The 72,089-nt window shown below is 41.1% G+C and overlaps 1 protein-coding gene across 4 annotated transcripts; it reads right to left on the bottom strand.

The window, feature by feature from the left end:
- Nucleotides 1-15,796: 15,796 nt before the first annotated feature.
- Nucleotides 15,797-57,647, bottom strand: LOC120533306 (zinc finger protein 501-like). 4 transcript variants are annotated; one of them, XM_039760135.1, is made up of 3 exons: nt 57,603-57,647; nt 25,684-26,147; nt 15,797-17,117 (listed from the first exon to the last, which is right to left on the bottom strand). In XM_039760135.1, the coding sequence occupies exons 2-3, from the start codon at nt 26,108-26,110 to the stop codon at nt 16,264-16,266; spliced, it is 1,281 nt and encodes a 426-aa protein (XP_039616069.1). In that variant the 5' UTR covers nt 26,111-26,147; nt 57,603-57,647; the 3' UTR covers nt 15,797-16,263. The 4 variants fall into 4 exon arrangements, with proteins under 4 accessions (XP_039616069.1, XP_039616071.1, XP_039616068.1 ...); XM_039760137.1 differs by lacking the exon at nt 57,603-57,647 and adding an exon at nt 56,925-56,974; XM_039760134.1 differs by lacking the exon at nt 57,603-57,647 and adding an exon at nt 56,892-56,973.
- Between the last annotated feature and the right edge of the window lie 14,442 nt (nt 57,648-72,089).

The following is a 72,089-nucleotide window of genomic DNA, read 5'->3' as shown; positions in this document are numbered from 1 at the left end:
CTATCTTTCCCAACAGCAGTGACTTAAAACAAGGTATTTTTATTATTTTTTCCAGTCACTTAATAGGTCCAACAGCAAACCCGCCTCTGGCTATCCCACGGAAACCCCCGTTGGTACTCACCCCAGCCTGGACGTTTATAAGCTCTGTCTGGAAATCCTTTCAGTCACCGTGGTTGTACCAGAAGGAGACTGGAGACTCCTCACGCTGAGCCGTCTCAGGACAGGGCAGTCCTAACTTTTGTCGGAGCTGCTTGCACTGCTGCCGGAGCTCACAATATCGGCAGTCCGCTTCAAGAAGACGGATCGCTGAGGTATTCCCGCTCGAGGAGTCAGCCGGCCGTCTCCTGCCCCACGTCTGGGCGCCAGAAAACTGTGGACACTTTTTCTATAGTGTGACTGAAGACAGAGAGATATAATTAAAGTTAGTAAAAAATCTTTTATTGATTTACACCAGGCAAAGGTTAAATGACAGAGAAGCACAGTCCTAGGACACCTGCCCTTCATCTGCCTTGAGGGGTCCGCGTCAAAATTTTTTTATAGGGCATTTGTCCCATGACTTTTTAGTTGCACGAGTATTTCAAGACATTACATCTTGCAACATTTTGTCTAGATCAGCATTTTACAATATTTTTTAAGTTCATCGGTTGGTCACTTGCGGTTTTTTGTTCATTAGGAAAAACAAGAAGTTGCACTTGTCACGTACACTATGGACAAGACAGGGTCTGCATGGCTTTTGTCACGTACACCAGATTGATCAAGCTGTTTATTATTTTTCCACGTTATACTGATTATGTTTTAAAAAATCATAGATCAAGCAACGATGTCAATTGAAGAAAGATTTCAGCAATTAAACATACATGGGAATTACTTCAGGTTTCTGTATAATATTCTAAAAATTAAAATTTATGGCCAATGAAAGACTTAAAAAATATTGTTTGGATATACATATTTTATTCGCGGATGGGGATAGTCATGATATCCAACCCGCTATATCCTAACACAGGATCACGAGAGCCAATCCTGGGCACAAGGCCGTAACAAACCTCGGGCAGGGTGCCAGCCCACCACAGGGCACACACACCAAGGATCATCAATGAACCTAACCTGAGATCCTGGAGGAAACCCAAGCAGACACATGGAGAGCAAGCAAACTCCACGCTGGGAGGACCCAGGAAGCGAACTCAGGTCTCCTAACTGCGAGGCAGCAGCGCTACCACTGCGCCACCTGTGATATCAATGAATTAGCATTATTTGAAGAGATAAAATGATTATATCGTATTATGAATACACCGTCAAACTGTAAACCCCTAAATTGCCTACAAATATTACAAAATGTAAGCAAGTCTTATCACAATTTAGTTACTTACTTGCGAATATTATTAACTACTCCTGTAACTACAGCTACAGCTGAGAGAAATTTTTTGAAGCTGAAAATAATTAAGAATTATCTACGAGTCACCCTGGGACAAGAGAGATTGTCGAGTTTAGCACAACTCTCAAAAGAAAATAAATTATGTGAATCCATTGGACCTGAAGATATAATAAATGATTTTGCTAAAAAGAAAGATCGAAAAAGAAATGTCAAATAATGTTTAAAAACTCAAATTGTTGTATTGTAGTTTTGTAGTATCTCTTCTTGCACTGTGTTTCTCATATTGTAATTTTTCGTAGTTATAAATAAAATAAAGTTTTTAATGAAAATTTTTATTGTGTCATTTTCTTAATTCTTAGCTAATATAGCATATACAAATAATTTTTATTATTATTATTATTTTTTTATAATATCCAGAACCGTAGCGTGGGTCATGCGAATTGTGAACCCGCGCTAGGCGCCGATCCATGAAGGATGCCGATCGACGACATGGTTGTTTCGGGTTAAAAAAGAAGAAAAAAAAAAATAAAAATAAATAAAAACATTAACATCACAGAAAATGAGTAAAACTCTTAAAGACATTTCCCTTTACTTTTTATGAGGGTGTAGCAGCAGAATGTACACATCGGGGGTCTCTTATACACGTCAAATTAAGGGTCATAGATTTTGTAAAACAGAAAATGTGAGCTGTGAATGCGCATCAAGCATTTACATTATAAGACAGTCTTGACATTGCTACATTATGCACTTTAAAATAAACAAATAAATCAACAAACAAATATAGTAATGGTCATAAAAATATATAAGTTGTGAAGGGTATTTGGTCTTATTCTATACATTGGTACTCAGTGTGTATTTTGGATCCATTATTTATTTATTTATGTTTGTTTGTTTTAGGGCCATTTTGGAAAAAAAGAACACTTGTAGGGTGGCACGGTGGCGCAGTGGTAGCATTGCTGCCTCGCAGTAAGGACACTTGGGTTCGCTTCCCTTCCCTGGTCCTCCCTGCATGGAGTTTGCATGTTCTCCCCGTGTCTGCGTGGGTTTCCTCCCACAGTTCAAAGACATGCAGGTTAGGTGCATTGGCGATCCTAAATTGTCCCGTGTGTGTGCCCTGTGGTGGGCTAGTGCCCTACCTGGGGTTTTGTTTCCTGCCTTGCGCCCTACTTGCTGGGATTGGCTCCAGCAGACCCTTAAAACTTTAATTCATTAAATTTCCTGCACCTGTGTTAGACGTCCCCATGACGTCCAAAAAAGTTACGTCCGATGCTTAACGTCTTATCGATGTCTAAGTGGGGTCATAGATCGACGTCCAAATAGCAGACATAGTTTGCACGTCGTGTAGAAGTCGAGAATTGGTCTTGGACCGACGGACGCAATATAGACATGATCTGCACGTCCATACGACGTCTAATGTTTAGTGGGTTACAGTCTTTGAAATAATCGGCCACTCGATGTAAAAAAAAATTCTTTTCATTGTCAACGTGCCGGGGTACGGACACGCTATGAAAAGGCCTTAAAGTGGGTCCAGAGAGTCCGTTATTCGTGTATTTTTTTCCACTGATGTATCGATCTGTTTATTGTTCTACATTTATATTTCTTTATGTGTCTCATACCTTAGTATATATTAATCCTGTTGGAGCACAGGCAGGTGACACGACGTGTCAAGGTCCCCCCAGTGTCAGTTTAAATACACAGCCTCAAGGTTTTTAATTTCAAGCCGTCACCAGCACGCTGCCTGTCTGCTCCTTCTACTTGCCGCTCCGCGGTTTTGCCCTGTGAAGTGTTATACTGTGCTGTACACTTCGACATTGCCATGTGCTCATTTTATTCTGGGTGGACTCGTCACAATGGGCACACTGACCCGTACGCAGCCCAGCACTGAACGAACTGCGGTGGACAGCGGGAATCGGAGGGGAGAAAATCCCGCCGTGTCAGCCTTTAAGGTCGTTTACGAAGAGATACTCGAAATTATAGTGGAGACTTGTCAAGCCAACGTGAATAAAATGTATTTATCAAAAGCGGTGCTGTTTTGCCGAGGCCACGTAAAACCGTAGCCGTTATTATTATACTGTACCTACTGATACCGCAATATCTTGTAACATAATCAAGCTATTCACGCTCGGGTGTTTTTATCACAGAATACTACTGGGCTTTTAAAAGGTGGTGATAAGCATGAGCTCAAGTGCGTGCAGAAGGAACTCCGAGTCCAGCTCAGGGCGGCGAAAGAGCAGTACAGGAGAAAGCTGGAGCAGAAGTTGCAGAACAACAGCATGAAAGAAGTGTGGGATGGGATGAAGATTATCACTGGCTGCAGCTCGAAGCGGGGTGCCGCCATCGAGACAGACGTGGAGAGAGCAAACCAAATGAACAACTTCTTTAATAGGTTTGATCACAGTAAACAACTCTCACCTCGGAGTACTGCATCCTCCAACCATCCTTCTGCTGATACCAGCATAGGTGAGACATCCCCACCCACAATTACAGCAGCCCAGGTGAGCAGAGAGCTGAAAAGACTTTGTGCCAGCAAAGCAGCGGGTCCAGATGGTGTATCGCCACGACTGCTGAAGGCATGTGCGTTGGAACTGGGGAGTCCTCTACAGCGCATCTTCAACCTGAGCCTGGAACAGGGGAGAGTCCCAAGGCTTTGGAAAACATTTTGTATCACCCCTGTCCCAAAGGTATCACGTCCTAGTGAGCTGAATGACTTCTGGCCTGTTGCTCTGATGTCACATCTGATAAAGACCATGGAGCGGCTGCTGCTTCACCACCTGAGGCCACAGGTCCGTCACGCCCTCGACCCTTTGCAGTTCACATAACAGGAGAAGGTGGGAGCAGAGGATGCCATCATCTATATGCTTCACCGATCCCTCTCCCACCTGGACAGAGGCAGTGGTGCTGTAAGAATTATGTTTTTGGACTTCTCTAGCGCCTTCAACACCATCCAACCTCTGCTCCTTAGAGACAAGCTGACTGAGATGGGAGTAGACTCACACCTGGTGGCATGGATTGTGGACTATCTTACAGACAGACCTCAATATGTGCGTCTTGGGAACTGCAGGTCTGACATTGTGGTCAGCAATACAGGGGCGCCGCAGGGGACTGTACTTTCTCCGGTCCTGTTCAGTCTATATACATCAGACTTCCAATATGACTCGGAGTCCTGCCACGTGCAAATGTTCGCTGATGACACTGCTATTGTGGGCTGCATCAGGAGTGGGCAGGAGGAGGAGTATAGAAAGTTAATCAAAGACTTTGTTAAATGGTGCGACTCAAACCACTTACACCTTAACACCAGCAAGACCAAGGAGCTGGTGGTGGATTTTAGGAGGCCTAGGCCCCTCATGGACCCTGTGATCATCAGAGGTGACTGTGTGCAGAGGGTGCAGACCTTTAAATATCTGGGAGTGCAGCTGGATGACAAATTGGACTGGACTGCCAATACTGATGCTCTGTGTAAGAAAGGTCAGAGCAGACTATACTTTCTGAGAAGGTTGGCATCCTTCAACATCTGCAGTAAGATGCTGCAGATGTTCTACCAGACGGTTGTGGCGAGTGCCCTCTTCTACGTGCTGGTGTGCTGGGGTGGCAGCATAAAGATGAAAGACGCCTCACGCCTGGACAAACTTGTGAGGAAGGCAGGCTCTATTGTAGGAGTAAAGTTGGACAGTTTAACATCTGTGGCAGAGCGACGGGCACTAAGCAAACTCCTGTCAATCATGAAGAATCCACTGCATCCACTGAACAGGATCATCTCCAGACAGAGGAGTAGCTTCAGTGACAGACTTTTGTCACTGTCCTGCTCCACTGACAGACTGAGGAGATCGTTCCTCCCCCACACTATGCGACTCTTCAATTCCACCCGGGGGAGTAAATGCTAACATTAATTTTATTTAAATTTTTTTCATTTTTATTACTATTTCATTTAATATTGTTTCTTTGTTATCAGTATACTGCTGCTGGATTATGTGAATTTCCCCTTGGGATTAATAAAGTATCTATCTATCTATCTATCTATCTATCTATCTATCTATCTATCTATCTATCTATCTGTTATATAGTGCCATTCATATCTATCTATCTATCTATCTATCTATCTATCTACTGTGCCATCATGATCTGTGGATTGTTAATCTAAATCGAAGGAAATGCTATAAACTTGGGGTGTGAACAATTTAACAAGAGCAAAAGACGACAATGCCATTGCAAATATTACAATATTTCTATCCACACAGTGGATTAGCGTTTAGAGGCAACTCGGCGAAAAGACAACTCGCCGACATCCATACCAGTTAGGTAATAGACTCGAAGAGATTTTTTCATGATATTTGCCAGTTGCCACTGAACCCTGGATTAGGTGAGCTTTCAGGTAAAACACTGACAGAGGTAGAACATTCTCAATGGTTCTGGTAGAGTTTATTATTAACATATTAATAACATTAAGTTAAACTAATTAAAAAAAACACAAATACACAAGGAGCACAAGCTTTAATATTCATTGACCATCTGTAACGAGCACAACAAGCACAAGCACAGCCACCGGTCCTGTTACTGGTCAGTCCAGCTGCAGACATTGTGGAGTTGAAGCCCTAAGCAGTCACAGGATACTTTCTAATGTTGGTGCATCGTCAGGAGGCAGCTGACCATAAACAAACTCCATAGCAGTGGACATTTGTAGGTCATTTAGTGAGCGGAGACACAGTGAGTTTGCAGAATAAAGCAGAATGGACATCTATGGGAGAAACAGGTAGAGATGTGAAGGAGTGAAGGGCAGAGCCATGGTGGGACCTGAAAGAACAGGCAGAATATGGATGAGAGGACAGCAAACTGAGGCAGTTTCATGGACAGAGCCACCCAGATGAAGTCCTCACTTGTCCTTTGTGTGCCCCTATAAGTCACGGGTTCAAGTTCTCTCTCAGCTGTGCACTCGTTTTCCTAAAACACTTTGTGGCGATAACATTTGTCTTTAAGCATCACAATTTCTCCATGCAAGTGCCCCAGTCTTTTATGGTTTGGAATCCCCAAACTTTTGCAACCTTAATTTCATTATTTAGCAGATATTGGTAAGACGGGAGTATTGCAATAAGTAAAGTAATGGTGCTTTATTTTTAGTTAATATTCATTTTATTCATTTTGCAATGAATAACCTACAGATCACTCAATCATTAATCAATACGACACTGAGATCTTTTTAATTTTTATTAACTGACAAAATGAAAAATTATGATAAGCAGGTGGCAGGGTTACAGATTAATTTTACTTTATAGAGTACCTTACACGATGAGCAAACTCTGTAAGGGTTTATAGAGAAGTAACCTTTGTTTTGTTCTTAGAATTTTTATCGTGAAAGAAAAGTTGATTGCAGGACTCACTTGATGCTCTGCGATGGACTGGCGACCTGTCCTTGTGCCCATGTGCCAGCTGGGTTAGGCTCCTCCGACTGATAGACTGGCTAACCACTCACTTGATGCAGACTGCTGCTCTTGTGGCTCTTCATTGTGGATGCTGATGTCCCTCCTTAAATCCATTAAGTGAGTGCCACTGATTTGTTGCTGAAAGCTGAGGTACGGGTCAGGTAGACCCGTAAAGCAGGGCGCTAGATGGCTTGAGTGCTTGTCTGTTCATCAGGCCACTTCAGTCCTGTGGAAGGCCACATCGTTTATTGTCATTGGAACTTTTCACATTGTAGCCAAGTGTCTGTGATTTATTTTTTTATTCTGTTTTTGCATTTCATGAACTTTGCTGAATTGCTTCCTCCCTCTGCATGTAACTAGTTCAATTAGCACATTCCTTCCCTCGTTCTTGTGCAGCATTAACTAAAGTTACACCGGAGGGGTAATGCCACACACCTCACTGCAGCCTTGGAGAAAGGTGCAAAGCTGAATGTTGTGCTCTTTAAAATTATTTTTATGAATTAAAATACCCAAACTGCAAGCAGCAGTATATAACTCTTACATATAACATTATTCTGGGATGCACTACATACATAACACATACAGTGTGGTCCAGATCTAATTATGCAGATCTAGATCATATGGATGACTTTTGATTTATTTAATCGGGGACGATTCCAGTTCAGCGCAAAGGCGATTCTTCATGTCGTCAGTTCGCACACTTCTCGATGGTCTGGGATTTTTCGAGTGATTTTCTTGTAATAAACTTAATAAGTTATAGCGTAATGAAAATTGCATAATTAGATCTGGACCACTCTATACCACCAGCATTTCCATACAGGCACATTATAAAGTGTTGCCACCAGGGGGCACTCCAGAGCCCCAAACACAATTTTAGGTCAAATAAAAGGTACTTTAACATTACAATAAGTTCTTTACAGGGTTCACTCAGTCAAGTATAATAATAACAATGCACAATAGGTCGCCTTTAACCAGCACTCCACAAGTGCCGTTTACTGCCTCCTGACTTGGATACCTGATGTAGAGTAGGGGGCTTCTTTTATGCTGGACTCGGGAGTACTTCTAGTGTCAGAGCACTGCATGTTGGAAACCCCCCAAAATAGTAGAAGTGTTCCCCTGCAGCTCCCTAATATCCCAACAGGATTGCCCCTCTGGACTACAGTTCCTAATGTGCCCAGCAGGTGTACAAATGGGAGTTTCACCAGAGGGATGCTGCCACCCTGTATACAGGGGAAACACTTGGTCCTGGCAAGCAGTCTGCTTCTGTCCTTCCATTATGACCTCTCAGGTTGGGAAAAGTCCCAATGACCAAACTGGCTTGGGATAGGCTACTGTGTCTGTGTGGTCTGCCTTTTTTTTTTTAGATTCACATCCATGGTGTGGACTTTATCAAATACACCAAAATTAATTGAGTATACGTAGCTCACAAATTTGACAAAGCTAATTATAATTATTCCACAGCTGCTTTAGAGTTATTAGAAAACACTGCAAATGGAGGAATTAGAAGAGAGTGTGTTTTGCAGATCATACTGACTACTGGATCCATGATGGTGATGACTGTCATCTCAGTCGATTTAGATCTCCAGACACTACCATCTTGGAGCTCTGTGCTGTCAGAATACTGGGGAGTATACTTGATATCAGTTTTATGATGAAATGCATTCAACTATTTACATGGCATTTTACAGATAATTTGTTAACTTCCTTTAAATAATGTACAGTGATCCCTCGCTATATCATGCTTCGACTTTCGCGGCTTCACTCTATCGCGTTTTTTTTCTCATACACGCTTACGTCACTACGCATGCGCTTTCTGAGAACTTTTATCTAAGCCCTACGATGGCTCCTAAACGTGCTGCTTTTTCTAAGCCTTCTGACAATAAAACTAAGCGCCGGAGGAAGATCCTTACTATCCAGGAGAAGGTGAAACTCTTGGATATGATTAAAGATGGCAATACCCTACAAAAGCCTCCTCACGCATATGAAAAGTCAGTGCCAGCAACTGCCTATCAAGATGTTCTTCAGCCTCGCACCCAGACACCCACTGCCTAGTACTTCTTCACTGAAGACAACAAAGCACCTGCTGAAGATACTGCACCACCTCTGAAGACTCTCCTACTGAGGTCGTACCTTCATAGGTTAGTGGTTGTGTGCAATTAAATGTACAGTACAATAATCTACTATAAAAAAGCGTTCGGGATTGTCCTTCTGTCCCGTGAGTGCAAAGCGTAGCGGTATTCCGCTTATTACAGACTTACTACTTGCGGCTTGAGGTACGAAGCGATGCGATGTGAGCAGAGTTCTGGTGCTGTCATTGTTCCCTTGCTTTTGTGTGCGATGTGCTGGAAAAATAGACAAAATTATGTCTCTGGAAATAATTAATGTTGATGGAGTACAAATGCCTCACCGCGTAGTAAATATCTGAAAGTCTAACAGCATAAATGATAAATTATGAAATGAATGATACCAAACATATATATGTAGGTTTTAAAATAAGCCTGATTTAATGCGTGACAAAAAATTGACATAAAAAGTCACATAAAATCATTCTACTTTTAGGCTTAGAATTTTACATATATATAGAGTAGATTTTATTAGAATTAGAATTAGAACAATCTAGACGAGAACAGGCCATTCAGCCCAACAAAGCTCGCCAGTCCTATCCATTTGCTTCCTCCAAAAAAACATCAAGTCGAGTTTTGAAAGTCCCTAACGTCTTACTGTCTACCACACTACTTGGTAGCTTATTCCAAGTGTCTATTGTTCTTTGTGTAAAGAAAAACTTCCTAATGTTTGTGCGAAATTTACCCTTAACAAGTTTCCAACTGTGTCCCTGTGTTCTTGATGAGCTCATTTTAAAATACAAGTCTCGATCCACTGTACTAATTCCCTTCATAATTTTAAACACTTCAATCATGTCACCTCTTAATCTTCTTTTGCTTAAACTGTAAAGGCTCAGCTCTTTTAATCTTTCCTCATAATTCAACCCCTGTAGACCTGGAATCAGCCTAGTTGCTCTTCTCTTGACTTTTCTAGCGCTGTTATGTCCTTTTTGTAGCCTGGAGACCAAAACTGCACCCAGTACTCCAGATGAGGCCTCACCAGTGCATTATAAAGGTTGAGCAGAACCTCCTGTGACTTGTACTCCACACATCGTGCTATATAACCTGACATTCTGTTAGCCTTCTTAATGGCTTCTGAACACTGTTTGGAAGTTGATAGCTTGGAGTCCACTATGACTCCTAAATCCTTCTCATAAGGTGTACTCTCGATTTTTCGACCGCCCATTGTGTATTCAAACCTAATATTTTTACTTCCTATGTGTAATACTTTACATTTACTGACATTAAATTTCATCTGCCACAAATCTGCCCAAGCCTGTATGCTATCCAAGTCCTTCTGTAATGATATAACGGATTCCAAATTATCTGCTAATCCACCTATCTTGGTATCATCTGCAAACTTAACCAGCTTGTTACTTATATTCCTATCTAAATCATTTATATATATTAAAAATAGCAGCGGCCCTAGCACTGACCCCTGTGGAACACCACTCTTAACATCGGCCAGTTCTGATGAGGTTCCTCGCACCATCACCCTCTGCTTCCTGTGTCTGAGCCAATTCTGCACCCATCTAAAAACATCACCCTGAATTCCCACTTCTTTTAACTTGATGCCCATCCTCTCATGTGGCACCTTATCAAATGCTTTCTGAAAGTCCAGATAAATAATATCATAAGCTCCACTTTGATCGTATGCTTTTGTTGCCTCCTCATAGAATTCCAACATGTTAGTAAAACACGACCTCCCCCTTCTGAACCCATGCTGACTGTTCAGAATAACTCCTGTCCTTGTCATGTGTTGCTCAATCTTATCCTTAATAATTCCTTCCATTAATTTTCCTGTGATGCTTGTTAAGCTTACTGGCCTATAGTTGCTTGGATCTGCCCTATCAGGGGAGATGGTGCTTGCTTATTCTCATCTATAGCTTATTTAGTGCATGAAACTCCGTCTTTAGCGGTACAGAATCGGGCTGACATTGTATGACTTTGGACAGGCACTTGAGGGGATAAAAAAAAAAAAAACTTAGGTTTTCGGGAGATGTTATGAATGGGCACTTTGATGTTCTCATTCTCTACACTTACATGCCTGATGTACACATGGAGCGCACAAAAATTGAGGATAAAAGTTGGTCGCCTTAAAAGGCGAGTGCGCCTAGTAATATGATATTTGTAACGTCTAATATGTCTTATTTTCTCTTATTTTGTCTAATATATTGGGTAATACGAGTGTAATGGTGACTAAAGGGTGTTATTTCATGTCTAGAGGGCTCTAATAATGTTAAAAAAACGTATTTAGAAGGTCGTAAACAGGTTTTCTATACTCTAACTGCTAAAATATTCGATTTATAAATAAAGAATCCTACTTTGTGAAAATTCATTATCACGGTAGTGTCTGGAACGGATTAACCGTGATAAACGAGGGTTCACTGTATACTGTTATTAAACATGTGGGGGCACTGTGTCATGGCAGAAACACTGCCCCCTGCCTGTTTATTTCCCTGGTGGGTTTCCTTCCAAAGGCATGCAGATTAGGGGATTTGGTGATGCTAAATTGACACTGTTAGTGAACGTGTTGCTCGTATTCATCCTGCGATGAGCTGGTGCTCCGTCGAGGGATTGTTCCTGCCTTGTGCTCGATGCTTGGGGGAACTGACGCGACCCTAGGTGGATGGATAGAAGGAATAATGAAACATATCTAAGAAAGATTTTTCATTGTTCCTTAAAAGGTTTGAAGAATTAGCGTTCTAAGTTTACAGCTGGTTTTACATTTATTACAGAACTTATTGTGTGGCGATTGGTTACAACTGCAATAAATGTTCTCTGCATTGAATGTACAGCTAAGAGATATTGTGGCAAGGTGTACTGGGAATCAAACATACCAAACCCCAGTTCCTATCCTTCTGTTTTCTTTCCCCACATAACCAAGGAAGGAAGGTAGGTAGGTAGGTAGGTATTTTATTAATCCCAAGGGGAAATTCACATAATCCAGCTATTAATCCCAAGGGGAAATTCACATAATCCAGTAGCAGTATACCGATTCAAAAAAACAATATTAAATAGTAATAAAAATGTTGATAAGGTTAATCCATCGAATCCAAACATAGGGTCACCTGGAGCCAATCCCAGCCAACACAGGGCGCAAAGCAGAAACCAATCCCGGACAGGGCGCCAACCCACCGCAGGACACACACACCCACACACACTAGGGATAATTTAGAATCGCCAATCCACCTAACCTGCATGTCTTTGGAGGAAACCCACACAGACACGGGGAGAACATGCAAACTCCACGCAGGGAGGACCCGGGAAGCAAACCCAGGTCTCCTAACTGCGAGGCAGCAGCACTACCACTGCACCACCGTGCCACCCTAAAGTTAATCCCACAAGTCAAAATAAGTGTGGTTGTAAGTAGTAACCATAAACTGTGCAGGAGCATAATGCCTAGCCGAATACATGACCGTGCTATCTCACTGGTCCATCCTCAGGTTGTGTCGGGTAGATACAGGGATGGGATTGGAGGAAAAAGGAAGGACTGGAGATACACGGAAGTGAAGAAAGGAGAGGTGGGACACATGGAGTAGAGCTGAACGCCATAGGAGCTGAAAGGTATTATAACTTAAGCAAAATTCTTAAGTGAGACAGACATACACAAGAAGAAAGCTTTATCAAAACGCTAAACAGGTAGAAAAGAAGTGCCAGGATAACGCTGACAAGGATGAGAAAGGTATAATATATAGAAACGTCAAGAAGAAAAGAAACTTATGGCAAAATGGTGGTGTGCGGAGAGTGAGAGAGGGAGAAACCAAAGTCGATAGACAAGTTAATGGGGATGAAAGTGAAGGCAAACCCCAACAGAAAGGCACCCCTGGATAGAAGGTGTCCAGGATGCAACGGGAGAGGAGAACTGAAATGGGATGGACGGAGCTTGAAGGGAACAGAAGAAGAGAAAGACTGTAGGATGCGAGTGCAGCCCTAGCAACCCACTGGTGAGATTTTTTTCAATTCAAGATGCAATCCATATGCAATGGATGGATGAAGATGGGGTGAGATGAACGGCCAAAGGAGGAACACAAGAAGGAGGAGGAGGAGGAATTCATTCACCTTTAGGTCTGTGAGTGTTATTTGGCTTGAGGTGAAACTCAAGTGAAGCGGCCAGTGCTGTTTTATTTGTTGGCCACTACGCACCCAAGTTACGTGTGGGGCCGCCGACAGAGTGACTAATTACTCTGAAAGGTATTGGCACCAAGGGTGAGCTCAACAGTAGTGCAGTGTTGGGAGGATGATATATGGTTTTGTAAATAGTTTATTGTTTTTTCTTTTTTTATTTTGTTATAATACGCAAATATTTGGTTGTCCGCTGTTGATTTCAAGTAATGAGAAAGCTCCTTTTCTGTAAACTAGGAGTAAGTTGTGGTTTGTTACGTGCACACTGCTTTGAAGGCAGGGTGTTGCAAGCGGGTTACATAATAAATATCTTTGTGATAGTAAAACTAGTTATAAACTTAGGATACCAAGTGCTCCGAAATTTTCAGGAACATTGAAAAATCTTCACTGTACATGTTTAATTATTCCATCCAGGGTCGCGTCCGTCCCAACATGCGTCGTACACGAGGCAGAAACAATCGCATGATGGGGTGCCAGCTCATTGTGGCCCCACATGTTTAATACACGCTTTAATGCATTTTATAATGAAAATGATATCAGGTATTAGAAACTTTGTTAAACAAATCCTGCCCAATTTTCCTCACCTGCCACCAACCTCTATTCCAAAAATAATATTGATCAGTCTCAAGGACTCTTCAAGAAAACCTTCTAAAGTCCCTCCCTTTCAAAGATCCCAGAGGACAGTGGGAAAAGGATCTCTCACTCAACATCTCAGAAAAAGAGTGGAAGGTAGCAATGCAGAGAATTCACTCGAGCACCACATGAGCAAAGCATACAATTACTAAACTCAAAAATGATATATCGAGCACATCTGTCTCATTTAAAATTGTCCAAAAATGTTCCCAGGGCGAGATCCAACTTGCGAACGTTGCAATCGAGCTCCGGCCTCACTGGGCCTGCACCAAATTAACATCATTCTGGACCAAAATCTTTAAAGGCTTCTCAGACAGCCTTGGTGTCACAATCCCTCCTAAACCACTAACAGCTGTGTTTGGTGGGCACACAGAGGGGCTTAAAGTGGAGAAAGACAAACAAACTGTCATTGCCTTTACTACACTATTGGCCCGCAGACTTATCTTGATCAACTGGAAGAATTCTAACTTGCCTCTTTTAACTCCGTGAGTAACTAATGTTATGTATTATCTGAAATTGGAAAAAAATCAAATTCTCACTTAGAGGATCTGTGCAAAACTTTTTTTTTTTTTTTACAACCTTGAAGGTTCTAATTAATACTATTTTAGAATAAACATTTAAACTGAGGAAGTGGATTCCCTTCCCTTATTTTATTCTAATTATTTATTTTTCCTACTATTAAGGTTTTACTCTGTTGGCCTAACTCTCCTTCTCATGGGAGGGTGTTGATGTGATTTGAACCTAATTTGTAAAATGTGACTTGCTTGTATGGAATGATATTTAATCCAGCCATCCATTATCCAACCCGCTATATCCTAACTATACAGGGTCACGGGGGTCTGCTGGAGCCAATCCCATCCAACACAGGGCGCAAGGCAGGAAACAAACCCCGGGCAGGGCGCCAGCCCACCGCAGGGAATGATATTTAATTTTAATAAACTCAGTAAAATGTAAAAAAAAAAAATGTTGTTATGTAGAATGCCCAGTGAGGGCTGGGCAGTATTTTGGCCTTGGATTCCCTGCAGATTTTTTTTTCTCCAGCCTAACTTAACGTTTTTGCTTTTTTCCTGTCCTGCTGGCCATTTGACTTTACCCTTTTCTCTGTTACATACTGTACAATATTATTGCCAAATCTTGTTAATGTTTTATATTAACTTTCTTTTTATTTCATCTTGCAAAGCAGTTTGAGCTGCATTATTTGCATGAAAATGTGCTATATAAATAAATGCTGTTGTATCCAAAAGGTTGTTTCTTCATGAAAACTGTTTGCCACAGTCAGAACACCCATATGGCTTCTCTCCTGATTGAATCTGAATGGGCAGCAGAAGAGTATTTCTGTGCCACAATTGTTTACCACATTCAGAACAGCAATTCAGCTTCTCGCAGGTTTAATTTTTCCAAATTTTCTTAGTGTGTTTATGTAATCAGAATATATTTTTAATATGTCACTGTGCTCTGTGCAAATATTTTAAATCTGCTTTTCTTTTCTTCTCACATGTACAGCTAACACAAAGTCAGATTTAGTACAGGGGTCCAGCATTTACAACTGCTAGGCAAGCATTTTAAGTTAAGGACAACTACGAAATGGGCAACGTGAACTATTTCTGTGTGTCAAAGTCAGCATAAAACTGTATCCTCTGTGCCTTGTTTGGGAATGGCATGATTCACCGAAGTGGAGGCCTGCACATGGAGAAAGAGTATAACGCCTTGGAACATTGCCCGGCGCACCTTTGAAGCCAACGGACAGATGGGAGATACTGTCAAAGGGGAATCACCTTTTTATATTATATCTATATAGAGTCATGTTATGCAACATATCAGAATTACAAAAGAACTTATTCCAATAAGGGAACTAGTGCCCCCTGCTGGATACAGCTTGCTTTCAAAACAGGAGTGAACCTCACTCTTTAGTCAGGATAGTTACACTTAATTTCTAACTTTCTCAAGTTTCCCACAGACTCAGTTTAGAACCTGCATTGTTCCTAATAAAGCTTCTTTTTGCAGGTCATAAGAAGTTATTCTAATTTGATGAGCCTAAAAGTTTTTCCTTTATCAGTCCTGTTGATCATAGAATAACAGGAACTGTTTTTTTTCTTCATTTGACATATCTCAAGACTGTATTTCTTGGTATTTTGTTACTCTTTTGCCTCTCCATTCTTAGGAGTGAGTACTCACTCGAAACTGATACTTCTATTATCCAGGCTTTCTTTGATTATTACATCTGGTTTTCTGGCATGTCAATCAGGATTTCTCTGTCACAAGTGGCCAGCGCTTCCTCATTTTCCACTGAATGGTCTGAGTTGTGGTCCCAGTGTCTTTCTGGTGCTGGTAAATTGTACTTCTTAGGTCTTCACTTTTTTGTCATACTTCACCCCTCATAAGGCATGCATGGATAAAGTTCTGCACCCACATGATGCTGTTGGAGGGGGGCAGCGTATTTAGCACATTACTTGTGGTTTCCACAATTTATTCTTTTGTGTTTTCATCAAACTGTTTGAATTCTTTTTCTGCTCCTTATATTGTACCGTGTTCATCTGTGGACAAGGAGGTGGAGTTTGTCATTTTTTTCTCTCTTATTTGAATTCTTTGCAACATAAAAAAACAAAAAACAACAACACTATAGCTTCCCTCTTGAGTGAATTTTAATGTGTGTCTGAAGATAATTATGGGAAGTGAATTGTTTTCCACATTCAGGGCAGCAATACGGCTTCTCCCCTGTGTGGGTTCTTTGGTGTCTCTGAAGATGGCCTCGCTGTGAAAACTGTTTGCCACATTCAGAACAGTCATATGGCTTCTCCCCTGTGTGAGTTCTTTGGTGGCTCTGAAGATACCTTTTCCATGAAAATGTTTTGCCACATTCAGAACAGCAGTATGGCTTCTCTACTTTGTGAATTTTTTTGTGGCGTTGAAAATATTTTTTTACTGAAAACTGTTTACCACATTCAGAACAGTGATAGGACTTCTCCCCTGAGTGAATTCTTTGGTGGTTCTGAGGACTGGTTCTCTTTGAAAAGTTTTTACCACCTTCAGGGCAGCAATAGGACTTCTCTCCCGTGTGGATTCTTTGGTGTCTCCGAAGAGCGCTACTCTGTGAGAACTTTTTACCACATTCAGAGCACTCATATGGCTTCTCCATTCTGTGACTTCCTTGGTGGCTCTGAAGATAGCTTTTCTGTGAAAATGTTTTGCCACATTCAGAACAGCAATATGGCTTCTGTCCTGTGTGAATTATTCGGTGGCTCTGAAGCTCACTTCTTCGTAAAAATGTTTTGCCACATTCAGCACAGCAATATGGCTTCTCCCCTGTGTGAATTCTTTGGTGGATCTGGAGATAGCTTCTCTGTGAAAATTTTTTGCCACATTCAGAGCAGCAATATGCCTTCTGTTTTGTGTGAGTTTTAACGTGTTTCTGAAGATTACAACTGTCAGGAAAGAGTTTCCCACACTCACAACAGCAGTGAAGTGTGATACCTGTATAAAGTTTAAAAGAGAAAAAACAAAAGCTTAGTTTTTTAATCCACTACACTAATATTGACATTACGTTACAACATTAAATAAAATGTTGGTTGAATTTATGAACAAACTTTAACAAGCATAAGCAATCTTAAGCCTTAAGTAGCATTTGGATAGACAATCGACTTGTTAATTTTTTCATCTGTATTACAACTACTCACCACATGAGCTCAATTACAGCAGCCGAAAAGTTAAAATAGAAAAATAAATAGATTGTGTGTGATAGGCACAATCAACATGATTATTGATCACATTTTTCAACTACATTCCAGAATGGCATCATCAAATATCATTAAAATATAATTTAAAATTTAAATGTTGAAGTAATGGAAGTACAAATCTTCAGTTAGAACAGGGGCCTCCACAAAGGCAGCATCATTTTGCGAGAGCTGTGGTAAATTATTTGAATTGAAAACAACTCAACCACTTATGATAATGGGAGTTCAGCAGAGGGGAAGTTCAGAAAAAGACAAAAATAAAATGAAAAACTCTTTACTTATTTCCCATGATTAGTTAGTGATATTATCTATATGTATAGTAACACAATAGTTTTGCTCGACTTGGGACATGGAGGCTAATGAGTCACATCTGCGCAATCAAAGTGCTAACAGCTCACTCAGTTTAGCACCGGAGAGACAGCAACAAGTTCATGTGCAATGACTTTTCAACTCTACAACGCATAAGACTTCAGCTCTGATTAGTATAATTTTGAGCTTGTGTACAGGATCAGAAATACATGGCCATGGGTTTTCAAGATTATTCAGATGATTCTAAAGATTGTCAATGTCCCTGAATGCCATGGAAGAAAGTTTGGAAGCAAAAGCAATGGTCAGGTCTCGAATATGTTCTTTTATAGCTCCCCAAACACAAGTTGGGTCCTGAACAGAGTCTTCGTTTAGAGTTGTAATTCCTCAAGTTTAGCACAGGTTTGTTAAATAAAATCCACGTGAAAAAGCCAATGAGGGGAGAAAAAGCTGAAGCTTAACACACCGGTGGTCAAACAGCCTGGACAAGAATACAAAAACATTAATCGAGTTTAGATCCATCATAAATCTGCCGAGTGCCTGGGAAGAGAGAGGAATGTGCTACTTAAATCAGGGAAGGTGATTTATTGAGCCGGGGTTGGATAAATACATTTGCATCCATACCGATGATTAGTAGGAATTCAGACAAAGAAAGGATGAATACAACATATTATTCTATGGAGGAGGGGCATGGACTGAAACACAGGTGAGTTTTCTTCAAACAAACAATCTCCATCAATGCATAACAAAACTTGCCTTCTGAAACACTTCCAGGACAAAGAACCTTCAGATGCTGTTGTGGAGAAATCTCAGAAAAAACAAGCAGAGTCTTCAGATGGCAGTCAGAATTTAAGACTTTATTGCACAGCATAGAAAACAATTGCAGAGCACATAAAGCCTGTCTCAGTTCATGAAGTGAGCCCTGAGTGTTTAGTGAGCCCTGAATATATGACAATTCTTATCTCCAAATGCCCCCCTTCCAGTCTCGTTTCCTAACATCTACTGTATAGAGTTTCCTATGATGTTGTCCCCACTCAGCACCTTTACCCATAACAATCACCTCGTGTTGCAGACTTTCTCATAACAATATTCTTGCCCCTGAAGACATCCCCATAATAATCTTCTTCCCATTAGACCGCCTCATAACAATATTTTAGCTGGCAGGACATATTTGCCACCTGGCGGTAAGCATCATCTGATTGTCCCTCTCCTTCATTCTTAAGGCCTAATCCTGAGCTGTTAAGATCAATGGCCTTTCAGTTAATTAATTCTTAAATATCCAATTCCTAACAATTAAGTTGAGATCAGAAGGACCCATGTATGAAAACTGGACTGCCTATTTAATAATTCAATAAATGGTTACTTGTTGCTCTAAGCATCCTGTAAGGCAAAGGCTAACAAAACAGGCAACTGTGCCAGTGAATGGCAGCGCACAGCTTCACTGATAAGGGCCAAGCGTCGAACAACCCTGACACGACACAGTGCTTCATGCTTGAGAGAAAAGACAAGCCTTTAACAATTAATTCTTTAAGCTCACTCATACTTTGTGCTACTATATCTTATTATTATCACAAGCTGTATAATTAAAGAAACATTGCCATATAAACTTAAATGCTACTGTAAAACATATATGTGTGCGCTAATATAAAAGCCCATGAATGCAGACAGCAGTGCTGTTATCATGGCACACAGCTGCCCAATGGTCTGACAGAAGAGGCCAGGCTACTGCTTACATCATGGCACATGTTCAGGAGAAAGTCCCCTAGCTTTCAAAAATCAACTCTTCAGCCCCTATAGTGTTCAAACTAACTAATATAATACATTGTGTTTTCAGTTTATTGCCTAAGGTGTTGATGAGCCCTAATGCTTCTAAATGCCATTTTAATGTCTTAAATGTTTCATACGCTAGCTTAAGAGTTTGCTCTTTACTCACACAGGTAAAAAGCCTGCAGTTTGTTTCATCTTCTATCAGTAAAAAAAAGCTCTGCTCCTGCATTTTTCAAAACAAAGTTTGCCTGCTTGCTTCCTCAGAGAGCATGATGACCTCGTCTCACAGCTCGACTCGCAGAAACTCAACACAAAGCAAGTAGGGAGGACAGGCAGGCAAGAGGCCCCTCTAACAAAATAAATGGTGCCCTTTTAACGTTGTTTCAGGCCTAGGCTTTTCATAACTAAGAACATAAAAACTAATAAAGTGCATTGATCCTTGATCACAATTCTCAACAATGCAGAGCACAACGAACCAAGAACAAAACTCCACACTCTTTACTAGTAATAGAGGAGGATGCAGCCACGCAGTAGTGCCTCGCGGCAGCTGCATGACCAACTTGAAGCAAAAGCGATTCTTCACAACAGGCTGTGCCAACTTGGTTTAAAGATCAGCAACACTCAAATGCTTGCAGTCAGAAGAGAGCAACTTTGCAATCCACAATGAGAATAGACAGGAGAAAGCAAAACAAAACTGAGCAACAAAGAAGAACTACAAATGAAATACATGATAAGGTGTGTGAACCTTGAACCCAGACACAGACAGACATAGACTCCAAATCTGCCATCTGCCGCCTCCACTCCTCACAAGCATGCTTCGTCTCCCTCCACCCGACTCCAGCTCTCGGAATGGAGTGAGGCAGCCACTTTTATAGTGCACCTGGAAGTACTGCAGGTGCTCCACAATTAACAACCGGCTCCACTTCCGGGTGTGATGGAAAGGCTGCATAGGAATCCAGCTCCTCTTCTGGCAGTACTTCCGGTTCTGGAGGAAGTGCTGGGGACAACAGTTTCGGAGCTGTCTGGGCGCCACCTAGTGGTGGCCACATCCTACCATAAGGTTGAGCTTCCAAGCTCTGTGGCTCCTATACAATCCAGGGAGGTCACCCTCTTGCGTCCCGGGGAATATATAGCCCCTCTTGCGGTCCTTCCCTTCTTCCGGCGTTCCGGTGGGGCAAGGTGCCAAAAATGAGTAACCCTGCAGTCCCGCCAGCAATCGCGTATAATGTACACAGTAGCTCCAGAATCCCACCCCAAACATGCGAAAAACTAAATAAAAACAAGGAAAAAAGCAACAATCCCATCCTAACCCCATCATTGACAATACAAGAGTCAACGTGGTGAAAATATGACAAAACAAATCTGAAGATAATTCTGACATGCAAACAGATATTAAACAATTGTGGGCCAAGAGAAACACTCAGCACATAGAGCATGCAAGGCTCACATCCCGAACACATAACGTGTGCATGTACACATACAACATACACACATGAAAAAGGAAAGAAAGTAGCCATTAGGAATCAATATTCTGGAAAATGTTTAAGCAGTACAGGAATATCATACATAAAACAGTCAAAGTGGCCAAGCACCAGTGACATGAAGGAATCAAGGGCACTGGGTGCCTGTTGAGGGCCGGTGAACAGCCACTGCTCTCTTGGGAAGGATGTCTGATGCTTGGCCAGATACAGCCATACGAAAAAGTTTGGGAACCCCTCTTAATTCTTTGGATTTTTGTTTATCATTGGCTGAGCTTTCAAAGTAGCGACTTCCTTTTAATATACGACATGCCTTATGGAAACAGTAGTATTTCAGCAGTGACATTAAGTTTATTGGATTAACAGAAACTATGCAATATGCATCATAACAAAATTGGACCGGTGCATAAATTTGGGTACCCCAACAGAAATATTATATCAATACTTAGTTGAGCCTCCTTTTGCTCCTTTGAGCCTCCAGACGCTGTCCTCCTACAGCCTTTGATGAGTGTCTGGATTCTGGATGGAGGTATTTCTGACCATTCTTTCATAAAAAATCTCTCCAGTTCAGTTAAATTTGATGGCAGCCGAGCATGGAGAGCCTGCTTCAAATCATCCTATAGATTTGTGATGATATTCAAGTCAGGGGACTGTGACAGCCATTCCAGAACATTGTACTTCACCCTCTTCATGAATGCCTTTGTAGATTTTGAACTGTGTTTTGTGTCATTGTCTTGTTGGAATATCCAACCCCTGCGTAACTTCAACTTTGTGACTGATGCTTGAACATTATCCTGAAGAATTTGTTGATATCGGGTTGAATTCATCCAACCCTTGACTTTAACAAGGGCCCCAGACCCTGAACTGGCCACACAGCCCCACAGCATAATGGAACCTCCACCAAATCTGACAGTAGATAGCAGGTGTTTTACTTGAAATGCGGTGTTCTTCTTCCACCATGCAAAGCACTTTTTGTTATGACAAAATAACTCAATTTTTGTGTCATCAGTCCAAAGCACTTTGTTCCAAAATAAATCTGGCTTGTCTAAATGAGCATTTGCATATACAAGCGTCTCTGTTTGTGCCGTGAGTGCAGAAAGGGCTTCTTTCTCATCACCCTGCCATACAGATGTTCTTTGTGCAGATTGTGCTGAATTGTAGAACGATGTACAGATACATCATCTGCAGCCAGATGTTCTTGCAGGTCTTTGAAGGTGATCTGTAGGTTGTCTGTAACCATTCTCACAATCCTACTTGCTCATATGCCCCTATGTATTTTTCTTGGCCTGCCAGACCTGCTGGGTTTAACAGCAACTGTGCCTGTGGCCTTCCATTTCCTGATGCCATTCCTTACAGTTGAAACTGACAGTTTAAACCTCTGAGACTTTTTGTAGCCTTCCTCTAAACCATGAGACTGAACAATCGTTGTTTTCAGATCTTTTGAGAGTTGCTTTGAGGATCCCATGCTGTCACTCTTTAGAGGAGAGTCAAAGGGAAGCACAACTTGTAATTGACCACCTTAAATACCTTTATATCTCATGATTGGACACACCGGTCGATGAAGTTCAAGGCTTACCGAGCTAATCCAACCAATTTGGTGTTGCTAGTAACCAATATTGAGCAGAATTACAAGGGGACCCAAAGTTTTGCACAGCCAGTTTTTCACAGATAATTTAATTTCATACAACTAAATACTGCTTCACTAAAAATCTTTTTTTGTTAAACACCCCATGACTCAGATGTTCCTAGGAAATGAAAGACATAACACTGTTATCTTTTTTGTTGAAAGTAAATTATTATGCAGGCGGAGAGGGGTTCCCAAACTTTTTCGTATGACTGTAAATCAGGGAAACAGAAAGACCACCATGTGGAGCCTTTTTGATCACCAGAGACGTGGTCTTGTGTGGTGTGGACTGAGTAATTGGGAGTGAACAAAGATCTTCCATCCTTCAAAGGTTACATTTGAATTTTTGTGTGCCTCCTTCAGAATAGTAACTCGTTTAGAAGAGCAAAGCAACTTGATGATAACTGGACATAGAATATGTACCAGGGAAAGCTGACAGTGCATGTCTATGTGCCCACATCATTTCCAGCCTGAAATTATAGATGGTTGGAAATCAAAAAAAGCCACTGAATCTTTACAAAGCTGAACATTTTTCTACTTTTAGCATTATCCAAAACTCTAAGAATTCTGATTTTGCCTCTCCTTGTTCCAGCTCCTATCCATAAAGTTTCTATCTATTGGTAGGCTAGTGAAGGTCCTGGGCCCTCATTTATAAACCTTGGCTATGCAGAAAGTGAGACTTGAAATTTGTGTATGAAATTTCCAATACAAAAGTCAAGGTTTACAAATGAAAACTTGACAGGGGAACAAACGTATATTTAGAGCAACTCTGACCCACACATACATAATATTTCAGTGAAACTGGGAAATGAAGACACCCTTAATCAGGCAGTAAAATGCAGCCAAACCAGCTCAATGACCATTCACAAGTTTAATAATTATTTTCACTGAGCTGTTCCTATAAGGGAGAATTAACAACTATTACACCTCATAAATGAAGACTATGATGTACAGACTCTTCACTTTAAGAGCGCCAATGATACGTATTTGCATTAAAGTAATTCTGTTTTATCATCACTAGTTGATGTCACTTCTCAGTGAACTGGCTGCCTCGGCCAAGCTTCACTCCATTATGCCTGCTGTGCTGGAAGCCATTAACTGACGCACTACAGCCGGTGTTCGTACGGTGTGGGTGTGCACACATAAAACAAGACGTGTGTCTATCAACTTAAAAAGGTAATTTGCTGTCGTGTCCAGCTCTCCTAACACAATCAAAGCACTTCACGGCACTCATTTTGCAAAAAGGGCAGATAGAAAGATTGAAGCTGCTTTTGTTAACCATAAGCAGTGACAGTCCAATGATACACAAGTCAAAGATGTGGCTGACAAAACGTCATGTCTCCATGGCCTGGCTCAACCCGTGATTCCTTTATTTTGAGGCAAAGCAGCCATGACGGATGTGATTCTGCTATATGTAGTGAACTGCTTGTTGGTGAAGTAACCTGTAGTGTTTCATATGGTCTGAACTATTCATTGTAACAGCAATCACGTCTTTACATGTGCCACTTGACAGTGGCTACCTGCTCAGACAGTTTTGCCGTACATCTTTCCTGAGCCCCAGAGCACAGAAGAGAGGCGCTATAATACCAAGTATGAGCTTTCACTCTCAGATGAAGAGCAAAGCCAGATACACTTGAATGAAGGTGGTGGGGTCTAAAAGTGTCAGGAGGGCAAGACTCCTCTACCAGCCAATGAAGTTCTCCAGCATCATGACTGCATACTGTATGTATGAGATGGATTAGCAGGCTCCATATGTGAATGTTTACAAAGTAACTGTGATTTATAAAAAGTAAATTATATAGAAATGTGCATACAGCAGGTTTAATAAATCTGATTTGTTTTCGGCGTATGAATTTTCCTGTTCTTTTGTTTTTTGGCATGCACAAATTTCCACTCTCGGATCCATGCAAAGCTTTATAAATGTCACCCCTGGTCTAGTGTGTGGGTCTTTTGAAGGCCTGTCACCCCATGTCACCATGTTTGTGCCCCAATTTTCCCAGAGGGGACTGGGCGGTCTCTTGGTCTGGAACTCCTACAGATTTTATTTTTTTCTCCAGCCTTTGGAGTTTTTTGTTTTTCTGTCCACCCTGGCCATCGGACCTTACTCTTATTCTATGTTAATTAATGTTGACTTATGTTTATCTTTTATTGTGTCTTCTATTTCTCTATTCATTTTGTAAAGCACTTTGAGCTACATTTTTTTGTATGAATATGTGCTATATAAATAAATGTTGATTGATTGATTGAATTTCACAGCGGTTTGGAGGTAAAAGCACACGGCACACGAATGCTAACACGTCATGGTAGAATCATAGTTTGAGGCTTTTTTGCTTCAGCAGAACCTGGACAGGATGGCATCATCAATGTAACACTGAATTAAAAATTGTTATAAAGAAATCCAATTGGGCCATATCTGGATAGTGAAAGCGTAATTTCCCCTTGGGATTAATAAGGTATCTATCTATCTACAGTCAGGTTGATAAAACAAAACAATGAGCTGAAACAACAGAAGAAATTGACAAGAGAAAGCCTTAAAAAGAAGAAACCTGATGTTCCCGACTGGCCAATCAGATTCCAGAGCTTAAGATTTGTTGGCTTGACCAGAAAAGAGTTGAATCCCAGAGACATCAAGGAACCGAAAACCTTGGAAAGCAGAAGCTGCAGGAAATGTTTGGTGGAGGTCATGGGAGCTAAAGGAGGATCGGCAAGTTAGTAAAGACAGGGGGTCACAAACTGGACTGTTCAGGATTAAACAATGTGGTCAGGAATGACAAGAAGTCTAATTGTTATTAGTTTTAAAATGATTCTAAGTGTCTGTTTTTGGAGCTTAACTGAAGATCAGGCTACACTGTTAGGAGAAATGTTTGCAAAAATAAAGTGAATTCCAATGGGTTATGAAACTTTTTCTTCCAACACTTTTTTTTTTAACAAGAACAGGTTTAGAACGTTTACATAATGTTACAAACTATAATGGAAGAACAGCACATTTGTAAACCCTGTAAAAATGTAGTGAAATTGCTGGGTTTAAAGTACATTGAAAGTTTGTCTAAGTTTCTCTTTAAAAAAAGAGCAAGACAGCACTTTCAGGCCCATAACCCTCAATGTTACAACCATTTTTATTTTTCACTTACTTGTTTTAGATGACGTCTTAGGTGGTGGCTGACTCTCCTGTGTTTTAGGAGATGAAATTCCTTCAGTCCCCTTTGTGTCAGAATGTAGTGATTCATGTTTTAAATTGATAGAAGACTCCGGAGATGAAGAGAGTCTGCTACGAGAAGAGACTAACCCAGTCACTGCTCCATCTTGATGTTCGTAATTATGGTCATCTTCCTTGATGCTCTCCATACTCCTATAGTTGTGTATCTCAGTGCTGACACACTTCTCTTCATCCTCCTCTTTAATACTTACTGACCCCAGTTCACGCACCTCTTCTTTAATGTCCAGACTCTCCTGCTTAGGGTGGACGCTCTCCCATCCACAGTCCTCCTCCTTAACATTTACGGTCCTCTCCTCCATGATATTCATGTCTGCGTCACACGTCTCCTCTTTCACATCCATTTAAATGTTACAGTAAATGGCAGATTTTTCTTTCTCTCTGTGAAAAGAACAGGAGTCAATTCAATTAAAACTGCATCATTCAGAACTAAAGACGTTTGATTTTTATAACATCCTCTTAGGTAAAGCTGATGTCAAGTCAGATAGTTCATAGCAAGCCAACAATCACTCCTCACTTTTTAAATCAAATTAGGTATAAAACAAGTTTGGGAATGAAAGGAGGGTCCGTCGGGGTAGAAGAAGGAGGCCATTTTGTACAGACGAGTGTCAACAGTACTCACATCTTTGATTAAACTTTCAGTGTGGTTGGGGTCCCAGAATTGTGTTGTCAGTTAATGTTAAGGAAGGTTTATACAGGTTAGGCCTCAGGAACTGGAGAAATGAAGGAGGAACTTAAATAATGGGTTTGGATTTTGCAATCTTAGGGCTATGTCACATTTGACAACATATCCATTAATTTTAAGTCATAGTCTTCATTTACATCATCTTAGCGAGATGGAGGCGAGTTGCTGGTGTGTTCCTGTGAAGCTGGTTGACTAATGTGACACACCCAATGTTGGACTTCAACTACCCTGCAATTCGTGGAAATAAAATTAAACCGGTTTGATTTTGTCTTTAGTCTTAGGGGCAGACTATGTGTGCAGGAGAGATGACAACCAATGAATGTTCTCCTGAAGTAGAAGGCACAGAATTAAGTGAAGAGGAATAAGAAACACACAGGTTTTGAACCTAACCTTTCTGATGTCTCGTGGTTCAGATGTCATAACAAAAGGGAAAAATAAACAAATGGCAAAGATGGCCACAGAACAGCTGCAGTTGTTAACCCTTTGTTCACCATGTGCTTCATCAGGCAGCATACTACTGGTTGTTAGAAACAGAGGTGAGCACGACTCTTCTGAATGGTTGGCACACAATCACTAAATGTGACATAGGCAGAGATTTGCAATCGTTTACATTAACATTGTCAGGTAATGAGATCAGCGACTGCAGTTGTAATGTCTGATGTGCCTCACGACAAAAAAGTCACATAATGTGACATTGGCTTTAGGCTGAAGTGTTGTTGACGATGGTTACCTTTAATATTTAATGGCAAGGCAGACAAAGACCATGGGCCTGGTAACTGACTAAAACCATTCAGAAAATTGCTACTCAGTCACCCTTTAACTTGTTGAGCCAATCATAATGCTTCATTGTAGTAACAGATTTTATAGAAGCTCTTCTTCCCATTTTGAAGTGTTTCATTCTGTTGAACTGTGAATTTCCCTTCTGCCAAAGTGAATAGCTAATTGACCCAACTTGAGCTATTATGACCCCCCTTTATTGTACGGCCATTACAGGGATGGAAACTAACAGGGTGCAAAAGTTTAAGTGAGGCAAAGGCCACAAAAGATGCTTACTGTTTACATGCATACCCTAGGACCAGTCTTCGCCTATCCAGTTAATCTGCATGACTTTGAAGAGGAGGAAACACATGGACACAAGAAGCAACAAACTCTAATAAGGGGCCAGAAAACATGTGAGAGAGGATTTTCTGATAGAGGAACTCGACATCCTGCTGTTTTCAATAACAAGAAGAATACGTTCTTTGCACATTCAAAGCCCCCCAGCCAATTTCATAAGTCACGTCCACCAAGGATTTCTGCATTAAGCAAAGCATTTAAAACACAAGTCTTAATTTAACACTTAGACTCATATGGATGGATGAATAGATTTATCTTCATCACCCAAAGAAGAGAAAAATAGCTTTATAGAGGAAGCTCAAGAAATATTCTTGAACTTTCCCCTAAAGCATAGTCAACCTTTACAAAATCAAACACAAATCTTCTGACTGTGCTAAAAGATTAAAGAGCAGTCTCAGCGTGGCTTTATAAAAGGCGTATTGTCATTGGTGTAAGGAGCCCCAGTACCGTTTCTTTAACACACTTCTGCTGAATAATTCATTGGCGGAAAGTCTTCAGTTTTAGTGCGTCAGGAGAGGATGTGTAGCTTTGTTCATAATGGTACTCAGTTTGGTTTTAATTCTCTCCTTTGCTACAAACTCCAGCAGGTCCAGGGGGTGACACATAGCTGAGCCTGACCTCTTAATCAGCTGGTAGGTCCACTGGGCCTCTCTTGTAGTAATGTTATCAGCCCAGCACACCACAGCATAGATAATCATACTGGTCTTCATCTATACTAATAAAAGGCAAAGCCCGCCCAGACTGACTCACTCACTGACTCATCACTAATTCTCCAACTTCCTGTGTAGGTAGAAGGCTGAAATTTGGCAGGCTCATTCCTTAAAACTTACTTACAAAAGTTGGGCAGGTTTCATTTCGAAATTCTACACGTAATGGTCATAACTGGAACCTATATTTTCGTCCATATACTGTAATAGACTGCAGCTCGATGGCCGTGGGAGGCGGAGTTGTGCCTCGCGTCATCACGCCTCCCACGTAATTGAGTGCCTGCCCATATAAGGTAAATATTTGCAGGTGAAGGACTTTGCTTAGCATATTCATAAGTAAAAATATCTGAATCACAAACTGATATTTTGTCCATGAATACTCATTAAATAATTCCAAATAGTCTGTCCGCTTCCTTTCATAGCTTTTCCGATGGTTGTGATGCTTCCAGGCATGTATTTTCGTATTAAAGCATTTAACCAATCACATTTCAGCCATCATTTGTTGCCAGGCAGACAGGACTTTACAATCCGTTGTGCAGGCCCTCTAACAGAGAATAAATGTCGAATAACCTTTTGCTTCAACCAATCAGATTTTGAGTTGGTGTCAGTATGGCCCTCTAGCAGGCGTACGGCGACGTCCCCGTATTCAGACCCATTGATTGGATAGAAGCCGCAGGTTCGACTTTCAGCATTACCTTCAATGGCGATAGAAAGGGACTTTTTGATGGAACTGGATAATGCGTATGACAGAGTGATTGAGTTGTTTTTGAGAAAAGAGAGGAGGATGGATTTACAAATAATCCGAAGTTTTGGTCAGTAAAATTTTGCGATTTTCATAATTAATATTGCAAGTTTATGAGTTATTATTGATTTTTTTATGTGTGTCGCGGCTGTGGCTGCAGTAGAAAGGAACTTGTTCACTCCTGGTTTGTCTATTCAATAAAGGCATTTATTGTGGCTACAGGAGTTATCTGCGATGCAGCGGCTCTTTATACTGTATTTCTGCATATTAAGATGGTTTTTATAACCATAAATTAGTTTTTGAAGGCCCCGTTGATTCAGACGGAGCAGTACTGAAGGCCTAGGTGTGAGATGCACGGTCCGCCAAATAGTCAAGATCATACGTAAACCCGAAAATAAACAAAATTGTGGAGAGGCCCATGATTAAATGAAAGGTAAAAAAAAGTAAGAGCGAAGCGACGGTGACTTATTGAGGCAGGCCAGAGCACAATAGCACGAGGCTCGATGTAGAGCGCGTTACGCGCGGTCAGAATAGAAAAAATATATCTTTTCAATTTCTATTTGGATATAAGTAGGTTCTAATTAGTCGACAGAAATATCTTTGGTAGGAATGTAAGTTGAATTTAGTCTTTACATTTCTATAGTGAAGAAAAATGTATGCATTTATGACTAAATTCAACTTACATTCCTACCAAAGATATTTCTGTCGACTAAATAAAAATTACTTATATTTAAAATTTAAACAGAACTTGAACCGATACGATAGTTCATAATGCCCACGCAGCACTACGTGCACGTAAGAGCGGAAGTCATCCATTTTAACAAGCAGCGTATTGCACTGATACGAAATAGCCTGCCCATTTATTTAGGAATGGATAGATAATTTAAGAATTTGTACAAATAATGTTTTTCATTTTTCTTCCTTGATGGATTCTGGCACGCCCAGCAACAGCTGCTCGCACCCCCAAAGGGTGTGTATGTATGTATTATATATATACGCAACCCCCGCGATAGATGAAAATCCGCGAAGTAGAACCCATATGTTTGTATGGTTATTTTTATATATTTTAAGCCCTTATAAACCACACTTTTAACATTATTAGAGCCCTCTAGACATGAAATAACACCCTTTAATCAAAAGTTTAAACTGTGCTCCATGACAAGACAGAGATGACAGTTCTTTCTCACAATTAAAAGAATGCAAACATATCTTCTCTTCAAAGGAGTGTGCGCATCAGGAGCAGAGAATTTCAGAGAGAGCGCTCGCTAAGAAAAGCAAACAATCAAAAAATCAATACGTGCTTTTGTGCTTTTAAGTATGCCGAAGCACCATGATAAAGCGGCATTTTTAGAGGAGCGTCCGTATCTTCTAGGAAAACAGCCTCTGTGCAAACAGTCCCTCTCTCACTCTCTGTGCCTGACGGAGGGGGTGTGAGCAGAGACAGAGAAAAGCAAACAATCAAGCACCACGCGGGAAGCATATCGTATATCATTGAGGAGTTTTATTTAATACGCAATACATGCTCTGATTGGGTAGCTTCTAAGCCATCCGCCAATAGCGTCCCTTGTATGAAATCAACTGGGCAAACAAACTGAGAAAGCATGTATCATAAATTAAAAGAGCCATTGTCCGCAGAAATTCGCGAACCAGCGAAAAATCCATGATATATATTTAGATATGCTTACATTTACAAAGCCGCGAAAGAGCGAGGGATTACTGTATATATATACACATACATATATACACATATATATATACACATATACATACATACACACACACACACACAAACACACAAAAACTCTAATAAAAGGCAAAGCCCTCACTCACTCACTCATCACTAATTCTCCAACTTCCCGTGTAGGTAGAAAGCTTAAGTTTGGCAGGCTCATTCCTTACAGCTTACTTACAAAAGTTAAGCAGGTTTCATTTCGAAATTCTACATGTAACGGTCATAACAGTTGACAACGTCCAACATGTTGAACTTTCTTATTTATGGCCCCATCTTCACGGAATTTGGTAGGCGGCTTCCCTGCACTACTCGAAATCAATGTACATACTTATTTCGGTGGTATGATGCCACTGTCGGCTGCCATATTGAACTTTTTAACGGTCTTTCTTACTTATGGGCCCATCTTCAAGAAATTTGGTACACGGGTTCCCAACGCTAACTGAATCCTACTTACGTACTGTACATATATACATCCATAGCCTGCAGCTCGGTCACCGTGTGAGGCGGTGATGGGTCCCCCAACCCAATGCCTCCCACGTTGTTGGCTGCCTGCCTATATAAGGCCGTCCGTCGCTCCAGTCTCTACATTCCCTTCCTTGCTTCACCACGGGATTCACATCTCCCTGCTGATAACTACAGCCTTTTTACTTAATCCACGGCTTCTCCGCTGTTTTATTGTTCATTTATTACGATTATAGTTATTGTGTAGGTATTTTAGACTTACATAACATTGTTCAGGTACCCATTTCCATTATCATTCCAACCGTACCCCCATTAACATGTCTATCGAGGTGATCACCAATGATCAAAGAACTGTCACTTACCGAGTGGTTTCCATGCCCGGAGATGGCACCTACCTTTTCCATTCTCTTTGTTACATATTGCACGGCCATATCAGGCTCACTCTTGATATCCGCAGGAACATTGTGTCTTATGTATTGAATGACTGGGACAGGTTCAAGGTGTGGACTGATGACGGTACAGGAGATAATTATACTACACAGGAGCACTAGAAGAGTGAAATGCTTAGCCCTTTGCCTATGGATCTGCATGCGAGTTGATGGCTGCCAGTGAATTGTTCGGTTGTAACTTTCAAGTGTACCGAAATGGCCAAATATTTTACACCTTTCGACAACCGCCAATGCCTCTTAAACATCTTAGATTCACAGGTGACGATTTCAGTAGTGGACACTTTGATGTTTATGAATGTTTAAACTCTCAAAAGCTGGATGTGAAGTTATCGATGAAACCGGTTGTATACTTACAACGCTTGACAGATGCCGAATGTCTCTTCAACACAAGTCCTGCAAATACTGTCGTAATTGAAACAAACCATGAAACTCAAACCGATTATGACAGCAGCAATCCAAGTTCTGAGATTTGAAACAAGATTACTGTTCACATGGCCAACTGTACATTGCATGCTCAAGAGTAAGCTCAGCGCACAGCTTGGTCATGTTACAACCAGAGGGCCAAACTCCCAATGTGGTATACAAAGAGATCCTTAACAAATAATTATTGGTATATTTTCCCTCAGTTTAAAAAGTTTTAATTTTCTTCTTAATAAAAATTTTAAGGCAGGACTTAGCCGCTGCGAAGCGCGGGTATTTTGCTAGTAGAAATTATATAACACAAAGGACGTCACTGGTGTGTATGTTTGTGGGCAGCAGACAAGTAAACTGTGATAAGATAGGATATCAGATAACTAGTACATTTAATGAACACGCACTGTATGAATACAAATGATAATAAACAACAAAATAAAATACAGTGTCACACATATGCGCATGGGAGGCATCTCAAAGGACCAAAGATGATAATTCCACGCCAGGCCAGGGGGTGCATTAAACCTTTCTCTTTAATCTCTGCAGACCAGACACAGGAAATCCTGCCCGATTCCCATGACATCACTTCCGGTTCTAGCCTCCATGGCGTCAGTTCTGCCGAACTGCCATAAAACCCAGACCACTTCCAGCCCAAACTCAGTTGTGTTGTGGACTCGATCTGTACACTTCTGTGCAACAAAACCTTACTTTTGCAGCCTTATTCAGGTATATGGGTGGCTGCCCCAAACCTTCTTTTGTGTCAGGATCTCTTCATTTTACATTGGCGCAGTCGGCAGGATGTTTGCCTCCTTGTGGGACCTGGAGCAGAACTGGAAGAAGACCTTGACACATAACCAAGACCTTCAACCTTTAAAAGACCAGGTAGGACAGTACCATTCCCGAGTTGCCGGGTTGGAGACAGTCACTGTGTGTAAGGAAAACCCAGGATGAGCTTCGACCCAGGGGTCTAGTATAGACCATTGGGCATGTGGACAAGGGGCCTATGGACTAGAGCATGGCTCAGAGGGGGAGATATTTGGGGCTTATTATGAGCTCCCGAGAAAAGGGACTGCTTCACGGAACCCCACAAAGGGAAAAGCCTTTGAGATAGGTGGGGGTGCCCAGGCCAGCAGGTGAGGAAAATATTCCAGTGGGAATTTAGCCCATCTTTGCCAGCTGCTTCCCATGCATTCATTCCACTTATGGGCTAAAATTGGGTGCTGGCTACGCCCAGATCAAAATAATGCCCTACAAGTGGTGGAGCAGATAGCCTGCGCAGCTGTGCTCAGAGCCCTTGCCCCTCAATCTCACCCAGCCGGCCTGGGGACAGCCAATTAAAAGCATGATATCCCTAATAGAGATCATAGAGAGCATAAGAGCTAAGACCTGGAGTGGCCTTCTATGAGCCCTGACCACTGGAGAACCAGAACGGAACCTGTGTGAAACCCAGCGTACCTGCGTCTCTAAATTTGACCCCCATCTTCACACTGCAGAGTGAATGCCAGGAACTCCCGATACCTGGTGGCAGTTTCCTCGCAGTGACGAAGGGGTCTGCGGGGAGAGAAAGAGAGAGAGGTGGTATGTACTTGATGATCCTCTGGCCTTTTCTCATATGGGAGTGGTAATGGTAAATGGATTTAAAGTAGCAGCATTATTCCATTCCAGCAGTAACATTTCAGTTATTGCTAGCCACTTGGTGTTACTGTGACAACGGCTTAAACCTAAGACCAGTCTAACCTGTGTGCATGGGGACATTTGCTAGTATAAGTCCACTTAATGCTACTTCTGCTACGAGAGGACAATAAAAAAAACTGTTGGTAGTGGTTATGAAAAAAAACTCAATTCCCGGCAATATTAGGCCGAGACTGGTCAGATAGTAAAAGCAGCTTAACACTCACCACTGCTAAACAAACACTGGGGTTCACAGCCGGAGGAGATCCGAAAGTCGGCTTCTAACAGTGACATGGAAACTCCAGGGATGTCACAAGCTGATACATCAACCACAGAAGCTGCGACAGCTCAGGAGGAAACCAGACCCCTTGAGGTCGCACTTTCAATTTAGGCAGACTTCGGCTTCATTTTAAATGGATGGATGGAATGACTCCCCCCTTAAAATTTGCGAATATTATATATATAAAAAAATAAATTTTAAAAACCATTCTTACAGTAGTGTGAAAAACTATATGCCCCCTTCCTGATTTCTTATTCTTTTGCATGTTTGTCACACAAAATGTTTCTGATCATCAAACACATTAAACCATTAGTCAAATATAACACAAGTAAACACAAAATGCAGTTTTTAAATGATGGTTTTTATCATTTAGGGAGAAATGGCCCTTTGTGAAAAAGTAATTGCCCCCTGAACCTAATAACTGGTTGGGCCACCCTTAGCAGCAATAACTGCAATCAAGCGTTTGCGATAACTTGCAATGAGTCTTTTACAGCGCTCTGGAGGAATTTTGGCCCACTCATCTTTGCAGAATTGTTGTAATTCAGCTTTATTTGAGGGTTTTCTAGCATGAACCTCCTTTTGAAGGTCATGCCATAGCATCTCAATTGGATTCAGGTCAGGACTTTGACTAGGCCACTCCAAAGTCTTCATTTTGTTTTTCTTTAGCCATTCAGAGGTGGATTTGCTGGTGTGTTTTGGGTCATTGTCCTGTTGCAGCACCCAAGATCGCTTCAGCTTGAGTTGACGAACAGATGGCCGGACATTCTCCTTCAGGATTTTTTGGTAGACAGTAGAATTCATGGTTCCATCTATCACAGCAAGCCTTCCAGGTCCTGAAGCAGCAAAACAACCCCAGACCATCACACTACCACCACCATATTTTACTGTTGGTATGATGTTCTTTTTCTGAAATGCTGTGTTCCTTTTACGCCAGATGTAACGGGACATTTGCCTTCCAAAAGTTCAACTTTTGTCTCATCAGTCCACAAGGTATTTTCCCAAAAGTCTTGGCAATCATTGAGATGTTTCTTAGCAAAATTGAGACAAGCCCTAATGTTCTTTTTGCTTAACAGTGGTTTGCGTCTTGGAAATCTGCCATGCAGGCCATTTTGCCCAGTCTCTTTCTTATGGTGGAGTCGTGAACACTGACCTAAATTGAGGCAAGTGAGGCCTGCAGTTCTTTAGACGTTGTCCTGGGGTCTTTTGTGACCTCTCGGATGAGTCGTCTCTGCGCTCTTGGGGTAATTTTGGTCGGCCGCCACTCCTGGGAAGGTTCACCACTGTTCCATGTTTTTGCCATTTGTGGATAATGGCTCTCACTGTGGTTCGCTGGAGTCCCAAAGCTTTAGAAATGGCTTTATAACCTTTACCAGACTGATAGATCTCAACTACTTCTGTTCTCATTTGTTCCTGAATTTCTTTGGATCTTGGCATGATGTCTAGCTTTTGAGGTGCTTTTGGTCTACTTCTCTGTGTCAGGCAGCTCCTATTTAAGTGATGTCTTGATTGAAACAGGTGTGGCAGTAATCAGGCCTGGGGGTGGCTACAGAAATTGAACTCAGGTGTGATACACCACAGTTAGGTTATTTTTAACAAGGGGCATGTACTTTTTCACACAGGGCCATGTAGGTTTGGATTTTTTTTCTGCCTAAATAATAAAACCATCATTTAAAAACTGCATTTTGTGTTTACTTGTGTTATATTTGACTAATGGTTAAATGTGTTTGATGATCAGAAACATTTTGTGTGACAAACATGCCAAAGAATAAGAAATCAGGAAGGGGGCAAATAGTTTTTCACACCACTGTATGTTAAGATAAAACGTGTGGACATTTTTGCTAAGTTTTTAAGAACTGTTTTAAGAAGTGTTTTTTGAATGTTGATTGATGAAAATCACCCACGCTTTTATTTTATGATTGATACGAGAGACTTATTTTTTACTTTTTAGTACACTTTTTAGCTTAATATAAGTGTGGTTTTTAAAAGCATTTTATATATATATATATATATATATATATATATATATATATATATATATATATATATATATATATATATATTATTTTCAGCTTTTTAGTCTTGGGTTTGTTTAAGTATAATTTTGAAATCAATATTGTAACACTACCTTTATCCATTACTAGTGCCATCTATTGGTAAAATCTTGAACTATTCTTCATATGAAAATTTTATTTCTTAATTAACATGGATTAATTGATTAATTAGTGAAACTGATTATTGATTCATATATTGTCATCGGAAGTGAGTAAGTGTGCAAAATTTCAAGTCATTTGGACAATAGGAAGTGGGTTAAATATCGATTACAAGATTTGTACCAGACAACAAACAGGTGGTTTAAGAGTGATAAAAAAAATGCAGTTGTTCTGATAGAAGGCCCACGCACTCAGCATCCTATGCCACAAGGCCCTCACTCTGTGTTAAACAATGACCTTCTATATTGGGTAGCTGAACACAAGGGGGAGCGGTCCCTGCTGTTAGTGCCACAGACTTACCAGTGACAAATCTGTGAACTGGCACATACGCACCTCCTGGGAGCCCATCTGGGCCCCAGAATTACCTTCGAGCATATCAACCTCCAAATTTTTTGGCCGGGAATCAATGAGGAGGTCCATTGCTTTTGCGTCTCCTGTCCGGAATGTCAACTGTGCCAGATTCCTAGAAGTAACTGGGCTCCTCTGGTTCCCCTATCCCCGATTGATATTCCCTTTGAACGTATCAGGGTCGACATGGTGGGACCCTTAGAGCCCTCGGCCAGGGGACATAAGCATAGAATGGTCCTGGTACATTATGCGAACAGATATCTAGAAGCTGTTCTGTTGCGCTCAGCTACAACCAAAGCTATCGCACAGGAGTTGGTAGGGGTCTTCTTGTGAGGCAGTATCCCTAAAAAAAACCCTAACATATCAGGGATGCCCTTTACCTCGGAGACACTCAGGGAAACGGCCAAGTTACTGAAGATAAAGCATTTGAAAACCTCTGTGTATCATCCTCAAACCGATGGTTTAGTGGAGCAGTTTAATCAAATTCTTAATTATATGCTTCACAAGGTAGTCAGCAAGGATGGAAGAAACTGGGATTAGCTCCTCCCTCTCATGCTTTTTGCATATTGGGAAGTTCCACAAGCCTCTACGGGGTTCTTACCATTTGAATTATTATATGGAGAACAACGCTGGGGTATATTGGACATTCTAAAAAAAAGGTGGGAAGAAGAGGCCCTCCCCTCAACAGTATATCGCACAGTTACATGATAGATTTGCTAAAATCCAACCTATACTAAAAACCCACTTGGAAAAGGCGCAAGCAGCTCAGGTTGGCTGTTATGACCGTGGCACATTTCTACGGGAGTTTGGCCTGGGAGATCGGGTCATGGTACTTGTCCTTACCTCGCATTCTAAATTATTTGTCCATTGGCAAGGCCCTTATGAGGTTAAGGAAAGGAACAGTCTTGTTGACTATTTGGTTAAACAACCAAATCGTTGGCCAAGTGAGTGGGTATCCCACATAAATCTGCTGAAACCGTGGAAGGATAGAGATCCCGATCCCTCCTCTGGACAGCCCTGTACTCATTTCACTCATAAATTAGACTGTCACTTCAGTGGTCATTTGATTCCCCATCAACGATGAGAGCTAGAAACGGTTATCTCGTCTGTCCCAGAGGTACTGAGTGGACAACCTGGATGGACCTCCTTGGTTGCACATGACATAGTGACAGAATCCTGGGTAATAGTCCGAGAATGCCCATTTCAGCTTCATGAGGAAAAAAGAGCAGAAATGGAGCTGGAGATCAAATGAATGCTGGAACTAGGTGTGATAGTCATAGTCCCTGATCCAGTCCTATCGTATTGGTTGGAGAGCCTGATGGGATTTGGAGGTTTTACAATTACTTCCATTGGCTTAACTAGGTGTCCCAATTTGATGCATATCCAATGCCGTGAGTGGACAACCTCCTCGAGTGGCTAGGACAAGCCAAATTCCTGACCACCCTGGGTATGACAAAGGGGCACTGGCAGGTTCCCTTAATGGATTCTGCAAAGGAGAAGACTGTGTTTAGCACTCCTAGAAGACACTGGCAGTATTGTGCCCTTCCATTTGGTTTACACCTGGCACCCACAACTTTTCAGCGTCTGGTGGATAAAGTGCTCCGTCCCCATAACTCATATAGTGCTTCCTACCTTGATTATGTTAATTTCTATTCCAGCATGTGGAACAAACACCTACAGCAGGTACATGCAGTATTGCAGGCATTAGGAGAAGCTGGGATGCAAATTAACCCAAAGAAATTTTTCTTTGGATTATTTGAGGCCAAATATTTAGGCTACCTGGGGGGCCGAGGTACCGTACTACCACAGTGTTCTAAAACTGACGCCATACTGAAATGGCCCCATCCGAAGACCAAGAGGCAGGTCCAAGCCTTTCTCAGATTAGCGGGCTACTATCGATAGTTTATGCACAGTTTCTCCGAGAGAGTGGCGCCCTCGACAAACCTCACAAGGAAGAGGAGTCTGAATCATGTAGTATGGAATGCTACATCAGAAGCTGCATTTAGTGACCTAAAGCAGGTCCTAGCATCGGCTCCAGTACTGAAAGCTACTAACTTTACTTTGACTTTCATTCTCCAGACGGACGTTTTGGAAACACTTCTTGGAACTGCGCTGAGCCAAAGTGTTGATGGAGTTGAACACCCTGTCATGTACCCGAGTCGGAAACTGTTGGACCAGGAAACCAGGGATGCGGCCTTGGAGCGGGAGGTCAATTAACAATTAAATGGGTGATCACTCAGGTACAACCTCTTAGGCCAGGAGGTCCCACTGGTAACGGAACATGCACCTTTACAGAGGATTGCCATGCGCAAGGAGTCAAACCCATGAGTCACGAGATGGTTCTTGGACCTACAGTCATACAAGTTTTTGGTCATTAATCGCCAGGGTGTCCTACAAGCCATTTTCAATGCCCTCTCTCTGTGTTACGACCTCCTGGCCATGTACACCCAAACAGGTGGGTCTGGGCTGAGGGGAGGGCCATGTTATACACATGTGCATGGGAGGCAGCTAGAAGGACCAAAAGAAGGCAATTCCACGCCAGGGCAGGGGGTGGCAGGGTGCATTAAACCTCTCTCTTTAAACACTAGAATTCCTGAGGCCTATGAAAAAACTCGTAATCCCGGCCCACTTTAAATCCCTTCACACCTCTCCATCAGCATTTTCTGCTTTGTAAATGTGTCTATCAGCAAGAACATCATTTATTTGAGCTACATTTGTATGAAAATGTGCTATATAAAGTGCTTGCAGCCTGCTGTACCATTCCCTGCCTTGATGGAGCTCAGCCTGCAGGCAAAAAGCTGTCCCAGCTCAAGCCAAGGCTCCTTAACTGCATGAGAGATCTGGAATTGTATTGGGTAAATAATATGTCGTTATTTGGAACACATGCATTTCATGTGTGTTCCATGTCTACAAAGATCTTGGTAAGTAAGTGGAGGATGAAAGGAAATGCGAGAGATGCAAGAAATGCTGAACACATGCCTAAAAGCGGAAACTTTTTCCATGTTATACTAATAATGACAAGAACTGTATAATGTGTGAAGACTTTAGTTCAAATATCAAATAAACACATACGCTTTTATTCAAGAAAATAACCATTAAGTACAAAAAAAAACCCCAAAAAACATTCAATTTACATGTGGGTGTCAATGAGTTAAAAACTTAAGCTCAAAAGGTTAATCGACAGGGAGTTTACATGTATTCTTGAATGGTGCAGAGATAAGAACTGCTGCCTTATAGCCAGAAGGTCCTGGGTTCGAGAATCAGGCAATCCGCGTTTTTAGTAGTGAGCTGCTATTATTATTTCTATAAAATAATAAAAACATATATTTGATTTGAGTCTGTAACTCCCGGTGTAAATTTTGGCTGCTTGTAAAAGTTAGCGCTTGTTTTTTTATTATTCAGTTTTATTCTCTCAGCGAGATTCACATGGTACAATGAACTTGCCTGTCTGTAATAAGAATATAAGCTTAATGTCACTGTGCTCTGTACAAAAAAATATTTAATAAATCCACTCACATGTATAGGCCAGGCCAAAGTTAGCACACAGGGGCTCTCAGCATCTAGAACTGTTAGGCAAGCATTTGAAGAAAGAAAGGTACAACTACGAAAACGGGCATTGTACTATTTCTGTATGTTAGAGATGTAACAGAATCCTCTCCTTCCCTTGTTTGGAACCTAAGTAAGGGCCTGCATGTGGAGAAACCAGTATATAAAACTTGAACAGCAGCCAAATACCTTGAAGCCGACGGATGGATGATATCATCATCCGTCATGAAAACCCTTCCAGCGAAGTGACGAAAAATGGCAGACTGTATACATTGAGATCCCACCTTGATAAAGTCTTGTCATGGTTTCCTTTTGTCTGTAATGCTGCGCAAATCGTCATTAAAGAAAGCTAAGTTATTTTCTCTTATGTGATTTTTACCGCCATATCACTATGGGAGGGAAAGCACCTTTTAATATCATATCTATATAGTTTTTGGTTACTTAAAACGGCAAAATTACAAAAGAACTTATTTCAACTTGGGAGCTAGCGACCCCTACAGGAACACTGTCCTCCTCTGGGTTGATGACATTAATCTCCATTCTTTTGACAAGAGCAGCTCTGTGGCTGATGCCTGCTCAAAACTATATGTTGTTCCGGCAATCGAAGATATGATGTCCCGTGACCGCTATCAGACTGGACAAAGGCAGAACCGTAACAACAGACAGCTTTTTCACACCGCTTTCACCGGCTAATAGACTGCTGTAACGCAACGCAACTCGGCTTGGCTCCATAAGTAAAATGGGACTTCCACCTGCAGCTAAAGTCACTTCAATACACAAACAATTTGTCACGCTAATGTTTAGATCTGGCAGCGCCATGCTGATGGTGTACAGTAATCCCTCCTCGATCGCGGGGGTTGCGTTCCAGACCCCCTGGCGATAGGTGAAAATCCGCGAAGTAGAAACCATATGTTTGTATGGTTATTTTTATATATTTTAAGCCCTTATAAACTCTCCCACGCTGTTTATAAATATTCCCCGCAGAGTTATACAGCATAATCCCTTTGTATTCTCTTAGATATTAGGTAAGATTCATTGAAATTACGTATGTAAACACACTGTTTATATACAGTAAAACCTAAATATTATTTTAAAGATATTGAGTGTCTCCGATATCACGTTACAGCCATTACGATAGACATGCCACCAGCAATAAATACGTACAATGCAAGAAAAATAGTATACAGTAAATGTGTGTACAGTGACACTAAACGTACGTACATGTAATAAGTACTGTACGTAGAAAATTAATTATGGTTACTCACCAACAATGACTCAATGACTTGTCCGATAACAATGAGTTTAATTTTACTGCACAACAAAGGAGAGCGTTACAGCCCTTCGAGCCTCTTCAGGCGATTGTGTAGCACTGCCGTTGTTCTTCTTCTTGCAGTCTTCAATCCAAATCCCTAAAGCAGATTCCATCCAGACTACTGCCTTATTACATCCACTTACAGTTCGTTTTGCACCCTGGTTAAAAGGACCATGCGGCCATAGATCTTATATTCCTTTCCTACTTTTTAAATAAAAAGAATCGTAGCCTTCAACAAATCCAAAATGTTTACCTTTTCGGCAATCATTAACATCTTCCGTTTGCGCTTGGGCACGGCTCCTGAAGCAGTAGCAGATCGTTTTGGAGCCATACTGAAGGGCTTGACTATGCACAAAGATAAACACAAAAGAGCACAACTCTTTACACAGCAAAACATGTTGATGCTGAATGAGCGAGACGAGACTTCCTGGTTAACACTGCATTCAGCACGCAGGAACTCAACTGCGTGCTCTGATTGGTTAGCTTCTCAGTTATCCGCCAATAGTGTCCCTTGTATGAAATCAACTGGGCAAACTAACTGAGGAAGCATGTACAGGAAGTAAAAAGTAGTGATGGGAAGTTCGGATCATTTTACTGACACGGATCTTTGAGTCTCGATCAGCAAAATGAACGAATCATTTTTCAAGTCATTTCGTTCAATTTTCTTTCCGGCTCAGACTGCATAGGTTAAGCTTATGTGGCTGTCACGTGATAAACGAACGACTCGAAAAACCCGAAGACTCGAAACAGGTGAATCAATTCCAATACAGAAACTATAATGAAGTTGCAAATGCGCATGCGCGACTGAACGAATCACTCCCACGAGACGACTCGTTCTTCCCGAGTCACATTAAAGATTCGTTCAAAATGAACGAATCTTTCAAGAACGACCCATCACTAGTAAAAAGACACATTGCCCGCAGAACCCGCGAAGCAGCGAAAAATCTGCGTTATATATTCAGTTATGCTTTCATATAAAATCCGCGATAGAGTGAAGCCGCGAAAGTCGAAGCGCGATATAGCGAGGGATTACTGTATATGCCCAAAAAGAAGAAGCCTTTGATTTCAGTCTGTAATAGCTGGTGTAAAGTTTGGGCGCAGCCCTGACCGTGGTTGTTCACATATGGGTATGACACTGGGGTGACCCACACAGCCTGGTTGGGCTCTGCGTGATACAGTTACATGTAGCAGTCACCAAATTGAACTTAGCTTCCAGCTCACGACCACAGTCCAGTGCAAAACAAATTGGGATGTGAGACGAAAACCAGAGTACCTGTACAAGTCAGGAACCAGCTATTGACCATCATAAGGTACACTCACATTCAAGTTCATGACTACACCAAGACAAGTTAGACTTGCGAGGCCAATAAACTTGAACATCATTAGAGAAACATAGAAGACATGGAAACTGCATAGAGACTTAAACAGGCTGAGATTCAATTTCAGTCTGCTAGAACCGTGAGGCAGTAACACAAACCTCAAATCTCTATTAACTTCTCAAATACTCACTAACAGGCATTACTTCTTTGGCTTTAGCACTGAAACATTGGTTTGTCAGATTTTATAACAATTAAAAGAAAAAAATTAACTTTCATATAATTGTCCATTCAAGCAATGCATGGATTTTAAAAATTGCCGCATGCAACAGCAGCACCTATGTTTTTTTGTCTTTATTTTCCTGGAGAACTTGGATAACCAAAAGTTGTGAGGAAGGTTTGACTCGCCAACCTGTGACAGCAACTGCTGGACCTGCGCCCTTTATTACCCAGGGTGCCTGATCTAATCAATAGGCTGCCAGCAAAGCTATAGAGTGGACGCTGAGGAAAACAGAGCAGGTGTCACGCTCCACAAACAGAGGGCAATGTAAGATCGCTGGTGAATAAAATGGATGAGCTCTCAACGCCGATTAGGAGCCAAAGGGAATACGAACTCGGCAGTCTCATGTGCTTCATTGAGATGAGGCTTAGAGCTGAAACACTGGACACTTTGGGTGCACTGGATGGATTTAAAATTGTGTGGGCGGACAGAAGCAGGAACAAAAGTGGTAGGAAGGAAGAAGGCGGACTTCCCATTGTTGTGAATGAAAAATGCTGCAACACCGGACACATTACTATTAAAGCACAGGTATGTGACCCGAATGTTGAGCTTACAACCTCATTATATGCTGAGAGAGGTTTCACATGCCATTGTGTGGACAGTTCACATCCCCCCGCAGCAGACATAGCAATCACAACAGACACAGTATATTCTGTAATAAGCAAACTCTCTATTGACCATCCCAGTGCTTTCATGACAATTTCTGGGGCGTTTGACCCGGTTTCACTTTCCTCGACCATCACCAATTTTTAACCAGTTTGTGGAGTGTACAACAAAGGAAGAAAAAAAAAAACTTGCTGTGTGCCAGTGTTAAAGAGGCATATAACTGTAGGGCTTTGCCACCTTTATGCTGATCAGACCATAATTTGTTACAGCTCATACCCACATATAAACTCATCGCCCAGCAGCTGCCAGTCACCACTAGGACCATTCAGGAATGGACATGGGAGGCTGAGGAAGCTCTGAAGGATGCCTTTGAGATCGGGGAGTGGGATTTGCTTTGTGAGTCAAACAGCCAGGACACTGAGGGTCTCAGCCACTGTATCACAGATCACATCAAGCGTTGTGTGGATGGCACAGTCCTCGTAAAGGCAGTGTGCCGTTTCTCTAACAACAAACGATGGATCACAAAAGACTTGAAAGCCTACTGAATATGAAGAAGAAAACCTGCAGGTCTGGAGATAAAGATGAAATCAAGGTGGTGCAGTCAGAACTGAAGAAGCAGCTCCATGAGGAGAAAGTCCACTACAGAGACAAGTGTATGAGGAGTCAAACAGGCCAAAAATCATATATTTTTGTACAAAAACTATTGGTTTACGTGTGAACATTAATGGTTTATGAATCATTACTATCGGTTAGTGTGCATACTTAATTGGTTTGCGCGTGAACAATACTGGCTTCATTCATATGAACTATATTGGTTCGTGTCTGTATATTATCAGTTTCCATGTGAACTGTATCTATATTTGCATATGTATAGCACTGGTTTGCATATGAACTATATTGATTCATGTGTGTATATCACTGGTTCCAGTATGTTTGTTATTGGTTTGTGAGTGAACTGCATCAGTTTACGTATGAACTACATTGGTTTGCGTTCTGTGCCGGTCTAATGATGGATTTGTGTATGCACTATATTGATTTCACGCACGTCTTATACTGGTTTTATGTGGGTAACATACTGGTTTTGCGCTTGACCTATATTGGTTGTATGTGTGTACCATGTTGGTTTCTCATACAAAACATACTGGTTATGCGTGCACACCCTGTATGAACTATATCAGTATTGGTTGTTCACATGATTTTCAGCAGAAATGGGTGGGGCATGAAACAGGAACTCAAGGGCTGGTAGAGGCATGGTGTGCATAGGCATATATGGGTAGACGCCGCATTCACTGTGTTGCCCAGTCGACACGATACGTCAGCGAGTCCGCCATACTGCAAGTGGCAAAAGTGCCATTTAAACTAATACAGGTAGACGTGGATGATGAAAAAACAAGAACGTTTAAAACGGTATCGTTTACATCCATCCATCCATCCATTTTCTAACCCGCTGAATCCGAATAGGGTCACGGGGGTCTGCTGGAGCCAATCCCAGCCAACACAGGGCACAAGGCAGATACAACAGATTTTGGCAAATCGTTCAAATACAATTATATATATACATTTATACACTAATAATGGCAATTGTTATTAAATAATTCCTCCCATATAAGTAAAATTTCTCAGACTGCCTTCCATCTCCGAAACATTTCTAGACTTCGTCCTGTTCTTACACAACACAGTACTGAAGTATTGCTTAATGCCCGAGTCACCTCACGTATAGTAGAGTACTGTAATGCTATTCTATCTGGCATCCCACAAAAACGTATCCATCGCTTACAACTTCTTCCAAATTCTGGTGCCAGGATAATAACCTGCTGTTCTAAATCCACTGAACATATTACACCTTTTCTCTCTCAACTTCACTGGCTCCCTGTTCACTACTGAATACAATACAAAATACCGATCTTAACATTTAAAGCTCTCCACAGTCTTGCCCCCCACCTCACTGATCTCTTACAGACTTACACTTCCTTTTGCTCACTCAGATGCTGTAATTTAAGAGTATTCAGTCTGGCAATATGGTGCAGCCTTAGTTTGTGGAAAACAGAGACAACTAAAAACATGAGCATAAAATGATGGTTGTCAATTCCAAACTGTTTCCTCAGTGTGCTCCTTGAGAAAAAAACACATCATCTGAACCAATCTCAAATCGAACAAACTGATTGATCAAAGATACACTGACAGCTTGCCCTAATGTCGACTGTCGGATAACATGCTCACCTACTTTGACCACCTTGACTGTACCCTCCAAAGGAATCATCAAACCTCCTTTGTTTTTTAATGTGATCAAGTGGTAGCTTTGATCATATGATGCCAGTACAGCACCTGTTACCAAACTAGCACGGCACACACAGCTTTCTCAAAATCCCGTCTAAGGGTTACCTCCCACTACTTCCTGAGGTGGATTTCTTTGGGAATCCTTCAGAGTTTGAGAAATGTTAACAGCTAACAACAATCTACATAGTGACTAAATACTTTTACCCAAAACGTTGTTTGGAGGCTCACTTGAGCACATAAATGCATAGCTTTGCTAGCTTAGCCTGGCGTATCTAAAGTTAAGTTTATAAGCTTTATGCTGATGACACACAGCTGTACTTATCTATAGCACCTGATGACTCCGACTCTTTCGATTCACTAACACAATGTCTTACTGGTATTTCTGAATGGATGAATAGTAATTTTCTCAAACTAAATAAAGAGAAAACTGAAATTTTAGTAATTGGCAATAATGGATACAATGAGGTTATCAGAAATAAACTTGATGCATTAGGATTGAAAGTTAAGACGGAAGTAAAAAATTTAGGGGTAACCGTTGACTGTAATCTGAATTTTAAATCGCATATTCATCAGACCACTAGGACAGCATTTTTTCACTTAAGAAACATATCAAAAGTTAGACCTCTTATATCATTGAAAGATGCTGAGAAATTAATTCACGCTTTTGTTTTCAGTCGACTAGATTACTGTAACGCACTCCTCTCAGGACTACCCAAAAAAGACATAAATCACTTGCAACGAGTGCAGAATGCAGCTGCTAGAATCCTAACTGGGAAAAGAAAATCCGAACACATTTCTCCAGTTTTGATGTCACTACACTGGTTGCCTGTGGCATTCAGGATTGACTTTAAAATACTGCTTATGGTTTATAAAGCCTTAAATAATCTCGCCCCATCTTATATATCGGAATGCCTGACGTGTTATATTCCAAATCGTAATCTTAGATCATCAAATGAGTGTCTCCTTAGAATTCCAAAAGCTAAACTTAAAAGAAGTGGTGAGGCGGCCTTCTGCTGTTATGCACCTAAAATCTGGAATAGCCTGCCAATAGGAATTCGCCAGGCTGATACAGTGGAGCACTTTAAAACACGGCTGAAAACACATTACTTTAACATGGCCTTCTCATAACTTCACTTTAATTTAATACTGATACTCTGTATATCCAACTCTTTATAATAACTATTCATGATGGCTCTAAAATTTTGTACTGACCCCTACTCTCTCTTCTGTTTCTTTTTCTGTTTTTTTTTTGTGGTGGCCTGTGCCACCACCACCTACTCAAAGCATCATGATGTTCCTACATTGATGGACTGAAAGCCAACTCTACGTGACCATCATCATCAAATCCTTCCGTGAGAACCCTAAATCCAAAGAGGACTGTTTCATTTATGTTAGGTAGATTGCCCAGAGGGGACTGGGCGGTCTCGTGGTCTGGAACCCCTACAGATTTTATTTTTTCTCCAGCCTTTGGAGTTTTTTTTGTTTTTTCTGTCCACCCTGGCCATCGGACCTTACTCTTATTCTATGTTAATTAATGTTGACTTATGTTTATCTTTTATTGTGTCTTCTATTTCTCTATTCATTTTGTAAAGCACTTTGAGCTACATTTTTTTGTATGAATATGTGCTATATAAATAAATGTTGATTGATTGATTGATTGATAAAACGGGATTTTCTATTGGTCAAATATAACCAAAGCAATTGTTCATTCTTACCTATGAAATGTAATCCTCCGGGATCTGGTTTGGAGCGTACAGCGGTTTGTACAATCCCAAGCAGCACATACGTGAGGCATCTTTATCCATTACAGTAATCCCTCCTTAATCGCGGGAGTTGTGTTGCAGAACCCCCTGCGAAAGGTGAAAATCCGCAAAGTAAAAAATAACGTTTATATTGTTGTTTTTATATTGTCACGCTTGGGTCACAGATTTGCACAGAAACTCAGGAGGTTGTAGAGACAGGGACTTTAAAACACTGCAAACAAACATTTGTCTCTTTTTCAAAAAGTTTAAACTGTGTTCCATGACAAGACAGAGATGACAGTTCTGTCTCACAATTAAAAGAATGCAAACATATCTTCCTCTTCAAAGGAGTGTGCGTCAGGAGCAGAGAATGTCAGAGAGAGAGAGAGAGAGAAAAGCAAACAATCAAAAATCAATAGGTGCTTTTAAGTATGCGAAGCACCGCCGGACAATGCAGCCACAAGGATGGGAGCAATGTGAAGGTAGTTGTAATGGAAGGATTTTTCTCTGCAAAGGTGAAATAAAGAGAGGGAGGGGGAATCAAGAAAGCAGATGGGGGTTAGTTGCTTCAGCGCAGAATCAGCTATAGAAACTAATGTTTTGGGAAAAACAGCCGGGAATGTTCTAAAAATACAACCATGGCTATGTAAGGAGTTGTTTTTCACTTCGAGAGGCATTTTTCACATGTAAGCATATTACTGTGTCTTCTGGTATCGGGCACTAGTCTCAAGGCCGAGTAGAAGGAAAAAGCGCCGTGTCCCGTGGAAGGAGGGGGTGTGAGAAACTGATCACTTCTGCATGCACTGCTTCCACGTAGGCCGCTTTTGGGCAAGGACACCTAATTAGTATATAAGGGAAGGTTCCGCCCTCAGTTTCTTTGGACGCTCAACCGTGGGGAAAGGCGCACACCGCCCGGTCTTATCTGATAAAAGGCACACGGGGTTGATCCTCTGACGAGACTGACATGCGGGCTCCCTCAGTCTACTGGTCTAGGATGATGGCTCTGGGTCTTTTGATGTATGTTATTGTAAGTATAAGTTTGTCTCATTAAGCATATATATTTATTTCTATAACCCATTCATATGTATTTATATTTTATAATTGAATAAGTAAATTGTATTTAAGTAACGGACCTCTTCTCTCTGATTTTTGCCTACTTATGTTTTAATCCCTTGAACCATTTTCCCAAATCAAAACAGTAGTCTTTCAGCAATTTTTAGAGGAGCGTCCGTATCCTCTAGGCCAGTGTGTGAACAGCCCCTCTGCTCACACCCCCTCCGTCAGGAGCAGAGAATGTCAGAGAGAGAGAGAGAGAAAAGCAAACAATCAAAAATCAATAGGTGCTGTTAGAGCTTTTAAGTATGCAAAGCACCGCGTGGGAAGCATATTGTATATCATTGAGAAGTTTTAATTAATACAATTAATGTGCTCTGATTGGGTAGCTTCTCAGCCATCCGCCAATAGCGTCCCTTGTATGAAATCAACTGGGCAAGCCAACTAAGGAAGGATGTACCATAAATTAAAAGACCCATTGTCCGCAGGAATCCATGAAGCAGCGAAAAATCTGTGATATACACTCACCTAAAGGATTATTAGGAGCACCATACTAATACGTTGTTTGACCCCCTTTCGCCTTCAGAACTGCCTTAATTCTACGTGACATTGATTCAACAAGGTGCTGAAAGCATTCTTTAGAAATGTTGGCCCATATTGATAGGATAGCATCTTGCAGTTGATGGAGATTTGTGGGATGCACATCCAGGGCACGAAGCTCCGTTCCACCACATCCCAAAGATGCTCTATTGGGTTGAGATCTGGTGACTGTGGGGGCCATTTTAGTACAGGGAACTCATTGTCATGTTCAAGAAACCAATTTGAAATGATTCGAGCTTTGTGACATGGTGCATTATCCTGCTGGAAGTAGCTATCAGAGGATGGGAACATGGTGGTCATGAAGGGATGGACATGGTCAGAAACAATGCCCAGGTAGCCCGTGGCATTTAAATGATGCCCAATTGGCACTAAGGGGCCTAAAGAGTGCCAAGAAAACATCCCCCACACCATTACACCACCACCACCAGCCTGCACAGTGGTAACAAGGCATGATAGATCCATGTTCTCATTCTGTTTACGCCAAATTCTGACTCTACCATTTGAATGTCTCAACAGAAATCGAGACTCATCAGACCAGGCAACATTTTTCCAGTCTTCAACTGTCCAATTTTGGTGAGCTTGTGCAAATTGTAGCCTCTTTTTCCTATTTGTAGTGGAGATGAGTGGTACCTGGTGGGGTCTTCTGCTGTTGTAGCCCATCCGCCTCAAGGTTGTGCGTGTTGTGGCTTCACAAATGCTTTGCTGCATACCTCGGTTGTAACGAGTGGTTATTTCAGTCAAAGTTGCTCTTCTATCAGCTTGAATCAGTCGGCCCATTCTCCTCTGATCTTTAGCATCAACAAGGCATTTTCGCCCACAGGACTGCCGCATACTGGATGTTTTTCCCTTTTCACACCATTCTTTGTAAACCCTAGAAATGGTTGTGCATGAAAATCCCAGTAACTGAGCAGATTGTGAAATACTCAGACCGGCCCGTCTGGCACCAACAACCATGCCACGCTCAAAATTGCTTAAATCACCTTTCTTTCCCATTCTGACATTCAGTTTGGAGTTCAGGAGATTGTCTTGACCAGGACCACACCGCTAAATGCATTGAAGCAACTGCCATGTGATTGGTTGATTAGATAATTGCATTAATGAGAAATTGAACAGGTGTTCCTAATAATCCTTTAGGTGAGTGTATATTTAGATAGATAGATACTTTTATTAATCCCAAGGGGAAATTCACAATATGCTTAAGATATGCTTACATTTAAAATCCGCAATGGAGTGAAGCCGCGAAAGTCGAAGCACGATATAGCGAGGGATTACTGTACTTCACTCCTCAGCAGTGCCACTCGCAATATGGCAGCGACGTTGACGTACGATGCTGCTGATCATACGGCGTCTAGTAATTCTATATCTATGGTATGGAGTGTGTAGAGAAGCTGACAGGAGACAGATCTGGGTTTAAACAGCACCGTATTTTTTTCCGCAAAATAGGTTTGCGAAAGCACTTGGTGGTAATTATTACTATTTAACAGAATCTGCCATTGAGTCTGCAATGAACACAAGGCTGAAGTTAACTACGTATTTGGTCGTCTTTTTATTCGCTTCCAGCTACATGCATGCTTGCAACCCTCGACTGTACTTTTTCACACAGCTTTTGCAAACTAGTTACTTATTCTAAAGGCAAAATATTCTACATTTACGACTGACGCCTTTATCCAGCATAACATTCAGTTACTACTGGTTACATTTCTTATGTCCAGAGATCCCGCACCGTGCCACCTAGACAGGTGAAGTGACCTGCTCATGGTCACACAGTGTCACAATCTGGACTCGATTCGACAAATGCAGGGTTTAGAGGACAAAGCCCTAACCACAATTCCCCAATGCTTGCACCTCTACAATGTGTACATTATATGACATAATAATATAAACTTGCCCAGGACAGATTCCTTTGTTAAAGTTGAGTTTAACATTTTCATCCCATTCAAGTCCTAAATGTGGAATATTTATTTTTTCAAATAATGTATCAGTTTGCCGATTAGTGTACATGCTGTACAATATTTTGCCTTGCTCTTAACATTGAAGAAGCTGGTTTGTGAAGAAGTAGCTGACTGCAAGCAAATGCGTAGCTATGAGTGAACAAAAAGCCAGCTGAATGCGTATCTAACTTAATTCCCGTGATTATTTCAGATGTAAAAAATAATCCCCACTAAGCCCTTTCACAAACATTACGAGGCATACAAAAGTATTCAATCCCCTTGAAAGTCATAATTTTCTGCAAGACAAAAGATTTATACACAAGTATTCATTCAGTATTATTCTTATGCTGTGACAAAACATTTCCAAAGTAAAAATAAACCATTTTCTGTAGAAGAAAAGCTCCAAAGTTAATGTTTGCGTAGGTATTTAAACCTCTGTGCTTTGGAAGCTCCATCTTTACACCAATGACAAATTAATTACAAAGGTGACAGTCATAATTAAACATGACGAGGTGCTACTTGCGAGTCCTTTCTATCTCTCTAGATATAAACATCCCTCTTTGTAAGGGCCATAAACTTTGGTGGACGGTCACTGTAAAAATGAAAACAACAACAACATTTATTTATATAGCACATTTTCATACAAACAGTAGCTCAAAGTGCTTTACATATTAAAGAATAGAAAAATGAAAGACACAATTATAAAACAAAATAAATCAACATTAATTAACGTCGAATAAGAGTAAGGTCCAATGGCCAGGGGGGACAGAAAAAACAAAAAAAAAACTCCAGACGGCTGGAGAAAAAATAAAATCTGCAGGGATTCCAGACCATGAGACCGCCCAGTCCCCTCTGGGCAATCTACCTAACATAAATGAAACAGTCCTCTTTGGATTTAGGGTTCTCACGGAAGGGCTTGATGATGATGATGATGATGATGGTCACGTAGACTTCTGCCTTTTAATCAGTCCATCATTGTTGGAGCATCATGAAGCTTTGAGTAGGTGGAGGTGGCGCAGGCCGCCACCACAAAGAAACCGGAAAAAGAAACAGAAAAGAGAGTAGGGGTCAGTACCGATTTTAGAGCCACCATGAATAGTTATTATGAGGAAATTGAACATACAGAGTATCAGGATTAAGTTAAATTAAGTTAAATGAAGTTATAAAAAGGCCATGTTAAAGTGATGTGTTTTCAGCAGTGTTTTAAAGTGCTCCACCGTATCAGCCTGGTGAATTCCTATTGGTAGGCTATTCCAGATTTTAGGTGCATAACAGCAGAAGGCCGCCTCACCACTTCAACAAAGCAGCATTCAACTGATGTGAGAAACAAAGTTATTGAAATGCACAAGGGAGGGAATGGTTATAAAAAGAACAAGAGAGTTCAGTTCGAATGCCCCATAGCTCCTGATAGCTATGCAAAAGGAGTGTCGACCTTGTCGAGAGGTTTATTTACCTCAGCAGTGACATTCACGTCTCTGGTGACTCTTCTTATGAAGTCAGTAGACAGATTGGGAGAGCAAGGGGTGTGTGTGTGGCGCTCCCAATATCTAGGCAAAAAGTCCAAGTCTTTAGAGTCCTGGTGCTTCCTGTCTTGCTATATGGATGTGAGACATGGATTGCTATCCAGTGATCTGACGTGAAGACTCGACTCCATTGGTACTGTGTCTCTCCGGAAAATCCTTGGGTACCGTTGGTTTGACTTTGTGTTGCTCATGGAGTCCATAATGAGGCACATTACCTGCATTGTGAGGGAGCGTCATTTACGGCACTACGGCCATGTGGCGCATTTCCCCAAGGGCGATTCGGCTCATAAGATCGTCATTGTTGGGGACCCGAGTGGTTGGACCAGGCCAAGGGGTCGCCCACGTAACACCCGGCTGCAGCAGATAGAGGGTCATTTCCAGAGTGTGGGACTGGACTGCGTGTCTGCCTGAGAGGTTGCCAACCGGGATCCCAAGTTGTTTCACCGTGCAGTGGCTGCGACAACACGCTGTACCAGTGCATGCTCACCGACTTGACACGATTCCGAATTATCATCAGAAAATGGAAGGTTCATCAAAGTACACAGACTCGGACTAGAACTGGCTGTACCTCAAAACTCAACATCAGAGCGAGACATCAACTGGTGAGAGGGGCGACTAGAAATCCAACCGTCACTCTTAGACGTCTGCCATGCTCTTTGGCTGCAACTGGAGTGAAGGTGCAGGGGTCCACAATTTCAAGAGCTCTCCATTAAACAGGGGAGGTTAGTAAGAAAGAAGCCATTCCTTAAGAAGGTCCACATAGAAGAATGTATGGTGTTTGCCACAAAGCATGAGAAAGACCCAGTTAAAATGTAGGAGAAGGTTTTATGGTCAGATGAGATCAAAATCAAAGTTTTTGGTCAGACTTTTTTGTCCGAGTTTTTGAAGCGCAACACTAACATTGCCCAAGCCTCAAGAAACAGCATTCCTACAGTGGAATATGGTGGTGGCAGAGTCGTGCTAGGAGGATGTCTTTCATGTGCTGAGACCGAGAATCTTCTCAGAGTTGAAGGGACAATGGATGGATGGACAGAAATACGGCACAATTTTGCAAGAGAACTTGCTCCAGTCTGCTATGAAAGCTCGGGAGAAGATTCATCTATCAACATGAAAATGACCCTAAGCATTAGGATAAAGTGACACTGGGATAACTCAAAAACAGGAAGGTGAATGTTTTGGAGTGGCCAAGTCAAAACCCTGATCTTAACCCTGTTGAGAATCTGTGGCACTATTTGAAAACTGCTGTTCAGAGGTGCCATCTCACCAACACAGAGGAGCGCTGGAAATCCTGCCAAGAAGAATGGGGCAGAATCACTCCAGAGCAATGTGCACAACTGGGGCCTACTTACATACCCCAAAAGAACCAAGGCTGTTACGGCAGCAAAAGGGTTCTTGACAAAGTATGAATGTGTTGGGCTTGAATACTTAATGCAAACACCAACTTTGGAGTCTTTCTTCTTCAGTTAAATATCTACAGAAAACGGCTTATTTAGAATTTGGAAATGTATTGTTACCGCACAAGAGTTAACATTAAAAAGAATGAATTAATAAACATGTGGAAAACTTTTTTGTCATACAGAAAATTAGAATGACTTTTAAAGTGATTGAATACTTTTGCATGTCCCTGTATGTTTGTGAAAGGGCTTGGTGGTTATTATTTTAACAGTATTTTCCCTTAATTCTGAAATGATCACAGGGCTGAAGTTAGGTGCACATTCAGCGGACTTTTCATTCACTCCTAGATACCTCCAGTATTTGCTTACAGTCAGCTACTTATTCACACAGCTTTTGCACAGCAGCTTCTTACTCAAAATATTCTACAGCATGTACATTAATCTGCTGATCACTGCAAACTGATCCATTATTTCAAAATAATAATATTCCACATTTTGATTCTGCACAAATCAAAAATGTTAAACATAACTTTAATTTCACAAAGGAATCTGTCTTGTCACAAAACTGTGAAAATTAATGTGGTCCAACGTGATTTAACACTTCACAGTGCCCATTTAAACATCACAGTAAGTCCCATGTTTCAGATATTGCAGCGGAAATACGCAGGTAATCGTACCGGCCAGGGCAAAACTTGGCTGCATCTTAAAAAACGCATTTGCCTTGTCACAAAACTGTGAAAGGTAAGGTGGTCCAATATGTTGTAACTCAACTATACAGGTCCTAAATGTGGAATATTTAGAATGGACAGGCGGCATGGTGGCGCAGTGGGTAGCGCTGCTGCCTCCCAGTTAGGAGATCCGGGTTCACTTCCCGGGTCCTCCCTGCGTGGAGTCTGCATGTTCTCCCCGTGTCTGCCTGGGTTTCCTCCGGAGACGGCAATTCTAAATGTGTGTGTGCCCTGCGGTGGGCTATTTTGCGCTGCCTGGAATTGGCTCCAGCAGACCCCCGTGACCCTGTTTTTGGGATATAGCGGGTTGGATAATGGATGGACACGACTGATTATGGCATATAATATACACGTTGTGTATTGGGGCATTGAAGTCCTGATAGTGACACTGTGTGTCTAGGCGACACGCTCGACATAAGAAATGTAACCATTAGTAACTAAATGTTATGCTGGATAAAGGCGTCAGTCGTAAATGTAGGATATTTTGCCTTTGGAATAAGTAACTACTTTGCAAAAGCTGTGTGAAAAAGTACAGTCGCGGGTTGCAAGTCAACATGTAGCTGGAAGCGAATAAAAAGACGACGAAATGCGTACTTAACTTCAGCCTTGTGTTCATTCCAGATTCTGTTAAATAGTAATAATTACCACCAAGTCCTTTCGCAAACCTATTGTGCGGAAAAATACTGCGCTGTTTGAACCCAGATCCGTCTCCTGTCAGCTTCTCTACACCCTCCATGACTCTACAGGCCCCCGAGTTCCTGTTTCTTGCCCCGCCCATTTCCGCTGAAGATCACGTGAACAACTATTACAGTTGGCATATACAGTAGTTCATATACAAAGTTGCGATAGGGTGCGCACGCATAACCAGAATGTTTCGTATGAAAAACCGGCATAGTACACACACACACACACACACATACAACCAAGAGTTCAAGCGCAAAACCGATGTTACCCACATCAAACCAGTATAAGACGTGCATGAAACCTAATATAGTGCATACACAAATCCATCGTTAGACCGAAACCGAACGCAGACCAATGTAGTTCATAAGTAAACTGATGCAGTTCACTCACAAACCAATAAACATACTGGAACCAGTGATATACACACGCGAATCAATATAGTTCATATGCAAACAAGTACTATGCATATACAAACGGATATAGTTCACGCACAAACCGATGATATACGGACACGAACCAATATAGTTCATATGAATGAAGCCAGTATTCACGCGCAAACCAATTAAGTATGCACACAAACCGATAGTAATTATTCATAAACCAATAATGTTCAAACATAAACCACTAGCTTGTGTACAAAAATATGATTTTTGGCCTGTTTGGCCCCTCATACTAACGTAACCAAAAATTACAACAAAACAACATGAACGAAGTGTGAAACTGAGCAAGGATTATCACCGGCAGCTGTAAAACATGCAGAGGAAGGGAACAAGAGCAGAGCGAATGAACTGAAGCAGATCTTCAACGGGTTTGACTCATTCTCGTCAGTCCAGGCCTCTGTGTGCTCTGCAGCTCAACATCAGTAAGGCAAAAGAGCTCCTGGTGGGCACGCCAAGAGCCTCCAAGACCAGTCACCATTAGAGAGGAGAACATACAAGTGGTGCAGAGCTACAAGTACCTGAGGGTCGACATCAACAACAAACTGGACTGGTCTGATGACACAGTGGTGTAGGTCAAGAAGGACCACAGCCGACCGAACATCCTAAAGTGACTCTGGTCTTTTGATGTATGAAGCAAGTTGCTTCTCGGTGCTTTAAAGGAGAAATGGGACTCGTGAAGTGAATCAGAAACACAAACACCAATAAACAGCAACAACACCGGGGATGGGGTTCACAGGGAGATTCACAAAGTTCGCTACTGGGCTTAAGAACACGAACGCGCAGCGCACCTCTCACTCAAATCGCGTGCGGTAGTCCGAGTGGTGCGAATTAAAACTCACACGTCCATAAAGTGCACCATCAAAACCGGAGCACTTACCCTGTGCCTGTCGGCGATGGAGAACTTTCTAACCTCGTTAAAACTGCCGCCTCAATCCACCAGTCTTTCTCTCGTGCGGCTGTCGCTACAATGCGGAGGCAGCGTGGTTTCAGTAGCCGTCGCCCTAGATGACGTCAGCAGGACGAGGCCATAGCTGCAAGTGACAGGTTGCTAAAAAGTTGAAAGCGAAATTAAAACGTCGAGTATGCGCAATGAAACTTAACATCTGTTCTATCTAATCGCGCCATCTGTCGAGGAGGTTAGTCTAGGATTACTATACATGTTCACAACGTTTTGGTGATGAAGTGATGACTTGTGATTTATGCGTATGCGTGGAACTGTCAACTTTATCAGAGTGCGCAGGACTCTGATCGCGAGTTCACAGCATGGACAAAAATAAATTAATAAAGGAGCCAGAGCGAGTCAGTTAATGCGCCTATGACAGCTGAAACAGAACTGGCGACGGTTGTCTAGCCGTTAAATGAAAATACCGCAAATGTTAAAACGAAACTTTTAAAGCTGGTCAAATTACTTTTTTAACTATTCGCGAGAGGAGCGATTATAAACAGGCCACAGGAATCGAAAAACATTTTGCAGCAAACGGCATTTTCAAAAATACATACATACATACATACATACATACATACATACATACATACATACATACATACATACATACATACATACATACATACATACATACATACATACATGCCGGACGTTCTCCACGACTTGTCTTTCTGCACTGAGCTCTCGTGTCTCTCTGTCGGATATTCTTGTGAGCATTCTAACCACGCCCACTTTGTGACACACCTTGTTATGGATTGTGCGGCATCACGTTACTGAACGAAACAAGTTTGAAGTACAAAGCCTCAACAGGCTGTCAAACACTTTGTGCTAAAAGGTTCATCTTTAATAAAACAGCTGCTTTCTATACTTAAAATATTATTACCATCATTAATTTTTCAACGTTCTGTAAACGGCATTATCATTTAATAAACTATTTTATGCTTCAAATATTAGTTTTCTTATCCTCATAAAATGACAATAATAATAATACGATGAAAGATTAAAACCAAAACTGAAGTGCATCATTCACAAAGGTGGGAAGGGGACAAAGTTTTTACAGCTAAGAAAGAAGATAAATCCTCAAGCTTGTAAATGGCTTATAAAAATATTTATTTATTTATTTATTTATTTACCATGTGTTTTTAATTTGTACTCCAACAGATCAATACTTCAAAAGATAAAAGGAGAAACTGTTGTAAGATCCGTAATGTAAGTGGACCTTTTAATTCAAACAAGAGTAGTTTTTGAATATTTGTAAATGCATCATTGATAATTTCATGTTTCAGTGAGTTGATATGCGCATGCGCGATATGTGTTGTTTGATTCCAGATGTGAGATCTGGGAAGTCACTAAGGTACGTTTTGGACGCGGGTAATTTCAGCATTTTACTGGACTATCGCAGGCAGCACGACGAAACGCTTATGAAATACGCTTTGAACTGCGTTAAAGGCTATAAAGTAAGTGAGCGGTTGTTTTATATATGAAGACAGCAATTTTCATAAATTCGTAAAACTGTGAGTGATTTCTAACAATTCTTTAAAAATAAAAAAATAAAGTTGACTGTACACGGCTTAAGTAAATTGAAACGCTTCTTCGTGCAATAGAACAGGGGTTCTCAAACTCGATCCTGGGGGACCCCTGTGGCTGCAGGTTTTTGTTCCAACCAGATTCCTAATCGGTGACAATACCTGATAGCACTGATCTCATTTAATTAGCTGGTATTATTTATCTTTTATTCTACATTCAGAAAAGCACACCAGCATGATTTTCACATTTATAAGAAACTTAGACATATTTGTTTTTGCTATGGCTTTAAATGCTTAACTCTCTTTTTATTATATTTCGCCCTTTCTCTGTGCAGTTTGCTCCCTTCATTGAATCTTAATAATGACAATTAAAAACAAGCAGAGCAGAAACCCAAGCAAACAACACTCAATCAACTACTTTAGCGTCAGCCCCACAAAGTAGCAAATAACGGATCAATTAAACAATTAGAACACCTAGAAAAGTAGAATGACAATCAAGATGAAAATACTGTTAAAAAGAAAAATATTAATATAACTGCTTAGTACATTTTAATATTTTTTTTTAACCAAACGTAGTTTTCTAATTTGTATATTGTTCCCAAAATAGGAAATCTGGGAAACAACAGTTCACTTAATTAGCCCAGGAGTCCAATTAAATACAGAGGCTGGTTGGAACAAAAACCTGCATCCACAGGGGTCCCTCAATACCCCTGCAATAGAACATTCTAGACATCAAATGGCCGATTAGGGATCGGACGTAATTGTTTTTCCCGACCAACACAAGAGGGCAGCAAAGCTCACCCTACGAACCAAAGAAAGTGAAAGTTGGCTCAGCTTACTGTCAAAATGAATGAAATTGAACGTCTTAAGGAAGATGAGAAGACAGTGGACAGCGTGAAAGCAAAAATGTTAAATGTGTTCAGCAATCTATTAGAAGAGTCTGAAGAAACTAATTGCGAAGTTTTAAATATTTTGCCAGAGGAAGATAAGAAGGAGGACCAGATAAGCTGGTACAGACCTAAATAGGATCATTTCAAGACGTTTATGCATAATACCGAACAGTGGATCTTGAAAACTCAAGAGAAATTGGTTGAAGATGACTTTGTTAAGCCAAGTGATAGTGTCTCTGAAGTAGCAGCATATAGTCTTGGACAAAAGAGTAGTCCAGGTTCTGTTGTAGTTCATATGTCAAGGGTGTCTGTCACAAGCTCTGCACGAATGAGAATTAAAGCTGAACAGGCAGCCCTCATAGCACGTGCAGCGGTTTTAAGAGAAAAGCAAGAAACTGAATTCGAGGAAGCAAGACTGAGAGTCCAAAAGCAACTGCTGAAACTGGAGGCAGAGATAGCTGCCTCCTGTGCAAAGTTAAAAATATATGCGGAACAAGAAGATGGTCAAGATGACATGAACAGTCATTTTAGATACAAGATATCATCTGTTTATAATGACAAACGGGACTGCAAAAATGATCTCCTTGAGTCAACCTACAAAAAAAAAAAAGAAAAGGACCGTGGTAAATTTCCAGAGACTGTTAAAAACCCTTTATATAGTTGTGGATCACTATTGGAGAGAACTTTTAGACTAGCTACCCGATGAGGACTGATCATTTATGTTAGGTAGAATGTCTAAAGGGGGCTGGGTGGTCTCGTGGCCTGGAACCCCTGCAGATTTTATTTTTGTTCCAGCTGTCTGGAGTTTTTTTTGTTTTTTCTGTCCTCCTTGGCCATACTTTTATTCTATGTTAATTAGTATTCTATTATTTTAATTCTTACTTTGTCCTTTTTTTCTCTTTCTTCTCTTTGAGCTACATTATTTGTATGAAAATGTACTACAGAAATAAATGTTGTTGTGGTGATTCTAAAATTGTCCTTAGAGTGTGGATGTGTGTGTGCGCCCTGTGGTGGGCTGGCACCCTTCTCAGGGTTTGTTTCCTGCCTTGTGCCCTGTGTTGGCTGGGATTGGCTCCAGCAGACCCCCGTGACCCTGTAGTTAGGATATAGCAGGTTGGATAATGGATGGATGGATGGATGTTGTTCTTGTCTTCCATCAGCCTGCTGATAGTGACAGAGATCTGTTTCAAGTTATGAAATGTCAAAATGAAATAACAGAGTTGCTTGTGGCTCAGCGTCCACAAAGAGAAGTGCCAGTGTTTAGCGGAGATCCCTTGGCCTATAGAGTTTTTAATAGAGCCTTCGAACATATTCTAGATAAAAAAACAAGCAGTTATCAAGACAAGTTATATTATTTGGAACAATTCACAAGTGGAGAGCCTCAAGACCTGGTACGCAGTTGTGAGCATATGAGTCCAGAAATGGCATACAAAAAAGCAAGGCGATTACTTCAAAGACATTATGGCAATGAGGTAAGAACTGCTAGAGCTTATATAGAGAAAGCACTGAAGAGGCCACAGATTAAAGCCGAAGACAGTAAGGCTTTGAATATATATGCACTGTACCTTATTGGTTGTAGAAATGCTATGTGCAATATCAAGTTTATGCATCCAACAAATATAAGAGTAATTATCTCTAAGCTCCCTTATAAAATAAGGGAAAGATGGAGAAGTACAGCTGTTGAAATTCAAGAAAAGAAAGGAAAAAGGGCCAGATTTGAAGATTTGGTAGAATTTGTTGATTGGCAGGCAAAGATTGTTAGTGACCCAATATTTGGAGATATTGAGTGCAGTAACACTGAAGGAAGAGGGAAACCCAAATCTCTCAATTTTAAGACTTTCAGTGAAAGGAAAAGCAGTTTTGCTATGAATGTAGCTGAAGTAGATAAATCAAAAATGGCTTTGGAATGGGTCATGAAACTTGTGGATATACTGGGGCCGGTGCCAATGAATCTATTCTTGCCATTGTACCTGTTAAGGTAAAATCATATAGAAGTGAACTGACAGTAGAGACGTATGTACAGTGGTGTGAAAAACTATTTGCCCCCTTCCTGATTTCTTATTCTTTTGCATGTTTGTCACACAAAATGTTTCTGATCATCAAACACATTTAACCATTAGTCAAATATAACACAAGTAAACACAAAATGCAGTTTTTAAATGATGGTTTTTATTATTTAGGGAGAAAAAAAATTCCAAACCGACTTGGCCCTGTGTGAAAAAGTAATTGCCCCCTTGTTAAAAAATAACCTAACTGTGGTGTATCACACCTGAGTTCAATTTCCGTAGCCACCCCCAGGCCTGATTACTGCCACACCTGTTTCAATCAAGAAATCACTTAAATAGGAGCTGCCTGACACAGAGAAGTAGACCAAAAGCACCTCAAAAGCTAGACATCATGCCAAGATCCAAAGAAATTCAGGAACAAATGAGAACAGAAGTCATTGAGATCTATCAGTCTAGTAAAGGTCATAAAGCCATTTCTAAAGCTTTGGGACTCCAGCAAACCACAGTGAGAGCCATTATCCACAAATGGCAAAAACATGGAACAGTGGTGAACCTTCCCACGAGTGGCCGGCCGACCAAAATTACCCCAACAGCAGAGACGACTCATCCGAGAGGTCACAAAAGACCCCAGGACAACGTCTAAAGAACTGCAGGCCTCACTTGCCTCAATTAAGGTCAGTGTTCATGACTCCACCATAAGAAAGAGACTGGGCAAAAACGGCCTGCATGGCAGATTTCCAAGACGCAAACCACTGTTAAGCAAAAAGAACATTAGGGCTCGTCTCAATTTTGCTAAGAAACATCTCAATGATTGCCAAGACTTTTGGGAAAATACCTTGTGGACTGATGAGACAAAAGTTGAACTTTTTGGAAGGCAAATGTCCCGTTACATCTGGCGTAAAAGGAACACAGCATTTCAGAAAAAGAACATCACACCAACAGTAAAATATGGTGATGGTAGTGTGATGGTCTGGGGTTGTTTTGCTGCTTCAAGACCTGGAAGGCTTGCTGTGATAGATGGAACCATGAATTCTACTGTCTACCAAAAAGTCCTGAAGGAGAATGTCCGGCCATCTCTGTTCGTCAACTCAAGCTGAAGCGATCTTGGGTGCTGCAACAGGACAATGACCCAAAACACACCAGCAAATCCACCTCTGAATGGCTGAAGAAAAACAAAATGAAGACTTTGGAGTGGCCTAGTCAAAGTCCTGACCTGAATCCAATTGAGATGCTATGGCATGACCTTAAAAAGGCGGTTCATGCTAGAAAACCCTCAAATAAATCTGAATTACAACAATTCTGCAAAGATGAGTGGGCCAAAATTCCTCCAGAGCACTGTAAAAGACTCATTGGAAGTTATCGCAAACGCTTGATTGCAGTTATTGCTGCTAAGGGTGGCCCAACCAGTTATTAGGTTCAGGGGGCAATTACTTTTTCACACAGGGCCATGTAGGTTTGGATTTTTTCTCCCTAAATAATAAAAACCATCATTTAAAAACTGCATTTTGTGTTTACTTGTGTTATATTTGACTAATGGTTAAATGTGTTTGATGATCAGAAACATTTTGTGTGACAAACATGCAAAAGAATAAGAAATCAGGAAGGGGCAAATAGTTTTTCACACCACTGTATTCTTGGACACGGGCAGTATAGCAACATTTTGTACAGAAGTACTTATGCATCGACTAAATTTAAGAGGCAAGAAAACTGAACTTATTTTTTGCTCTATGGGAGAAGAGAAAATGGTATCCAGTTATATTCTCTCAGATCTGTGGACTGGAAGAGACAGACTCCGTCAGACTTACAACTGTATTGACCCAGCCAAAAATGCCAGTGAAAATGGAAAATATACCCAGAAAAGAAGATTTGATAAAATGGTCTTATCTTACGGAAGTTAATTTTCCATACATTGATGCAGATGTTGATCTTCTTATAGGCGCAAACTCATATAAGGCCATGGAACCATGGCAAATAGCAAAAATGGCGGACCTTATGCAGTCAAGACAGCTGTGAGATGGGTGGTAAAAGGATCCTTGAGACAAGACATGAAGATTAAAGCAATAAAAGTTGAACAACAAAACTACAGCTTCAATCAAATTTCCATAACATCTATTGAAGATCAATTGATTCAGCAATTTCTGGAGAGAATGTCTGTGACGATAAACCAGAAATGCCACAAGAAGATCATCAGTTCATGTTGGCTGTATCTGAATCAACACAGTTCATTGATGGGCATTATTGTATTGGACTGCCTCTTAGAGATAAAAACATAAAGATGCCCAATAACAGATGTTTGGCTCAACAACGACTCAACGGCTTAAGGAACAAGTTTTTAAAAAATCGTAATTTTCCTGATGATTATACATAACCATTTTAGAAGAGGGTTTTGCAACAAAAATATCCAAGGAACTACACAGAATTGACAACAAAGTATGGTATATTCCCCATCATGGTGTCTATCGCCCCACAAAGAACAAGATTCGTGTTGTATTTGATTGTGCAGCATCTTATCAGGGAACTTCAATAAATGATCATTTACTTCAAGGCCCTGATCTTACCAGTACTCTTATTGGAGTTTTGACAAGATTTAGGGAAGAATCTGTGGCAATGGTTGCTGAAATTGAGTCAATGCTTCATCAGGTGAGGGATCCGGAGGAAGATTCAGACCTTTTGTGCTTTCTTTGGTGACCAGATGGAAATATTTGTAAAGATCCGGTGGAGTATAGGATGTTGACACTTTTTCTATAGTGTCGTTTCTTGTGACTGAAGAAAGAGAGATATAATTAAAGTTAGTAAAAAATCTTTTATTAATACACACCAGGCAAAGGTAAGATGACAGAGAAGCACAGTCCTAGGACACCTGCCCTTCATCTGCCTTGAGGGGTCGGTGTCCCAAATCTTTTATAGGGCTTATGACTTTAGTTGCACAAGAATTTCAAACCGTTACATCTTACAACATTTTGCTTGGATCAGCATTTACCACATCCTTTAAGTTCATCAGTTGGTCACTTGTGGTTTTAGTTCATCAGTTGGTCACTTGTGGTTTTAGTTCATCAGTTGGTCACTTGTGGTTTTTTGTTCATTAGGAGAAACAAGACGTTGCACTTGTCATGTGCACTATGGACAAGACAGGGTCTGCATGGCTTTTGTCACGTACACCAGATTGATCAATACTGTTTATTATTTTTCCACAAGGACGTGTGTACATTTGTTTTGGGCTGTGCATGTTATGCATTCAGATGAATGGAAGAAGACGAAAAACGATTCACAAAAAGCAGTTTGGTTTTTATTTTATTTGTTCTTTATTTCGCCTTATACAATTTATTGTTTTAGCCATTTGTTTTGCATACCCCTTGGGGTCAGAGCGCAGCCATCGTACAGCACCGCTGGAGCAATTACAGGTTAAGGGTCTTACTCATGGGCCCAGCAGAGTAGGATCTCTTTTGGCAGTGACGAGGATTTGAACTGGCAACCTTCAGGATACCAGCACAGATCCATAGCCTCAGAGCCACCACTCCACCCCAGTTGAGACAGTCTTTAAAATTTTTTATGTTGATGACTGTCTGGCATCTGTGGCTAATGAAGAGCTAGCAGTTACTCTGTCAAGGGACCTTAGAACACTTTGTGAAAGTAGAGGGTTCCATTTGACAAATAGTAGGAAGTTACTTCTATCAATTTCTGATGATGAAAGAGCGTCAGACATTAGAGAATTGGATTTAAGCAATGACACTGTGCCATTAGAGAGGGCATTGGGAGTGCAATGGTGTACAGAAAATGATTTATTTAAATTCAAGATACAAGTGCAAGAAAAGAAAATGTACAAGAAGAGGTATATTATCCATTGTTAATTCTGTTTATGATCCTTTTTAGGATTTATCTGCTAAACTTCTTCTTAGAGAACTTTGCAGAGAGAAAAGGGGCTGGAATGAAACTCATTTAAAGGGTAACCAGTCAAAGAGATGGAGGAAGTGGTTACAAGATATGCAAAAACTTTCCATATTCAGTGTGAGCAGATGCTTAAAGCCCGTATGGTTTGGGTCCACTGTGACAGCTCAGTTGTATCACTTCTCAGATGCCAGTGAACTTGCATATGGCTCCGTATCTTATATTTTTCTGACAATTAAAAATGACCAGAGACACTGTTCTTTTCTAATAGGTAAAGCAAGAGTGGCATCACTTAAACGAATATCAATTCCAATACTGGAACTTACTGCAGCAGTTATGGCTGTCAAAATGGATATTATGATGAAACGTGTGCTGCAGCTACCTCTTGAAGAATCCAACTTTTGGACAGATAGCTTAACAGTACTAAAGTACATTGAAAATGACAAGACATTTGTGGCTAATAGAATCTCCTTTATTAGAGAAGCTACTAAAACTTTGCAGTGGAGATGTGTAAGCACTTCGATGAACCCAGCTGATCAGGGGCCTCATGCACAACGCCGTGCGTAGAATTTGCACTATAACATGACGTAAGCACAAAAGTCGGAATGTGCTTACGCACAAAAAATTCCAGATGCAGGAATCTGTGCGTACGCAAACTTCCACGTTCTTCCGCTACATAAATCCCGTTCAGCGTGAAAAGTAACACACGTGCACGCGCCTGCTGTCCCGCCCCAACTCCTCCCAGAATTACGCCTCTTTGAATATGCAAATCAATATAAATAATCCCTTATGTTTTGAGTTCTGCGAAAAGCCAATGGGAAAAGTACACGGGGAAAAAGGAGAATTTCAGCAAATACCAAGTAGAGGCAAGAAAAACATACTATTTGTTGGTTTAAGCAGTGATATTAACAACAAAAGGAAGTTGATTGAGTGACAGAGCAAGTTCAAGTTCAGAAAGTCACGCAGTGCCCGAAATAGAAAGAAGCTGTCAGATATCAAAGTCGCTGTGAAAAGCCAAGTAGTAGCCCACCAGTGTCATATGAAAGCTTATTAGGGTGTAGAGAAAACACAGTAGGCAAAAAGCACAAAATGTCAACTTTAATCACGTAGTTTATTTTGTCTTTAAAGTAGAACATCGTAAACTTAATCTTAAAATCATTTAATTTACTAGTTTCTCAATCTCATCGTGACTAAAGTAGCACGTTAAATGCTTTGTTTTGTATTTGATCTTCTATGTGCTCTATGTGCGTGAATCACTACGTGCTTCCGGGCTTTCTCTTCCTCTGACAGGACACAGAATCCATTACATTTATGATATTACAGCTCTCTGAATAACTAAAATACTGAGATGTATATGTGATATCATTTTCATGAGGATAGTTAAAGCACATTATTAAACATGGGAACACGGTGGCGCAGTGATTGTTCACGTCTCACTCAAGATGCATGCTGCGCCATGTGCGACCTTCGATGAAATAATTTATTGCAGCAGTTCTGTCTCTTTCAAACGTACTAACCTCCAATTCCTGTCCTTACTTTTCTTTCTCCAAATATCCGATCGCCACACAATCAGCTCTGTAATAGACGTTAAGCCATCTTGTAGGCTTTGAAAGCCGATTCTTCAAAACTTTTAAGGAACATTGAAATATCTTCATAGTACATGTTTAATTATTGTATCCATCTATCCTTCCAGTGTCACATCAGCACCAGCAAGAATACAGCATGAGGCAGGAACAATCCGTGAACAGAGCACCAGCGGCTCATTAGCGCTGCGGGCACCGTGTAGTTAAAATTAAAATTGTATCTGTATAATATAATAAACTTATTTTGCTCCATTTCATCTTAAAAATGATATCATCATCATATGTAAATACGTGCTTTATAAAGTGGCTCAGGTTGTGTAATATTATAACTGTAGTGCAAATTTACAGTGAGGTGATTGTACTTATAAGTACAAACAGTTCTACAAGGAGCACTTGATGGACTGATTGAGTGCATTTATAGTTCTTGGGATGAAACTGTTTCTGAACCGCGAGGTCCGAACAGGAAAGGCTCTGAAACGTTTGCTGTATGAGAGCAGTTCAATAGACAGCATGGCTGAGGCAGCGTGTGCTTGATGCTGTATCCTGATAATTCTCTTTCCGATCAGCTGCTGTAGAGCTGTGATTCACATTCAGATATAGTGATATACAGTGCACCTGGAAAGTATTCACAAAACATCACTTATTCCACATTTTGTTATGTCACAGCCTTATTCCAAAATGGAATACATTCATTTTCGTCCTCAGAATTCTACACACAACACCACATAATGACAACGTTAAAAAAGTATACAGTAATCCCTCCTCGATCGCGGGGGTTGCGTTCCAGAACCCCCCGCGATAGATGAAAATCCGTGAAGTAGAAACCATATGTTTGTGTAGTTATTCTTATATATTTTAAGCCCTTATAAACTCTCCCACACTGTTAAAATTATTAGAGCCCTCTAGACATGAAATAACACCCTTTAGTCAAAGGTTTAAACTGTCCTCCATGACAAGACAGAGATGACAGTTCTTTCTCACATTTAAAAAAATGCAAATAGATCTTCTCTTCAGGAGCAGAGAATTTCAGAGGGAGAGAGAGAGAGAGCTCGCAAAGAAAAGTAAATAATCAAAAAATCAATACGTGTGCTTTTAAGTTTGCCGGCATTTTTTAGAGGAGCGTTAGTATCTTCTAAACAAACAGCCCCTCTGCTCCCATCTCCTCCGCGAGATTAAAGTAACAATCAAAAAATCAATACGTGTGCTTTTGTGCTTTTAAATATGCCAAGCACCGCAATAAAGCAGCATTTTTTTAGAGGAGCGTCAGTATCTTTTAAGCAAACAGCACCTCTGCTCACAGCCCCTCCGTCAGGCGCAGAGAATGTCAGAGAGGGTGAGAGAGAGGCAGAGACAAGCAAACAATCAAGCTCCGCGCGGGATGCATATCTTATAGCACTGGGGAGTTTTAGTTAATATGTAATACATGCTCTGATTGGGTAGTTTCTAAACCATCCGCCAATAGCGTCCCTTGTATAAAATCAACAGGGCAAACAAACTGAGGAAGCGTGTAGCATACATTAAAAGACACAGTGTCCGCAGAAATCCGCGAACCAGCAAAAAATCTGTGATATATATTTAGATATGATTACATTTAAAATCTGCGATAGAGTGAAGCCGCGAAAGTCAAATCGCGATTTAGCGAGGGATTACTGTACTTGAGATTTTTGCAAATTTATTAAAAATAAAACAATCGAGAAAGCACACGTACATAAGTATTCACAGCCTTTGCCATGAAGCTCCAAACTGAGCTCAGGTGCATCCTATTTCCCCTGATCATCCTTGAGATGTTTCTGCAGCTTAATTGGAGTCCACCTGTGGTAAATTCAGTTGATTGGACATGATTTGGAAAGGCACACACCTGTCTATAGAAGGTCCCACAGTTGACAGCTCATGTCAGAGCACAAACCAAGCATGAAGTCAAAGGAATTGTCTGTAGACCTCCCAGACAGGATTGTCTCGAGGCACAAATCTGGATTTCTTACAGAAAACTTTCTACTGCTTTGAAGGTCCCAATCATCCATAAGTGGAAGAAGTTCAAAACCACCAGGACTCTTCCTAGAGCTGGCCGGCCATCTAAACTGAGCGATCGGGGGAGAAGGGCCTTAGTCAGGGAGGTGACCAAGAACCCGATGGTCATTCTGTCAGAGCTCCAGAGGACCTCTGTAGAGACAGGAGACCCTTCCAGAAAGACCACCATCTCTGCAGCAATCCACCAATCAGGCCTGTATGGTAGAGTGGCCAGACGAAAGCCATTTCTTAGTGAAAGGCACATGGCAGCCTGCCTGGAGTTTGCCAAAAGACACCTGAAGGACTCTCAGACCATGAGAAACAAAATTCTCTGGTCTGATGAGACAAAGATTGAACTCTTTGGTGTGAATGCCAGGTGACACGTTTGGAGGAAACCAGACTCATCACCAGGCCAATACCATCCCTACAGTGAAGCATGGTGGTGGCAGCATCATGCTGTTGGGATGTTTTTCAGCGGCAGGAACTGGGAGACTAGTCAGGATAAAGGGAAAGATGACTGCAGCAATGTACAGCGACATCCTGGATGAAAACCTGCTCCAGAGAGCTCTTGACCTCAGACTGGGGCGACGGTTCATCTTTCAGCAGGGCAATGACCCTAAGCACACTGCCAAGACATCAAAGAAGTGGCTTCAGGACAACTCTGTGAATGTCCTTGAGTGGCCCAGCCAGAGCCCAGACTTGAATCCGATTGAACATCTCTGGAGAGATCTTAAAATGGCTGTGCACCAACGCTTCCCATTCAACCTGATGGAGGTGCTGCAAAGAAGAATGGGCGAAACTGGCCAAGGATAGGTGTGCCAAGCTTGTGGCATCAAATTCAAAAAGACTTGAGGCTGTAATTGCTGCCAAAGGTGCATCAACAAAGTATTGAGCAAAGGCTGTGAATACTTATGTACATGTGATTTCTCAGTTTTTTTGTTTTTAATAAATTTGCAAAAATCCCAAGTAAACTTTTTTCACATTGTCATTATGAGGTGTTGTGTGTAGAATTCTGAGGAAAAAAAATGAATTTTATCCATTTTGGAATAAGGCTGTAACATAACAAAATGTGGAAAAAGTGATGCGCTGTGAATACTTTCTGGATGCACTGTAAATACTCCGAGTGGTGCAGTGAGAGTAACAACGCTAAAGCAGTTATGGTATTTGGAATAGTTTGACCATTCTGTGGACCATTATATTGTTACAGCTTATTTACAATCAGATGCATTAAACTAATAAACAATATGCGTTAAATTTCAGTGTATTTATAAAGCTACGTCAGGGATGTTGATCTAAAAAAGAAAGGGGAAGCACACAGGAACAGTAGCACTGCTTTGATGCTGAGTGCTGCCAGTCTACAAAACCAAGCGCAGAACTTGCGTACGACAGGGTTTGAGCTACTGTGGAAATGTGTGTAGCTTTACGCCAAGTTTAGGTTTTATACATCGCGATTTGAACGTGGAAACTTTCTTACACAACCTTTTTGTACATACGCACCATTTATACATGAGGCCCCAGATGCCCAGTTTTGTTCTCCAGGCTACAGAAAAGAAATAGCAGTGCTGAAAAAAGTCTAGAGAAGAGCGACTAGGCTGATTCCAGGATTACAGGGGCTGAGTTATGAGGAAAGATTAAAAGAGCTGAGCCTTTACAGTTTAAGCAAAAGAAGACTAAGAGGTGACCTGATCGAAAGTGTTTAAAATTATGAAGGGAATTAGTCCAGTGGATCAAGACTGTGACATTAAAATGAGTTCATCAAGAACATGGGGACACAGTTGGAAACTTGTTAAGGGTAAATTTTGCACAAACATTAGGAAGTTTTTCTTCAAACAGAGAACCATGGGATAAGTGACCAAGTAGTGTGGTGGACAGGAGGACCTTAGGAACCTTCAAACATTGACTTGATGTTATTTTAGAAGAATTCAGCAGATAGCACTGACAAGGTTTGTTAAGCTGGATGTCCTGTTCTCATCTGGATTGTTCTAATGTTCCAAAGCTGTGTGACATACTGCCAAAGCTGCAGCAGGTTCTCTGTGTGGAATTTTTAATTGTATGTAGTGGCATAAATATTTGTGTAGCAGGTTGTGTGATAATTACATTCCTTCATTTCATTTTCTTTCCCATTAATGCTCGGCATGAGTGCTTCGTCATTACTATGACGGTGTCATGAGCCGGACGTGGAAACTGAATCCGTTTATAGCAAGACATGTGTTTACGACTTTCATGGCACACATCCACCTTTTCCAATCTTTGTCTGCTTCGTCTGAAGCTATTCTCATTTTTATATGGGATCACTATTTTTCACTATACTTCTCCAATGGAGGTTTCGCCGAGATTTTTTTATGACCAGTGTTTTATTGAAACATGCTATCTATCAAACCGTGCTGTTTAGGATTGCTGCGCATGCTCACAACACAGTTACTCCACGTTTGATAACATGCTGATAGATTCATTCTGCTGAGTTTATAACGGTGATGTTCGACAATTTGTTTGCAGTTTTTGTTCATTTTTATGAAGTGCTTGAAGGAGTCTTTTAACCGTTTGCCTGGTGTTTTTGACCTGACATCCAGATATTCAGTGGTTTCGCAATTTGTAGCACGATCTGTGAATCAGATAATCATATGATCTTTCAAAGAACTGACTTGCTACATGCATACACCATTATGCCTTCTAGCTGCATTTGTTGAGGATTTCCAAATTTGTTACAAATACAGCTATGAGGCATGTACGAAAAAATAAAATAATACATCATAATACAAGTCTCTTCATTTCACACGGTTAGTTTCCATCTGGTTTTGTGGGGGGTTCCTTTTAGCTGTATGAAAAGAGCAGACCCTACAAACTTGAAAAGGTTTGGGGCAGCCACCCGTATATTATCCCTGGCTGCAATAGGTTTGGTTTTGAAGACAGAAGTGTCTTTGTGGTTGTCCAGACATGAACTGATTGAGGTTTGGGAAGATGGCGGTTTTACAGTAAGTGGGAAGACTGGAAGTCACATAAGGGAACCAGAAGTGACCTTCTTCTGACGTCATCATAGGTGTCGGAATCGGAAGTGACCTCAGCGTAGGCGCCAGAACCAGAAGTGGCATCTTCGATGATGGGTGAGACAGGTTTTCCCATGGCTGGTCTGCTGAGATGACAGGAGAATGTTTAGTGCACCCCATCACCCCCTGGCCTGGCGTGGAAATTACCTTCACTTGGTCCATATAACGTCCTCCAACTCTCATGTGCG

This window comes from Polypterus senegalus, chromosome 8, assembly GCF_016835505.1.
Source record: "Polypterus senegalus isolate Bchr_013 chromosome 8, ASM1683550v1, whole genome shotgun sequence".
Lineage (NCBI taxonomy): Eukaryota > Metazoa > Chordata > Cladistia > Polypteriformes > Polypteridae > Polypterus > Polypterus senegalus.
This window is presented reverse-complemented; position numbering and strand designations above follow the sequence as displayed.

Excerpts from the sequence above, each read along its gene's own strand:
- LOC120533306 (XM_039760135.1), bottom strand. The coding sequence starts at position 26,110 with ATGGATGTGAAAGAGGAGACGTGTGACGCAGACATGAATATCATGGAG. Across the intron at positions 17,118-25,683 it reads TAAGACGTCATCTAAAACAA|GTATCACACTTCACTGCTGT; the intron begins GTAAGTGAAAAA and ends AACTTTATACAG.